We start from the raw sequence: 63,586 nt of genomic DNA, 5'->3' as shown, positions 1-63,586 counted from the left end.
GATGCGTACTTCAGTTCTGGGGTTCATGGCTCATAACTTTTTACAGAATAAAGGAAGGTCATTGTATTGTTGATTGAGTGATCCAACTATAATTTCTTTAGCAGCCTCTTTTGCCCCGCCATGCTTGCATGTAGCATAATGCCATGATCGCAATGAACATCGTTAATAATGTCTTTTGGTATAATATTGTGCTGGTCATGTATGCGATCTCTAATATTTTTTGCCACCTATTTACTTCGATCAAGTGGCTGGTGAACCCTCCCCATTTGGCTGTTATATGTGCTTATTTACCATGAATTTCACTATGAAGTATGTCGCATTACTAACTCTTAAGCACTGCACTTGCCATGTACACTCATCTGCCTTTCACTTTGCCTAAGCCCACCCCTCTTCACTTCAACAAACTTCAAAACGAAGTTATTAAATACCGCAAATCAACCAAATGGTAACGACAATCATTTTCATTATCAAAATATTGGCCTATTTGCAGGACGACCATGTTACCATCTCCTCTATATGGCTCTTCAATGGTTTGATGTTCTCCAAATCATGTTTTGGTACATCCTTGGCCGTGCTTTGGATAGGCATAACTTCGCTACCATCAATGTGGTCAGGTACTGGTGCATTGAAGCGACTGCCAATACAATTGAACTAAGTATATAAAAACAATTATGAACATGAATGATTCAAGCATATTAAACCTCAAAGTTTGTTAAAAGTATAGGCACTCGCTCCTTGTAAATGAACCTTCACCATGAGGTTGTGCCGGTGGAAATTCCATTGAACATCGCTTAGACTCCAGCTCATTTCCAATGTGTAGAACAATGTTAGAAGGCTCTTCTTGCAGCATATCAGATACATTTAGGTCATCACATATTTATATCAATTCACATCCACTAGCTAAATTAGTATTGTGATACATAATAGTCAACTTTGCCATATTAGACAATGTCAAGTTCTCAAATGAATTTTCAATTGCTCGAAGGAATTACCTCCACGGTACTTAGTCACCTTCAATTTACCTCCCTGTATAGAACAAGTCCTTCATTAGAGTTCTTCTTAAAAGACCCTCCAAAACAAAATAATAATTGTCCATAGTCATTAACGATAACTCTGTATTACATGAATGACATTTTCTAGTTACAAACTAGTAATAAAACAAGTAGAGTTAATTACGTACACCCCTACATAAGTAAGGTGAATACAGTATGCTCCCCTTATATGCGAATATTACATCTAAGGTAGATCAACACGACTTTTTTTTTGAAAAAATTACCCTTTGATTTAAGGATGTTATCCTCGGACCACATTTTAATTATTATTTTTTATTTACTAGGGGCGGTCTGAGGTTAAAATCGTCGGACCGATCTTTTTTTTTTAAAAAAAACAATGGTCAGAAGTCCCCATCATCAAACCGCTTGTTATTTTTTGAAAAAAATAGTGGTCCAAGGTTAGAATCTTCAGACCGATCGTTCTTTTAAAAAAAAAAAAAACAATTGTCCGAAGTCCCCAACTGCTCGTTACTTTTTGAAAAAAAATAGCGGTCTAAAGTTAGAATCCTCGGACCGCCCCTCTCTCGCCCGTCCTTTGCATCAGCCAGAAACTTGGCATCTTCGAAGTTAAACCAAATTCTATTGGGGCCTTTCCATCAAAATCCGACACTCAAATTCCCCTAGTTCATGTTCATAAAAATGCGATTCCACCGCTTAAACCTTGTATTCTTACTATCGCCATTCATCGATGGCTGCCCTTTAGAAGAGAGAGAAGCACTCTTGAACTTCAAAGCCAGCCTTTCGGACCGAGGTTAGAATACACAATTTGGAAAGTTAATGGTGGCGAAAAGGGTGGTATGAGGATTCTAACCTCGGACCGCTAGTTTTTTTCAAAAAATTATGAGCGGTGATGGTAACTTCGGACCACTATTTTTTTTATTAAAAAAAAAAAGAGAAGATGATCGATCCAAGAATTCTAACCTCAAATCACCCTTACTAAATAAAAAACATAAAAAGTAAAATTAAAATGTGGTTTGAGGATGGCATTCTCGGATTGAAGAGTAATTTCGTCTAAACAATGTCAAGTTAACCGACTTGATATGTAATATTCGCATATAAAGAAAGCATACTGTATTTTCCCTATTTATATAAGGGGTGTACGTAATTAACTCAAACAATAATTAACTCAAACAAGTAATTAACAAAGAAAGGGAACTATGTAATACCTAATTAAGCAATCAGTAAAGATTCAAGAGTCATCTACAATAGGTATAAAAAATCCCACATTTTCTCAATTATAAAGATTTGTACAAATTATTGGGCCAACTAACTCAACCTCGTATAGCACAAGATCGATTAGCACTATGTATTACTAAACTAATCCATCAATATGGTCAGTCAATTAATCAGTTCAAACTCAAGATGCACATTTTGATAGAAATTTGAAATATTTCGTACATTGGTTCATATAAATTCAATCAATAAATACTTATATAAAGAATGATTGAGGAAGGTATAGATCCATCAATATGGTCAGCCAATTAATCACTTCAAACTCAAGATGCACATTTCAATCAACTTGATTGTTTATCTGAAAGGAAACCTAGATAGAAAATGTGCTTGTGAGAGGGAGACAGAGCAGGTCAGATGCTCATGTGAGAGGGCCATTGAGAAATAGAGAGAGAGGTAGAGATTAGTAGTGAGAGAAACGCATGTAGGTTTATTTCGTTAAATTTTCGGATTTGAAGTGCCCAAAAAATTGTGGATTTTTAGGATTTGAAATTGACATAAATTCAGTTTTTTTAAAATCTGAAAAGTACATGCCACATGAGTTGCATGGAAAGAAATTTCAGATTTTGGAAAATCGAAATGACAGTACTTAGGACACTCAAAATTTTCATTTTTAGGGCCCTCGAACGAATGAATATTTCGGATCTCGAATTTCTAAAAAGGGCAATTCGGTCATTGTAAAAATGCCAAAAATCGGTGTAAAAACAGCTATATAGTAATAGGAAAAAGTTTATATAAGGATGCTACCTTATAATGTAGGATTTCGGACGCCCCTCAAAAATCTATCGGTAAAGGTAGTTTTAATGTTGAAAAACCCTTTGATTGATCATCTAGACATCGAGATATATGACAATGAAAAATAAAAAGATTTTAAGTCTCAAAAATAGTGCATTTTACAACATATTATCTACAATGTCTATTTTCAAGATTTTCATATGTTTATAGATCTACTTGATTTTAACTATTTTTGAAATTTAAAATTTTATAATTAGATATAAAAATAGATTTTGAGATACTCTTAAGAACGTTTTACATTAAAATTATATACCATGATAAAATTTGAAGGCGCACCTTACCTCTACACCTATGGACGCATCCGTATGCCAACTGCACCCATAGTAATAACCTCAAATTTTAGGTAATTTTGTAATAATGGTAAATATAACATATTCATACGTAAATTTATAAAAAAATAATTTTGAAATAAAAAATAAAAAACTAAATAGGAAACTATTTTAGGAAAAGGAAATTTTTTTTGACACATCCATCTCAAATATGGACGTTTGTGTGCATTGGATCAAGTAACATATTAACGGTGCCAAAAACAAACCTAAAAAGAGCACATTTTAAAGTTTTTTTTTTTTTTTCATGATCAGCTGATCATGAATTCGTAAAAGTCAAATAAAAAAGAAAAATTATTTCATGCAGGTTGGACAGCATTTCTATATATGTGATCCAAAAAGTGTAAAGCATCCATTTTCAAGATGGATGCAAGTAGGTCTTCCATCTAAAAACAATGAAACTATCGATCCAAATGTTTTCTTATGTTATTTTTAGTTTTAAAAATTTATTTATTTATTCATATTTATGATGTTAGATATTAAATATCCTTAAAAATTAAAAATTAAATCCTAAAATCCATCTCAAAAATAGTTTTATTAAGAGGGCAGCATATCTACATATGTGGGCTTGGCCGCGTGGAAACAGGGTCCAATAAAAAATCCATCTTTCAGTTGGATTTAGAGTGGGGCCGTACCTGTACACGTGAGTCGGCTGACTCATAGATGATCTATTATGTCAAACGTCAGGACTCGAGAAGAAAGCACCATGTTAAAGGGAGAGAAGATCCCTTCTATCCCCTCTTAGTCCTCTCTGCCTTGAACCTCACCTCCAGATCTCTCCCACCCTCTCTCTCTCTCTCTCTCTCTCTCTCTCTCTCTCTCTGCTTGTGTGTGTATGATATATCGGTGAGGATTCGGCACATCGAGAGTGAGACTTTTTCTCTTATAACAGAGAAAAGATCCATATTTCCAAAAGAAAATTGTGGAAGACAAATGTTTTTAATTTGTTTATTTGTCTTTGTTTGAATGATTTGCAGGTTTTGATTGATTCCCACTATTTGTGATCAGGGCATAGAAAGAGAAATGGTAAAACCTATCTTCTCAATTTCCTATACATTTGATTTATTTATTTATTTGGTGTTCTTAGATGATGATTTGGACCAAAAATGCCTTTGTGCTCATCTCTCAGCAAATTTGGATGAACCTCCAGTGAAAGTTTTTATATGAATTCTCTTTGTTTGTCATGTATAGTTTGTAAATTTTTGTTAAGAGGTTTTCCTAATATTTAGAGAGTTATATTGGACTATGCATTGGCGATCAATAAATATGGGTTCCTTGTTATGTGAGTTTTGATCTCCGAATTTAAATTTCAAATGCTATTATTAAGTAGTTATAATTTTAATTGCAAGGCTGAATGAGCTTGAACATGTGTTTTTTTCTTTCTTTATATGTTTTTGAAAGAATGACAATATATATATTGCTATAAACTTAGGTATAAATGTTCCAACAAGGCTGTAGGAACTTGAAGACGAGGCTTTTTTGTACAACAATTTTCTGCTGTTCACGGGAAGCTTTTGTAGACTGTCTAATTTGTGTTTTGTAGAGAATCATTTTCTATTACCTTTTTCTCGTAGTGTTTAGTGGGCAATTATTCAGATTGACTATTGTTATCATTAGAAACTGGTTTTGTGATGCATTCCCTGTATATTGTTGAAACTGTGATTTATCCTCCATAAGCGTCTCATCGTTATTGTTAGTGTGGAGTTGGGGCTGTTTAGTTGGGTCTCCATTATGAAGAGGCAATGTACAATGTCATGTGATGCTTTAGCTTCCACAAACAAGACTCAAATAGGTTAAATCATATCACTACCTATTAAGAAAATCGTCATTTCTTCCATCAATTTTACTAAATCCATGATAGAAGAAAAATGGTGATATGTTTCCGTAGTTTCTGCCTTTTTGGCATTTATAGATTTGTTATTTGAGTTGCACCTATCATGGCCAAGGTTTCACAAAATGCTAGGCGACCCATAGGCGGCCGGCCTGGTGCCCAGCGCCCAGGCAGGCACCCAGAACCTTGGGCGCCCTGTTGTACAAGTTATATAGATATGTAGTATATATACATATATTTGTCTCAATTTTAGAATTTATTACATTTGAAAATGTTGTAACATATTTTTTTATATACAAAAATATGACATATCACATGTTGAGAATAAACTTGTTCAAAATTTCAAAATTCAAACCATACAAAATTTAAAAGTCTAATAGGATATGTATTAGTAATAGTTTCCAACTCTCCATATTTCATAATAAATGAAAAGGTTTAGGAAGGTTCTTCATACCACAAAAAATACTTTTGATACTTAGAAGCATGTATAGCTAAGAGATTGAGGGTTTATGGAAGTTTTCTTTTAACTTTGGGGGTTGAAAATAACCCTCATAACCTATTTAAACCTTTTTCAGGGGTCAAAATTACCCCATTTTCCTTTTTGGGTATTTAAAAGAAAAAAAAACCCACGTCCCTAGGTACTCACCTAGGCACCCACCTAGGCGCCCGCCTGACCCGCCTAGGCACCCACTTGGCCCGCTTGGACGCCCACCCATGTACATCCCGCCCATGTAGGACCGCCTAGGTCTGGGTGTGCAGTATTTTGGTTCAGGTCGCCTAGGTCCGGGCGGACCGTTTTTTAAAACATTGATCATGACAACATTTGGAGGAGCTACACTTGAAAAAAGGAATAGGGTTAGTTTCCATGCCTATGATATGAGTAGGGGAAGGGATGAAATCATGTCTGAGGTGTTGCCACAATTGACAATCAATATTCTTAACCCTGCAAGGCTACACTTTCCTACTGTTGTTGTAACATTTTTGGTGAGAGCCTCAAATATAGATTTCTTAGTATCTAGATTTGTTTGCACTTTGAATCACGTGATCTTTTTGTTCGTTACCAGGAGTTGAATAAGTCATGATCATCTGACAATGCTACTCTAGCCTTAAGAGGATGTTTGGTTGAAACCAAGTGGACTGGTCAAAACAAAATCTCCTTACACGAGTAGCTTTTAATGCTAACTAATAAATGAGTATCTTTTATTGATGATCTAGAGAATGTCTAAATAACTTTGGCTAGTTGTTGAGATATGAAATTTTTAAATCGAATGTCAATCATCTGGGTCTCAGCTAAATTTGTGAGCAATTCTCGATTTTGTACCCTGTTCCTTGTAGTTTTACTGTAGGAAGGCAGGAATAGATAATCATAGGCAGCAACCATGTTAGTTGGATTTGAGTTTCCTAGGCAGTGAATCATGGCGACTTGTGACTCGGGTAACGAGCTAACAAAGCCATTTGAGTTCTTTGAGTCAACCATTTCAATGAACTAGAAAATATTAAATCATTGAAAAAAATGACCAAGTAAATTGTAACTTGAAACGATTGTGGATGCACTTACCAATGATGGAATGCAACACAATAGACTTCTTTTGAGGGCTCCTTTAGTCATTGAGAAGTAACCTTGTTGTTTCCTTGATATCACTTTATTACTGTAATTATTTTTTCTGGGGAAAAAGATTAACTTTGTATTAACAATTCAGTAGTGTAAGAGTTTACGTGTCTGTATGTCAAAATCTGTTCTAAATGAGGAACTATAAAGAACATATTAACAAAAGGTTAACTGTTCCAAAAAACAGAAACTATAAAAAGCATATAAAGAAAATGCTTTTGTAGTAATATCCACAGGCAGGCAGTTCAGATCTGGGGTCTGGAGATAACTAAAGCACTTCTCAGAGCCCGTCCTTTGCAAGACCATCTGCTACAGTCCCACCATGTTTGCCTCACACCACACTGTGTAAAATACCTGTAAAGTGCCCATTTCAAATATTTGATTGACCAAATGCTCCAACGGCCAGCAACGGGGAGCCCCATTGGTACCATCTTTAATCCCCTTCAACCTCTAAGCTATTCTCCCAACTTCGATGAAATAATTTCAAGCCCTACAACAGTCCAAAGCCTCTGCTTTAGTGGAGCTGGCATTGCCCACAGGATCTGGACATTACTACAAGTATTACAGTAAAAGAAATCAAGAAAAAAGTGACTAGTATTCGTTAAAGGGTAACAAGTTATGATAATAATTAAGAAATAACTGTAGGCAGTTTTGTATTCACAACTGACATAATTTCTAGAGAATTATATCCTTAGGTGAGGCACCAACATTTTGTCTAGTTGTAATTAAGACACCAGTTGTAGGGAAAGAAGTTTTGATACCACCTTTTTGGATTCAATAGTTACATGTTTATAGAAGAAAAGAAACCTAAAACCTAACTTATTTTCCTAATAAACCCTAATAAAATCCTAACACTTCATCTTTAAAAATTAACTTCTAATTCTACCCCTCAATTCTCTACAACTAAAAAAGCACAAATACCCCTAAGAAAACTAGAAACCCAAATAACCCAAAACCTTAATTTTTATCTCCTAAAAATATAATAAAATAAAATAAAATAAACTTATTGCACCATGCTCCTGGGGTTGGGAGAAGCTCGGCTTCGAGCTTGTTGTGTTCATTGCATCCTTCAAAGGTTACTTCAATAGCTGGTGATCGAGCCCCATCATTCGCCTACGTGCTTTTTTTTTTTTCAATGAAACAATTAATCAAACACTTTATGGGCAACATGCAGTAGAACCCTTGGATCTCAAACATTATTTTAATTTCTCTTTCAAATTCTTGATGAAACTCTAGCAGACCAACCTTGATACCAAGATCGTGTGGGCATTCTTCAAGTTGTGGTTATTGCCTACAAATTTGCTTGTTATATTCGGGATCCACACGTTGAGTTGGTAGTGAGACTATTGCCATCAGAACCATGTGGTGCGTGCACCCTCTTCTCCATGAAAGGCGTTTTCCAACAATTGGATGGTGTTTTCTGATCTTGCAACTACTGATTCACTTCGCCAATCTCTCCTCGAAATTCGCAAATGTCACTTTGAATATCTTTCATGGATTTTTTTATACATTATATAATTTGTACAATAAATCATCGATTGCAGGAGCACGTTTTGGTGGCATTGTGATGGATGGTTCTTGTAGGCTCTGATACCACTTGATGCAAGGAAAGAAGCTCTGATACTACTTTATCTGATATAATAGTTACATATTTATAGAAGAAAAAAACTTAAAGCCTTACTTGCTCCCTAAGAAACCTTAATTAAATCCTAACCTTTCATCTTTAAAGAAAATGAACTTTCAATTCTATCCCTGAATTCTCGACAACTAAAAGACACAAATACCCTTAAAGAAAACGAGAAACTTAAAATAACCCAAAATCCTAATTTCTCTCTCCTAAAAATAATTAAAAAAAAGAAGAAGTAATTGCATCATCCCATCTCCATTATCAATATAGGTATTTAATCACTGGTATCTCTTTGGCGATCACCTGACGTAGGTGCTTCCAAACTCAATTTCAATGGTTGCTCCCTCAGCAATCCGGGCCCTTCAGGCATTGGGGCAATTTTCAGAGCTTACAATGATTCCACCCTTTATTCAGTATCTTGGCCTATGCTATTGCCGACTTCTCTATGGCTAAGGCTTTGGCATTGCCAGAAGGACTTCGCCATTTCAACCCCTCGGAGTGCAATCATTTGATAGTTGAAGGAGACTCTTGGAATGTCATTACTTGGGCCTCTGGTAATATCTCCTACCCTTGGAGATTTCAACGCATTTTCTATGAGATTTCCCATCTCTGTGCGGATCTTCAAGTCTCTTGGAATCACATTTTTAGGGAGGCAAATTCTGAGGCTGATGGCTTGGCCAAGGAAGGAGCTTTATGCACCTCTAACTTTGCATCCTTACATGCCCTTTAATTTTGTTTATTCCTCAAGCCAATGTGATGGCTTGAGGTTTTTCTTTTTCCTTTTCTGTGTAACATTTTTGGCCCGTGAGGGACTTTGTAAAGGACAACCACTCAAGTGGTTGTTTACTTGTGTTCTTCTTATACTTATCAATTTACAGTCAACTTCATCAAAAAAAGAAAAAAACATAACATGCACATATTCAATTTACACTATAAGCCCAAGCTACTCAACCAATTCAAGAGTTTCTGAAGTAACTCCATTTCATTATCTTGTGGTCATGTTCAGTGATAGGAGTCCACTTCTGGAAAGGATGCTAAAGGCCGAAATCTCTGGACTTTAGATTCTTTATGAATCTCTAATTCCTCTGTCCCCCTCTTGCTCCTATCCTACTTGTGGCAACTCTTCTAACTTTGAATTTTGTCTTGGGAATATTCTGACTACTAATGCTCATAAAGTTCAGCATTTAAGAAAAGAAAGACACACAATATGATGCTCCCCTGATATATCATAGTAGAACTACCGAGGTATGAATATCTTTGTTAGGGATTTAAACACTTTTGAGTTCCGACTGAACATGGGGAAACTCTGATGACCGATGAATGTCGTATGGTATAAACAAACTCTAGGAAGTTGAAAATAACGAAACGAATGTCAAAAAAGAAAAGTTTGCTGGAGATGATTCACCTAGTGCCTGAAAATTATGATGCACGCGACCACACACTAACGGTGAACTAACCCACTTGATAGTTTTGGATGTGAAACTCTCCTAACTTCAATTGTAATTGAGTTTTTTGTGGCTAGTTTCGTCATATGCCATGGGAAATAACTGTATCCCTCTTTGTATGTTATTTTTTGTGGATATCTAATGTGCTTCTTCTTTTTGGGATAAATTAAAGGTAAATAATTTCAGCATGTCCTTCTCTTTCACTTATGCCTGCCTAAAAAAGTAAAAAGGAAATCAGAAATAAAAAAGATAGATGCAAATCCATGTGTCCTATTCTGCTCATGTTATGGATTACAGTAATAACTTTAACCAAATATAAAAGAAATATGTTTATTGCGACCCATTCTTCCTTCTATAAGACCATATGTATTGGGTCATTTACGTTGACATTGTTTACATGGTTTGCATGAGTCAGTTGTCAATTCCAGAGTCAGATGAATTGACTCAGCTAAGCTCTCATCCAACTTGAATCAATACATGTGACTTGTTATGCATGCCACTCGGTTGACTTGGCGACTGAGTTAATATGATGAATCTTGATTGCTTCTAATTGTCTACCTCAGTAAGCACAAACTGATGGTGGCAAAACTCGTTTGAGGCCCAATTATTGCTTATGCCTTCCTGTATGTAATTTTTAGCCTATCTGGTGCTGATTCCACTGCTTGCCTCCTGTTTGGTTTTCTAGATTCACTTTGTGCTTCTTATAAGTCGACAAGGCAAGGTGAGGCTGACAAAATGGTATTCTCCTTACTCCCAGAAGGAACGAACCAAGGTAAGAGATCTTACTTTGTTTGTTTTCAGTACCTGGCTTATCCACATTGTATCCACTGTCTGATTCTCAGCCTTTGCTTTACATAGTTTGCCAGAATTTTTATTAGCAAATGCATGGATTGGTCCATAAGATAATGATTCTAGTATCATTTGGGTTCAAATTCTTAAAGTTTTCTTCCTTCCCACATAAACCTCAAACATGCCCCTATGCTTTTAGGGAGCACCACTCCAAATATGCTTGAAGAAAGTCAAAATTTGAATTGGCCTTCAAATTGTCCCAATTGTTTAATATAAAAGAAATAATCATAAGAAGTACCTTATAATTTACAGGATTGAAGAGCCTATGCCCATGGTTGAAATTCTGGAAATCGTTGCCAAGATGTTTTTGGTCATTTTGGAAGTTGTGGAGCAGATCTTTTACATCATTATATTTTGTCTATGCAAGGTGATTCGAGAGCTTAGCGGAGTGATTCTTATGCGTGGCCCCAAACTCTGTAATTTTGTTGAGTGGAGGGGATTCAAGGTCATATATAAGAGGTAAAATCTTTTAATCTTTTGTATATTTATAGGATTCAATCTGTATATTTCTTTAAACCCCGCATTCCATTGATTTTTCTGTATTGACAACCTGCGCATTACATTAACTAGTCTCTCTCTTGCAGATATGCTAGTCTTTACTTCTGCATGTGCATAGATGCTGATGACAATGAACTGGAGATTCTCGAAATAATTCACCATTTTGTTGAAATACTCGACCGTTACTTTGGAAGTGTAAGCATATTCCTATGTTTATTAAATTGCATTCCCCTTTGTTGAAGCATCATTATGACCATGATCATCATCATCATTATCGTCATTGTAACTATTATTTCACTGATTGAAAACGAGTATTATTTCTTCTCAGGTTTGTGAGTTGGACCTAATCTTCAATTTTCACAAGGTAAATTTGGGGAATTCTTTTCTCAGGAAATGCTTTTTCCAAACCATATATATATATATATATATATATATATATATATATATATATATATATATATATGTATGTATTTTTTGGGAATTCCTTATTATTGCAATGTTTTTCTAGGCATACTACATTCTGGATGAGATTTTAATCGCTGGAGAACTTCAGGAGTCTAGCAAGAAAACAGTTGCACGGTTAATAGCCTCACAGGTTAACTTCTTGACTTTTTCATAATGGTGTGAGTCAATTTTCTTTCTTCTTTCGTAGGTAAAGAGAAAAATTAATGGTCATTGATTTAGTCGGTATGTTAAGTAATGTTGTTTTGACCTGTTGCAGGATTCATTGGTAGAGACTGCCAAAGAGCAAGGGAGTTCTATTAGCAATATGATTGCACAGGCCACCAAATAGAGATATTGTGCCACAAAAATCTCTCTCTCTCTCTCTCTCTCTCTCTCTCTCTCTCTCTCTCTCTCTCTCTCTCTCTCTCACACACACACACACACATGTGACAAAACAGAGATTGTATGCCATGCTAGTTTTGCATTTGTTTTTGTTCTTGCAATCTTTCCAGATATGGTTTCTCCTCATCTGTATTGTAATCTCAGAGTTTCATGAAATTAATGAATACAGCATGTTCTGATTTTCTGAGTGATATCTGAAATAAGATGATTGGCTGTCACCAGTACTTTTTGATACTTACATTGGGTAGTCTTAAGCAAGGCCTAGTTTTATTCCTTCTGATTCTGTGAATAAGATGATTGGCTTAATTACAGGCAGCATAATAATTGTTCAATGACAATGTTCATATGTTCAATATATTTCTTTCTGAATCTGATGATGAGTATCTTCTTTTGTACAAAGACTCATTTAGCTACAACGGAAGTCTTTGTTGGCATATGATCATATCACTAATCTATTGTTTAGGATTCCCCAAACATATGTTCTATAACTAAAAAAAAGGAAAAGAAAAACAGGTATGTTCCTCCAGATGCTCTTTGTACTTTTCCTGCTCTGATGACTACAAAATAAAGGCATTCTAAAACGAAATATTCATATCTACTTTGTTTAAATAGCATCATATATGTCAAGTAATTAAGGAACAATAAACTATGCTATCATTTGGGTTTCCCAAATTTAACTTTCACTCCCCTTCCCCGTCCCCCTACCATTAGATCTTTAAAGGGGGTTGGGGTTTTGGAGGAACATCCCCCTGTTCAAATTCTATGCAAAAAAAAAAATGGACTTTCACTGAGAATGATGACTTATTATCTGTTCTCTCTGTTGATGACATTGTATGGTTGTTAACTTAATATGGTTGGAGAGGCGCTAATGTACTGCAAGAAACCCCAAATGATAGCATATGCTAATAAGAAAAATGACTCATGATTTTCGACCCATTAGTTGAAAAACACCGCCACCTATCAAGAAAGATAAAGCCTTCTTCTGTTTAAAAAGATTTAAGAAGCAAAGAAATCCTCTTTACTAATTTATGCCCTGTTCTGCCTTAAATGTCAACTGTAAGACGGCATAATACTGATGTTTCATAATGTTAGTATCCGAAAACAGTTCAATCGGTTGGCAAGCCAAAGATACCCTATTTCTAGGTAACTGAAGAGGAGTTTCAGATAATCGGTTGGCAAGCCAAGGACACCTTATTTCTAGGTAACTGAAGAGGAGTTCCAGGTAATTGGCCATATGAGGTTCAACAATCGTAAAGATAAGGCTACACTGGATAAAGAACTACTGGTTCAGTCATTTAGGCGTGGGCCTGATACCCCGAAATGAAAGCTGAGATATTGGATATGAGGGCTGATAGATCCCATAAATGCAACAACAAATGTATATTGTTTCAGGCAGGGCATGATCTGTTAGTATCAGCCGATATATGCGAGCAAGTTGAAAGCTGACCACTAGGAAAAGAGGGACAGTCATTTTCAGCTGATGATGATAGGGGATTTCTTCCCGAAATTGAATGAAACAAACTTGTTTAATGATGATTCTGGTTGAATGAAATAAGCATGTTTAATGATGTTTCCAAAAATGGTTTGGCAAAATAAGAGCAGAACTTGAGGTCTTAAAGACATTCTATGCTCAACTAACCACAAAGCCATTGATGTATCATAAACGTACAGAACGTTCTATGGATGTTGGTGATCAAGTCAACTAACCACAAAGCCATTGATGTAACATAGACGTACAGAACGTCCTATGGATGTTGGGCATTAAGGCCCGTCTCGATGTTCTGATAAGCTACTGCTCAAGGCTCACATATTGGCAATGGAATAATGGCACCTGTTTTAAAGGTGGGCACCATCTTCTTCTGTGTACAAATTTGGCTTGTCACTGTATTAGCCCACTTCATATCACTCTTCCTACGTGCATCATCATCACCAAAGTTTTTTTTCAACTATTTGGGGGGGTTGCCATTTTTTCTCTCTGCGTGCTGGGCGTAAATTTGTACAAATATATGCTAAATGCTGACTGGAGCGTTCAATGTATCAATCATTGGCGCATTTTGCATTTTTTATTTTTAGTTTTTTGGCTTAGGGCACCCCACTTGAGGTGTGATATATGTGCCATATGTAACATGTTGGAAGTAAAGAGCGATCCATGCAAGAAACTCTTGTAAATCTAGTGTAATAGTTTTTATTGATCCATGCAAGAAACTCTTGTAAATCTAGTGTAATAGTTTTTATTACTTGTTGAATGCACTGATGAATAAAACTGGTTGCTGTTGGGAACATGCGAGTGAATTGGGCTTTTTGTTTTTTGTGTTTTTAAATATTAAATGTAAATTTCATTAGATGAACTCCATAATTACAAAAGAGAGGAGGAAATAGAAGTATAGAAGTTGGTACTCCCTACTTCCACAAATGAACCACCACAACCTCCAAAAACAACACAAAACTCAAACTCAAAGGATCCTAATTTTTACCCATTATCTAAGATCCCAAGAACTCCAACACAAAGCACTCTCAAATAGATTCACCCTATGAACTCCCAACCTAAACCAAGCTACTCAAAGAAACAACCTATACGCATTTTCCTTCTGCAATCACCTCATGCGTTGGGAATGGAGTGGTGTACAGCCTTTGCTGAATCGGCACCCATATGAATAGCAAGCAAATCATGGCAGCATACAGGAGGTGCCAGCGCATACAACCAGCAACCAAAAAATCGGAACAAAAGATCGGTCCAAGGAGGAGCATGACAGAATGAGAATAAATAAGGGGAAAGATAAAGTGAAAGATCAAGATGGAGGAGCATGGGACCTAAGAAAAAAGAAATAAGGAATCCAACTCAGACAGCTCACCAAAGGAAAAAAGAAGGGCTCTTTGTTTTTCCATGCCAAGAAATTTTGTTTCATCAAAGGGAAGACTAACCTAAAGCATAGGCCCCACAGTAACACATCCCGAATCTCCTACTTGAATCTCTCTAATCCCTGAAAGTAACATATCTTGTTACAAGTTAAGTGAATCTTTGAAAATTTAGCACAACAAATTTCACAAACCTCTAATGCGATATTTGTTCTTAATGACACAGAGCAAGAGAACTGGGGTTTGAATGTAACACAGGACGAGAGAGAATATTAAAAGTCAAATTGGAGGACCTACTATGGAAGGAGGAGATGTTTTGGAATCAAATGTGAAGATCCAAATGGGTCAAAGAAGGAGATAATAAGACAAAGTACTTAATATGCAATAGCTAATTCCATAAGTAGAACTAATACTATCAGGGGAATATCTATTCTAGGTATTGTCGAAGATGATTATCCAGGCACAGAGGGAACTATTGTCGAGTTCTTTAGAGATGCTTTCAAGACTGAGCCCAGGCTAAAGTTTAATTTGGACCAGGTTAACATTTAAGACGATCTCAGTGGACAATGCTAGGGAATTAGAAAAGGAATTCTCTAAGGAAGAAACTAAGAAAGCTATGTTTAGCCCGTGGATAGATAAAGTGCCTGGGCCAGATACATTCCTACTGGTCTTCTTCTAAGAATTCTGGGATATACTCAGCGATGACCTATTCTCCTTCCAAGAATTCCACGACAGAAGAAATGTCAATAAAGCTCTAAATTCGACTTTCATTACTTTTATCCCCAGGAAACACACTATATGAACCCTTCACGATATTAAACCTATTAGCTTGCTCTCAGCCAAATAAGATACTTGCTAGAGTATTGGTTAATAGACTGAAGAAGGTGATGCATGAAGTAGTCACTAGCCATCAATCAACATTTATAAACGATAGACAAATTATAAATTGTATTCTAGTGGCCCAGGAGGTGATACACTCTGTTAATCAGTCACGACTGCAGGGAGTTAAGTGCTACCAGTTAATATCAGGGGCAAAAATTAACTACAATAAAATGATTCTCATGGGGTTCAATTGCTCAAGCACGAAAATTAGCGATTGGGCGCAATGGATGGGACGTGGCTATAAATCCTTACCTATCAAGTACGTGGGACGACCAATAGTGGAAGGTAGGCTAACTGATGCAGGATGGGATCAAGTAATACCAAGGTTCCATGCAAAATTGGACTGGTGGAAATGTCGTTATCTGTCGCTTGGAGGCAGAATAACCCTGATCAACGCTACTTTGGCCAATCTTTTGGTATATCATTTCTCCCTCTTTAGAGCACAGACACAATAATATTCCAATTGGAAGAAATGATATGAAATGCCTTGTGAAGTGGAGGGAAGAAGAGGAAAAAATTTAACATGGTCATATGGATAGAGGTGTAACTTCCAAAAAGCAACGGAGGATAGGGTATAAGAAGGCCTAAGATAGTCAATGAAACCATCTAATAAAATGGTGGTCGAAGCTAGCAATCGGGGAACTACATCTTTGGAAGACGGTGCTTTTTAAGAAATATGCACAGATATAACTGGAATGAACACTAGAATGAAAACAAGAGGTCTCTCAGTAGTGTAGAAAGAAATAGAGATAGTAAGACCCATGTTCTTAGCCTATTCCAGGATTCTTGTATATGATGGAGGAAAAATCAACTTTTGGTCAGCTAAGTGGATTGGTGATTGCCCCCTCAAGACCAGATTCCCAAAACTCTAAAACTTATCGAATAACGAAAGTTGCCTTCTAAGAAAAGTGGTACAGGGAGAGGTAATACAGGTAGTTTGGGACATCAAATTGAGGCAAAGGGGGGTTAATGCTTTAGTAGCACTACAAATTCTCAGAATTTACGACCATGCTATACAACTGGTTCCGTCATCTTAATGAGACAATTATTTGGGAACTCAATCCAAGTGATAATTTCATGGTTAGATCACTTTATGTTGTATTAAGTGCTAACAAGTCTTTTAATATATAGCCAGGGGTGACCACGGTATGGAACTTAAAAATTCCGCATCGAATAAAACCTTTTTTGTGGTTGTTGGGTAGAAACATAGCATTATCAATCGAACAATTGAGGAAAAGAGGGATGGTCATCATTAACATATGTATTATGTATAGGGATTCAACAGAAACAAATGACTATTTGTTTTTCACTTGCCTTTTTCCTCTAACATTTGAGGATGAATCCTAAAGCAAATTCAGTGTACCTGGGTGGTACCTCAAAGAGTGGAGCAGAAACTATGACAGACAAATTATATGCCTTGTTCTAAACTTAGATTGTGGTTGCTGCTACATTTTGGCAGATATGGAAGGAGAGGAAAAATAGAACTTTTGCAGGCAAACAACAAGATATTGGGGTCATCAAGAAGACTATACGCGCACTAATAATTCATTGGGTCAGGCAACTGAAGGACTAAAGGATGTTGCTAAAGAGCAATTTCAAACAATTCTACGGGACTTATTTGTATTTAGAAAAGCACAAGATCAGAGGCAGTAGTATGGCACCCTCCACAACCATTTTGGGTCAAGTTCAGTTTTGATGGCAGCATGAGGTAGGATGGGGAAATAGCAAGTTTTGGAGGGCTACCGTGAGATGAAAAAGGCCAAATCATATGGACAAATCAGGGACCATTGCCATCGTGCCAGATTAACTAGGATGAGCTCATGGCATTGAAATATGGAGTACTAAAACAGGAAGAACGATAACTAGAAGAATAATACCAGAAAGTGGTCGTTGAGGGTGATTCAGCTAATATGGTTAAATGGTGTAGGAAACCTGCGACCATTCCTTGGGCACTGAGTAGTATTATGGATCAGATTTGTTGTTCTTTAAGGGGGAGGAAGGTACTCTTTGCACATGTTAATAGGGAGAGGAATTCTGATGAAAATGCTTTAACAAAAGCTTCCACTATGATGTAATTTTTTGCTTTTCTTTGGGGTTACATCTGGGCTTCTCTTTGTAACTTTCATTCACCTAATGAAATTTAGTTAATGTTCATAATATAAAAAAAATGAATCATCCATTTTTTTAGTATTCACAAATTCATAGGATCTGCACCATTTTTAGAGATTTGAAAATGACTTTGGAGTTTTGTTTTCCAATACCAAATATGCATTTTCCAGGGAAGACTTTAATGTTTTATTCTAAAGCCGACCACCTCGTGGGTAATTGTTCATTGTACAAGCCTAAGCCCCGGTGGGTCTCGAATTACGTCATATATCAAGTTATTTATGAAAGGGTGCGGTTTCCATAAGGTTGCAACTTTAAAAAATCCATTTAAAGTGCACCTTCAAATTTTATCCTAACATATAATTTTGATGCAAAATATTTTTAAGATTATCTCGAAATCTATTTTTATATCTAATTAAAATATTTTAAACTGCAAAAATGATTAAAATCAAATAGATCTATGTACATATGAAAATCTTGAAAATTGACAGTCTAGATAATGTGTTGTAAGATACACTATTTTTGGGACTCAAAATCTTTTTTTTTTTCACAATCATTCATCTCAATATCGAGATGATCAATTAGAGGGTTTTTCAATATTAAAACAACCTTTTCACGTGGATTTTTGAGGTGCATCCCTAGTTCTACGTTTTAAGGTTGCAACCTTATATAAACTTTTCCCTTAATGAAATACAAAATTTTTACCGACGATAGAAGCTCATTCCAAACTTAAATACGAGTTTGTTAATCATGCAAGAAAGGGAGGCTGTTAAATCCTAAAGGGCTTAATATCACAGTTATTAGGATCGAACTAGTCATTGAACAAGTGAGAGATCTGATTCAATCAAAACCAGTTTGATTTAATCAATCATACCATATTTAAAGACAAAACTTAAAATACAAAATATGCTAAAAGAAAAGTTTCTAAATTTGTTAATTTCTATAGCCCAAACCCAACCGATGTCTCTCCTTTCTCACTCATTCTTTCTATTTGAAAGGCTCTCATTCTCTCTCTTCTCCCTCGTTCTCTCATAGACTCTCTTTAAAACCCTCCCCCTCTAATTCTCTCAAAAACTCATCAAATGTAGGTAGAGTTGGTGGCAATACTTGCTCTAGCTGATGATGCAATAAGCAATCTCTCTCTCATGATTTTGCAAAAAATAATTTTTTTTATTACCTTTTTTTGGGTGGTTGTCATCGTTTTTTGCATGTTAAAATGGTGTTGGGCAAGAACAAGAAATTTAATCATGTGCAATGGTGATTGATAGGTTTCATAATTGATATTGTGGACACACATGGAGTTGAGGACTTCGATGATTTAGAGTCAGAGAGGGACATTCGTTATAAGGTGAGGTTTGAATAAGGTGCCCACCTTAAACCATACAAGTAACGCGCGCCTCTAAATTTTATCATAAGATATAGCTTCGGTGTTGAAAATCTAACAATTATTTGGAAATCCATGTCCAACCTTAATTATAAATTTAAAATTTTAAAAAGGTGCATATAGAGCATATCTATAAATAATTAAAAATCTTGATAATAGACCATCTAGATAACTTGATTATAAGATGCATTATTTTTAGGATTTGAAATTCTTCCATACATCTCGAGGTTGAGATGATTAATTAGAAAGTTCTCCAACTTCACAACACTCTTCTCTTTAAAAAAAAGAGAGATAATTGAGGTGCGGGTGCAGTTGGCATACAGATGCATCCGTAGCTGTGGAGGTAAAATGCACCTTCAAATTTTATAAAAAAAAAACTAAAAATAAAATACTTCGAAACGTCGGATCTAAGATCAAACGGTGAGTGGCTCTTGATCAAAATGGGATGGCTAGATGGTAAAAAGATGATAGAACTTCTATGCTGTAGGGGAAGCATAGAAACCTTTCCCATAAGACTGGTTGTGATATAAGTTGTATATGTTTATTAATTGAATTGTTTCCCATAAATAAGTCTAATATTGACATTTACCCAAAGTTTTGAAACATATATTGCAGCTCAAAAATCTCATGCATTATATCTTATAATACCCAGATCAAATTCACTTCATCTTTTTAGCCCAAACAAAAGTTCAAAAAACGTTCTTATTTTTATTTTATTTTAAATCCTCTCTCTCCCCATATTTCTCTCCAAACCTATGCTGTTCTTTCAATATTGAAAAAAACATTTTAAAAATATATAATTTTATCATCTTATCACTTATTGATCTCACACCTAAATTCTCCCAAATATATTTATTTTTTGGTGTCATACCTAAATTCTCCCGAATGTTTTCATTTCCAATTATATACCTTTGCGTTTTACCACTCATCCATCTCTACATCTTTATATCTACTACACTAATTCTATAGACATGTTTCTTGACTGCCCAACATTCCGCCACATAAAACAAAATTGATCTCAAAGTTGTCTTATAAAACTTCTCATCCTTGACTTCATTGGTATGTAACTTCCCACCCTTAACTTCATTGGTATGTGACATTCATATAAAATTCCAATTACACATCTCTATTTCACCTACCCAACTACCCTCAACTTCATCGATATACCACGATTACATAAAACTTCAATCAGTCATCTTAATTTCGCCATCCAAATTTAAATATATATGCGTCTTTGTCAATTTCTTCATTTTCTTAAATTATTAACCCAAATTATCGAAAAAAAATGTGCTCTTTTTTATATTTCTTGAATCCCTACTATTATTACAAAAACCGTCTAGAAGAGTGTTATTGGAAAATTCTCCCATCTGTCCATTCCAACCTCAAGATATACATAATATATCACATTCTTAGCACCACTACCAAAAAATCCAAAACAGTCAGTGTTTTTCTAATCGTTAATCCAATAACGAATCTTATATTAACGAATTTGTCAAATGTCTGAAGAGCACTCGGAAATCAAGGGTTCAAGCGGGACGAAGCTTTAGTTGGCAATCAAGGGCAATCCACGTACCCATGAAAAAAAAAATCCATGCTGACGAAGTAATGGCATCCTTCAAATACAAGAAATACTACCTTGAATACCAAATCCAACACATACACACACAAGACTCTGAGAGAGAGAGAGAGAGACCGATAACCCGTTATTACAAAATGACGCTGTATTGCTATAAAAAAAGACACGTAATAAGAAGACACTCTGGAAACTCCCTGATGAGGAAGCCCCCATTAGACCACTCATAGAGAGCAAATAAAGACCCCCCATGATCAACCCTTCCACCCCACTCCCAATAAGAGAGGGAGGGGCAGCAAGTCCCACTGTAAAAAGAGCCACTCCAAAGATTGGTAAAATGGCTCTAAAAGAAGAACAGTCTTAGATTGACCATCTCCTGATAAAAGACCCGACCCAGACCCATATAAAAGATGACTCCAGCTGAAAACCCCAGGCTCTTTACACATTCCTTGTTCAGTAAACATTAAAAAGAAAAAAAAGCCTGGAAATTTATGACGCGACCATAACTGCCACTGATCCGAGCCCAAAACTCCCCATTCATGAACAAGTGGGAGTTTTGGGAGCTTTCTCTATTTCAACACAAAACCGATCAGCAACCAACGACTCGAAAAGAATCCCGGACCCACTCCAGTGACAGACAACACCCTGCTCTTCAGCGAAAGCCCAACCCCCCATCATCCTCTGACACTTAGTATGAAACCTTCAACTTAGCACTCCGACCCAACATGAGAACCTGCATCACAGTTTAAATAAGGCAAGACCTCAATAATCACAAAGCATAAGCAAGCTATGCACAGTGTCAATGCGCAAGCACACATGTGCAAAAAGAGAGAGACAGAGACAGACAGAGAGAGAAGCAGGACCTGTACCATGTTCAAGTAATCACTACTAGACAAAAGGAAATCGATAGATAGCATGATGATATTTACCTCAAGGCTTCAACTGAAGTTGAATCCACCAATCGGGGGCTGGTTGGAACCAAAAGTAAAAGCAGCAGGAGCAGTTTCACCAGGTGGCAATAAGGTATCCTCATCCTCCTCTAACCAATAGGTCTCAAGAATCTTAACAGCCTTCTCATATATTTCATTGTTATCGTGGCTCTGCAAATTCTCAATCTTATCCAGACCTTCAGCATCATCGATAAGCTGAGCATAGAGGTTCACTCCATCAGTGTTTCCAAGGTTCTTTTCGGCTTCCCCAACCTTCAAAATGTTCTCAAGCCCTTCCAAGCAGACTGTAACAATACGAGGATCTGGGCAAACCAGAAGATCACAGAGTGGCCTAATGCATCCTTGATTCACCAAGTACCTGGGATTCACAACACAATACATCATTTTCTCTGAATACAAAGAAGAGTGAACAAGCATAAGTCAAAAACACTAGCCCTTTGGGGTGTATGACCACATAATGATGGCTGGTAATGAGAAGAGCTGACTGACAATTGAGTTAATAAACCAAATAATGGTCCCTCCATCATATTGGAGGCTGATGATCACAAGGAACTATTGCTTCATAAGTTTATATTATTCATTGGATCACCATGCAACATGAAAAATCAGATAATACTATGCAAATTGAAAAGAATTTGCTTCAACCAAAAAATCAAAGGTAGATTTATAAAGTCATACTTAATTTGTTCATGGGTGCCACCAGATGTGGCATTCGAAATGGCCCACGCAGCCTCTTTCTTGATATCAAATTCAGCCGTTTGAAGCAATTGAACAAGAGGTGGAATAATGTTCGCATCGATTACAGCCTGTTCATTAGGAAAGAAAATGCAAATGTAATTTCATCAAAAAATGCAAATGCAATTTTTTTTTGAGGAAAATACCAGCTCTTAAAATATGGAAAAAATAACAGTCCCTACAATTTATAGAAAATTAGCCCTCCCCCTTATCATCAACATGAAAAATCACATGAACACATTCTCATTCCCAACCAATTCTCTCAAAAAAATCACCATCTTCAACAGAACTGCTGCTAAGCACTGACAAAATACAACTTCCAGCAAAGACTTCATATGCATACAGCATTACCTGTATCTGCTCTTTGTTGCCTGCAGTGATGTTTGAGATGGTCCAACATGCCTCCTTCTTAATGCTCTTCTTGTGATTATGTGTCAAGAGTGTAAGGAGGCAGGGAAGCGCCTGATTGTTGATAATATACTGCAAATAAATCAAACAGATTGTAATAATAGAGCTCAATTGTCCAAAACACAGTTCAGGAATGCTAAACTTTCATACTTTATGAACTATAAGTTTTCGTTCATATTTAAGTACACAATGTTCCTCAGCATTCTTATTTGTCTAATCGAACGTTGGCAGTACCTGAGTTTGCACATCATCCCCAGTAACTATATTTCCAACTGTGCGAAGTGCAGGGATAAGGACGGAAGGAGAAGGATGCCTGACCAAAGAACCAAGTACAATGAGTACCTTAAGAAAATTATAAAAATAATGGCAAAGAAATAGTAAAGGACAATTAATTGCAAAATTTATTGTCCAAACCTATATAGGACTGAACTTATCCAAGCTATGTTTTGACAGTTGAAAACTTATTTCAAAATCTCCCAGGCTCATAATTGTCACTCTTATGTTACAAATTAATCAACTAAACACTTTTTCCTAATTCAGATTTCTGAAAGTGTCATCTCATAACTAAAAACATTAATTGTTTTCAAAAGAATCACAATTTTTCAAAATAGGACCTAATCTTTCATTGAAAGACAACTGTGAAATAATCTTTCGTTGAAAGACAATTGTTTTAATTTATCAAATAATATGGAATCTTTTTTAAGAACAAAAAGTTGTGACCTATTATGCCATGGATATGGACCTACATCATCAAAATCAACCCAAGCCCAGTTTCCTTGAAATAACCTAATGTGCCAGATGATTTCTCCAGTATCTAGCAATGGCCTACTTTACATTAAATTTTCATTCTGGACATACAATTATTCACATCAACTAATATTCTCTGATGCAGTTCTTGTTATCCAATTTGTCTTGAATCTTTCTCATGTTTTATTTGAGTTTCCATTCAACAAACAAACAACTATTCTCTGATATGGACTTAAGTTTGAGGGGAACATAACTCAACAAAGCAGAGCTAGATTGCTAAGAAAATTAGTTTGTCGGATAAGTAAATAGGGGGACAACAGAAAAACTTTTACCCTAAATAAAAAACAGCAATCAAGAAAAGTAATCTACTGGACTTACATCAAGAGTTCAACAAGTCTCCGACAGACACCAGCTTCAATCACAGCCTGAATTTTGTCATTTGTACCATCGGAAAGGTAGGAAAGCGCCCAGCATGCATCTGTCAAAACTTCCTCATCGGTTGAATGAATCAGCCGCTCCAGGGCTGGAAGTGCTGGCCTAGTCTGTTTCACCACTCAAATTAGAAGGATTTAAATTTTTTCTTTGACAAGCAAAAGTTAGAAAGATAATTTTAAGAAGAACAAACAAGGAACAGACAGATTTTAAAAGAAACAACTGAGTATGTTCCAGACCTGCTCAAATGGTGGCTGAGGTTTACCCCTGCAGAAGTTTGAAAGGGTCCATGTAGCATTCCTTAACATTGAAAGCTTAGCATGCTCATTCAACTGGGCCAATAGTGGCATAAGAGCTCCTTGGCTGAGCACAAGATCTCTACATTTTGGAGAGTCTCCAGCAACATTGCCCAATGCCCAAACAGCCTACAATAGCGACACAAGGAACAAATCAACACAAGGAATAAATCAACAAACAAAACTAAAAGGAATCCTAATAAAGACTAATGATATGTGATGTTTAAAACCCATTACCAAAAATTTTTACTTACGATTTCACTCTAGACGCACCAGAGAGGTCATATTGGTGAATGACATATGGCAATAAGAATAAACAAATAAAGTTTACTTACTGACAATAACATAGCATACCTGTTCTCGAACATCATCACTGGGAGAGGAAAGAAGCTGTACAAATATGGGAACTGCACCTTGGTCAATCACAACCTTGGTATTGTCTGATGTTCCAGATGCAATATTTGTGAGGGCCCAGGCTGCCTCAAACTGCAATCACCATATAAGTAATAAAATAGGTTTTGACAATTACAATATCTGAGGGGCTGCCTTGTGCCCTATTAATTGGCACCTAATAACAACCACTGAAATAAAATTTTCCTTCTTTCCCTTGAAAGCATAAAATAGGAAGAATATAAGTGCCAAAACAGTAACCATGCTAATACCTGAAGCTGAGGGAAGTCCTGCCTCGTAAGAAATTGAACAAAACGAGGCACAACACCAGCTTCGATAACTTCCTCAATAGGAGGGCTGCGCTCTGAATCACAAAACAAAATAACATCTCATAGCAGATTTTCACTAATAAGAATTTCAATGTTTAAAGTTGCATATATAGCACATGGAATCTCATACAGCAGAGGAAAAAAACTGAACAGTACCTATAGAAAGTAGCTTCCGGAACTGTGTGGTTGCTTCAAGCTGCATGGCACTATCCTCGGAATATATCTTTGCCACCATATTAGGAAGACTTTCAAGCTGCGAAAGGCCAAAGTAATTAGAAACACAGATTATACAACAAATCTAAGATTCACATAAACACGAAACAGCTCTCTTTGCCTATCAATGCGGATAAATACTTTTTTAGGACGAAGAGAAGAAAAAAAGAGAAATAGGTCAAGAAAAATAAACTATCCAATTTCAGAGTTATAATCAATGTTTTAAAACCAGGACTCCCTGGTGCTCATCAGAGTGAGTCAACTCAGGACTCATCGTATCTCACCTGAGTTGGCTCAGTTGAACCAAAAAAAAATGAAAATTCAGAAAGAATAAAATAACATAGAAAATAAAAAAAATAAAAAATAAAGATAAGAAGAAAACCGATATAGAAAATAAAAAAATGATGTTAATTTGATTTTATTGGTAGACACTTTTCCTATTTCAGAATTCAAAATCTCCCAAATCCAAGATTTTGAGTGACTTTCTGATGGAAACTGACTCAATAGACAATTCAAAATTAGGTTTAGGGGAAATTTTTCAGGTTGGATTGAGATAAGAATTGTGAAATCAACTTCAGCCAAAGCCTAGTTCCAAAGAATCTCACAAATCCAAGATTTTCTACACGTTTTGCTGAATCTGATTTTTTTCAGATAGTGAAAAGAGGAGAGGCCAAGGGTGAAGTTTGAGGGAAAAAACTCAAGCTCAAAAGAAGGTAAAAATGGAGGAAATAGGGGTTGAATTCCTGCCCCTTCCTTTTCGAGTGATCTTTTATTGGACTCGGTCAGTTTCTATGGACATGCCAAGTTAGTCAGAAACGCCCCAAGTTGTGACAATACTCACCCAAGTTGCAAGAGAGCTCAGGCGAGTAGTGATTCAGTAAACCTGGCACATTTGGGGTGTTCCTGGCTAGACAGGCTATCAAGCCTGAGTAAATCTGGACTAGCTGACTTTTCAAACACTGGTTATAATCATATCAACCCTATTAGGAGCCTAATAGATAAGACCACACAACGACAAAAAAGGGACAACAGAGAGAAAAAAAGATCTTTTTTTGGGGGAAGGGTTGGGGGAGGGGGAGGGATTCAGTTTCTTTGATAAGGAAAGACGAGAGAGAGAGAGAGAGAGACCAGCTTCATATATTTGCTTGACAAGGGCAATGAACATAAGAGAGAGAATCAAGTGCATTTTTCTTTTGACTTATGAAATAACAAGGTGATATAGATACAGAGTCAAGCTTGTTGGTTGATAAAGATGGTTAGAGAAAGACAGAAATAAACTCAAAAAAATATATATGACAACCAACAGGAAATTTGGAAGCACCAAACGTGATAAAAAATAAACTCAAAAAATCAAAAAATCCACAAGGAATAACTAATTGGCAGCAAAAACAATGATCATAAAGAAAAACCAATAAAAATATTATGCACCCCAAACATCGAGAATAAAAAAGAAAGCAAGACAGGAAATGATATTTTTAGAGTCTTACCTTCTTGTCCATAGCAGAGGGCTGTACAGTGGGAGCAAACTGAGCCTGCATCCCTTCTCTCCTCTTCTTTTGGAGGCTCTCCTCCCTCTTACTCTTCCTGATCTCCACCATGTTGTCCTCACGCTTCCTTCTTGCCTCATCTGCATCGACTGCAACCTTATAGTTCTTCTTCCGAACTTCAGCACGTGAATTCGGCCTTAGAGACATCTTTGCCAACCCTAGACACCCAAACAAATAATAACTTAAAAGAATAGTCAGAAGTCTTGCCTTAGCGACATCTAACTAAAACCTGAGAATCTCACAATAATTATGAGTGTAACTCATAGATAAAGAAAAAAGCTTTGGGCTTGTGGCAGAATACAAACAAAAAACAACTATCCTGAAATCCCAAACATGTAAATAACATGTGACATTGCAAACATAATTTTCCATGAAATACCATCATGTCAGAAAAATAAACTCACACCCAACTCCAAATTTATAAATCATAGAAAGTCATGAGCAAATTCCATAAAACAAATAAAAAATGGTAAGTGTTAAAGCCAACGATGATATGCAAATACTAGATAGTCAACATAAAAAAAAAAACACCCCAAACCTGCAAGCCCCTATAACTCGAACAAAGCAAAATCATTAAACCCTTAAACCAAACTGACGAACCCTAATAAGGTGACCTAATCAACAAATCAAACCCTAAAAACTAACCTTATAAAAGCCTTGGAGCTCCATCATGAAAAGGCATCGACAAAAATGAAAATCAGTACCCCATTAATAACAACCCAAAAGATATAAATATAAATCAACTCCCATGTCCACAGTTTTTACGAGCCTAACAACGGAACCAAACCAGTAAAGGCAGTCATTTAGACCCTAGAACCCACCCGTGCGGAAACACAACAGACAAAAAAAATGAACTTTTTTTTTAACCGTTACTAAAAAGGCTATTACCACAAAGGCATCCACAAATTAAACCCTCAAAGAGAACCCTAAAAACAAAGCACAATACATGAAAAAAGGGAAATTTAAATCTCACATCTCCCAGACCACCCTACTACCCTAGTGAAACAACCAAATCAGCACATAAGAACCCTAACCTAGAAGACCAATAGAGCAAGCAAAAGCCAATCCAACCACCAAGTGAACCCTAATCCAATGACAAATCACCAGAGAGAACCTTAGAAGAAACCTCACAAACCCTGTAACCCAAAATCTACTCGAAACCCTAAGCATCCATAAGAATCCGAAATCAATTCAAACATCGTATAGATCCCTGTGATCTGATCCTAAATAACATTAATGAAAAATAAGAAGGCAGATAAAACACTGCAATAACACGAGAATCCACAACTTGGAGGCAAACCCTAACCTATGATCGATAAAAAGGAAACCTCTTTTACTTACAAATCTTAAAATCTCTCCCACATCCAGACCCTAACCAAAAACTACATAAAGAAATAAAAAAACGAGGCTCAAAGCAAAAGCAATAAATCAAAACTTTCAAAGTAACTCAATAAAAAATTGAGTACATAAACCAATAAAATCTCTTGTGTTTTGATGGATCGAAAGAAAAAAACCAGAAATGCATTACAATTAAAACTAGTTACATTTAAAAGGGGGAAAAACACATGGGAACCCTAACTTTCGAATAAGAGGAAGCAAAAAAAAACCTAAATCCGCATCAATTGAGAGAAACATTTCAATGAAACAACCGCAAACATAAAGAAAAGAACGTACCTTGAAGGAGGAGTCTAGAGAGAGAGAGAGAGAGAGAGAGAGAAAGACAGGGAGTCTACAGAGAGAAGGAGAAAGAGTGGGTTATGAAAGAGAGAGTGGAAGCAGAAGGCGGCTCTCAGATGAAAAAACGAGGTTGTGGGTTGGACAAAAGGGGATGGTCAGATCGAAATCGGGCCGTCGATCTTCGTCATCGATCTCAGATCACAACCGTCGGTTGCTTCTTTTAAAGTTTCGAATCGACGGTCGCTATTTGCTGAAAACAGAATGGGTGTTCTGACAGTGTGAACGAACCGGCCCTTCTTTTCCTTGAATAAATATGAGGGGGCCCGTCCTGTCCTCTTCTCCGTATCTTCTATTTTTATTTCCTTGTTAATTTCCTTGGGCCTTTTTCGGAAAATTGACATAAAACACCTCGCCCCCCATAATAATCTTTGTAAACACTTTACCCCCAATTGAACTTTTCTTAACAAATTTTTTTCCAAAAACGATATTTCCTAACAAATAACCCCCAACTCAAAAAACAAAAAAAATAGACTAAAATACCCCTCCCTTACCCACACGTAAGTCCGGCACTGAAGTAACTGGAATTGGCCCAGTTCGGAGTTTCGAAGGGACAATCCGGCACTTCAAGCGGTTGGTCCAGCAGTTTTAGGAGGCAGTCTCGCACGAGGTCATTGCAACTCGTTGGTCTGGCGTTTGGAAGGGACAATCCGACACTGAAGTCACTGTAAATGGTAAAGTCCAGAATTTGGAAGGAGCAGTCCAGCACTGAAGTCACTCGAATTGGCCCAATCCGACGTTACAAAGGGGCAGTTCGGCGAATATGTCAATGGAGGGTGCGATCCGGTGTTTGTAAGACGCGGTCCGGCGACTATCTTTGCTGTCCGATGTTTGGATGTTGCGGTCTGGGGATTTATGCTACTGGAGGGGCAATCCGACATTTTACAAGTGCGGTCCGGCAATTGAACCTGGATTAATGAGCGATCCGGCATTTGTGAGCTACAGTCCGGCATTTATGTCACTGGGAGGGCAGTTCAACTTTTGGCAACAGCGATTTGGCGTTTTCTTTTATTGGATCTAAAAATGATTTGTTATGTATGGGAAGGGTCCCTTCATCTAAAAAATGAACTTTTTGTCTTGGGGGTTATTTGCTAGGATATGTAGTTTTGAGGAAAACATTTTTAGGAAAAGTTAGGTTGGGGGTAAAGTGCTTAGGAAGTTCATTTGGGGGGTTTTATGCAATTTTCCCTTTGGAATAACTCTTTTTCTTTTCTTTTTTCTTTTTTTTTTTTTTTAATGTGAACATCTCCTTTTTAATTACTGTCAAAATCTATATACAAATATTTGTTTTAAACCTTACGAAAGAGAATGAGCCTAATACTATTGGGGACAGTTTGGATGTACTAGTTATCACTAATAATTTTAATAAAATTAATTTGAATAAAAAAATAAACGTTGTCTGGCAGCATCAATCGTAAGTTATGTTTTTAGCTAAAAATAACTCAAAACAACTGGAAATTTCTAAATAAATAAAAATACAACAATGTGATAAGATAGTTAATATTGAAAAGATTCAATTATCTATTCATTGAGAGAGAGTGGTGTTTAAATACAAATTGTAACAATATAGGTGAACGGCTAATCCCTTAATTGTAGGGATTTTCCTAACAATACACAACTAATTATCCACATGGTTTACAGTAGTTGTAGATATATATGATTACGAGGCTGAGTCTTCATTAGCTGATGTGCAAGGCCATATTGTAATTCTCCCCCTCAAGCTGAAGTATGAGTGTGAATAATACTCAGCTTGCTTAATAGAAAATGAAATTGAGCGTTGTCTAGTGCCTTAGTCAAAATATCAGCAAGTTGAAATTTGGTGGATATATGAGAAGTATTGATTAGCCCATTTTAGATCTTTTATCTGATGAGATGGCAATTGATCTCAATGTGTTTCATTCTCTCGTGAAAAACTAGATTCGCAACGATGTGAAGAGCTGCGTGATTGTCATAGTGGAGATGCATTGGCTGAGGATGATGGATGCCCAAATCTGAAAATAATGTTTTCAAACATGTTAACTCACAGGCAGTGGTTGCCATGGAGTGGTATTCAGCCTTTGCTGATGAACATGAGACAATAGATTGTTTCTTCGTTCGCCATGACACTGGATTGCTCCCAAAATAAGTAATCTAACTTGTCATGGAGCGTCGCGTAATTGGGCAGCTAGCCCAATCAGAATCACAATAGGCCGATATTTGTAATGAGTTGTTTGAGGACAAAATGAGTCATTGGTTAGGTGTGCTTTTAAGGTAGCGTAGAATTCTTTGTGCAACTGCAAGGTGAGGCTCTCGGGGATGGTGCATATATTGACTAAGAATGTGAACCGTAAAATTAATGTCGGGACGAGTGATAGTGAGGTGGATGAGCCGCCCAACGAGTCTTTTATAGGACTCTGGGTCAGAAAGCAACTTGTCATTCTCATATGAGAGTTTTAAATTCTACTCCATATGAAAGAGTACAGGTTTAGAGCCTAAGAAACCCGATTCTTTTAAGATATCAAGAATATATTTTTACTAAATAAGTAGAATTCATTGAGGTAACCTTGCTACTTCGATCCCAAGAAAATACTTGAGTTTGCCAAGGTCTTTGATGTGAAACCTTTGTTTGATAAAATCTTTGAGCTTTTGAATATGAGCCTCAGTATTTTCTGTGATGATGATATCATCAACGTACACTAGAACAACAGTGATAAACATGCTACATTTGAAAATGAATAAGGAGTAATCTACAGATGATTGCTTGAAACCAACATAAATGAGTGCATGTGAGAATTGTTTAAACCAATTCCTTGAGGCTTGTTTCAGCCCATAGAGAGATTTTCGAAGTCGACAAACTTTGTTCTCCCCCTCTCAAGCAAACCCTGGTGGTATTGACATATAAACTTCTTCATCCAAATCACCATGTAAGAAAGGGTTGTTGACATCAAACTGGTAAAGATTCCAATTTTTTCAAGCTGCAACAGCAAGCGAGCCCCTAACTATAATTAGCTTGGCGACGGGTGCGAAGGTTTCATGATTGTCTAAACCTTCCTTTTGGGTGTACCCTTTCGCAATGAATCGTGCCTTATACCATTCGATGGTCCCATCTGCTCTGTACTTTATCTTGAATACGCATTTGCATCCAATAGGCCATTTTCCAAGGGGTAGAACTTGTATGGTCCAGGCCTTGTTTAACTCCAGAGCAGTGGTTTAAAAAACGGATCGGTGGCCCTGATGGGGCACCCCAAAAACCCATTTGGATAGGGAATCGACCGAATCGGTCGGATTAAGCTGTAAAAAAAATATAAATAAATTATTAAAATTTATTATAAATGTTGTTTTTTAGGAATCCAATAAGAAATCGGGATACTATATTGTTAATTTTCATTCTTTTCATCAATATGTGAATATTTAGATATTTTTTCTCTGTATGAACTTATTATAACCATTAAATTACATCACACAAAATAAAAATCATAGAACTATCATGGATGAAGTATATAATAATACATGGACTACAATAAGAGCATTTTAGTTTTTTTGACAAAAACCTTTTATTTTTTTACAAGAAATGTTTGTTGTATTACATTTTTTTTTTGTTTTTAGCAAGAACCTTTTTTTTGACAAAAAATACTTGTTGTATTAATTTTTTTTTATAAGAACTTTTTTTTTTGACAATAACTTTTATTACTTTTTACTTTTTAAACAAAAACCTTTTATTTTTTTGACAAAAAAAAAAGAAATTTGACGAGAAAAATAATTGATAAGAACCTTACATTTTTTTTTACAATAAACTTTTTATTTTATTGATAAGAAAAAAAATTGACAAAAAGCAAAATTGATAAAAAGAACCTTTCATTTTTTTATAAGAAAAAAAATTGACAAAAAAAAAAAATTGATAAAAAAACCTTTCATTTTTTTTCTGATGACAAAAATACTTGTTGTATTATTATTTTTTTATAAGAACTTTTTTTTTTTGACAATAACTTTTTATTACTGTTTTTTTTTTTTGACAAAAACTTTTCACTGATAAAAAGCGACATTGATAAAAAAAACTTTCATTTTTTTATAAGAAAAAAATTTGACCTCAAAAAAATAAATTTGACAAGAAAAAATAAAAATTGACAAGAAAAATAGTTGATAAGAGAACCACCTTTCGTCCCAAAGAGAATAGAACCCACGCCCTCCATATAAGGAAAGAAAGTTATAACCAATAAGCCACATATTACTTAATAGTATTAAAAGCGCAAATAAAATATATAATATATTAATGTTTCAAGTTAATACCTTCACATTATATCACATCGAAGAGGTAGAAGGAAGTTGTAGTAAATAAATACCTATTTGTAGTTAACGAGGATAACGCGTTTGAAGTGAGAAGAATCACGAGACGAGGTGTGCGGACCTCAAGGTTAGTGTACGTTTCAAATTTTACAAAAATGCCCATTGAAGAATCGGCGGGCCATGACATCATGAATCGAAGAATTGGGATAATCATGACGTCACATGGCGATTTACAGCATGAAATCGCCGGTTCTTCTCTAGAACCGGGTGATTTTCGATATTGTAGTGGAACCGGCATGGGGTCTGCCGATTCCCGAGTCGAACCGGGCGAGTCCGATTTGACTCGCCGAGTTTTCAAACCTTGCTCCAGAGCATTTATCTCTACTGTCATTGCCTCACCCTAAAGAGGGTTTATAATAGCTTGGGAGAAATTATTGGGTTCTTCATAGGAACATATAGTGGAGACAAAAGCTTTATAAGTTGTCGAAAAAATTGTTTGGAGTAAGAAGATGTTGTATAGGGTAAGCTTTATCTAAGGGTGGCATGATGGAGGAGAGTCATTGACGTGATAGATTGTAATCGACAACCAAGCATATGTAGTCCTGAAGTTTATGTGGCTTAACATGAGTGCAAGAGGACCGGCGAAGAATAGGTTGTGGTGATGGATCGTGATTAAGCACTTGAGGTGATGGCGAATCTGTATGAGACTTGAGGTAAGGTAGGAACATGAGGAGGCTTTTGATGACTTGTTTCAACGATGGGTGGAGGTAAGTCATAAGTGGTGTCATGAACTGGTTTTGGGATGACAACATGGCTATGAGTTGGGACAAATTGTAAATGTTTGAATGGGAATTGATCTTATCTAAAAATGACATCCCTACTGGTGTAAATGGTTTTGGTGTCAAGGTCAAACATTTTGTACCCTTGTTGCCCCAGGAGGTATCTATAAAGATGGACCGTTTGGAATGTTGATCAAACTTATGACGTTGAGTATCATTGTTATGCATGTAACAAAGACACCCAAACATACGAAGATGATCATAGGTGGGTTGTTTTTTAAAGAGAATCTCATAAGGAGTTTTCCAGAGTGAATCGGTGTGGGCATTCAGCAATGCCATTTTGTTGTGGGGTATGAATACATGTTCGTAGTTGCACAATGCCAAGTTCATTGAATAAGCTTTGCATGACATTGGACAAGAATTTAGTTCCATTATCTGTTCGGATTTGGCGAATATGATATTGAAACTGAGTTTTAACCATGTTAAGGAAATGATATAAAATTTTGTATGTTTCGGACTTGAATCTAATCAAATAAGTTCGAGTAGAATGTCAGCAGTCATCAATAATAGTGATAAAATTATATGCTCCAAAGTTTGAAGCAGTGGCATATGGTTCCCAAATATCACAATCGATTAATTCAAAAGGAATATCATATTTATTTGAGCTAGAATAAAAAGGTAAGCAGGACTGCTTTGCAATGGTGCAAATATCACAGAAAGGAACACGACATGAAGAAATATTGTTTAATTTAAAACTAAACAATTTATTTTGAGATGGGTGACCTAGTCTTTTGTGCCAGATCTCAGCAAAGACAATGGACGAATGGGTCACAGTAGCAACAACAAGTGGATGAATGAAATGATACAATCCATCATGCATTTACCCCACTTCAATCACATTCATCATGGTCAAGTCCTGAAAGAGACAAAAAGTGGGGAAGAAGATGACTGCACAGTTAAGTGAACTAGTGATTTTACTCATAGATAGTAAGTTAAGAGAAAATTTTGGCACACAAAGAACATCTTCAAGGGAAGCAAAATGAGATGAGACATGTTTACTAATGTGTGTGATAGTTGTAGTACTACCATCATGTAAGCAAACTGGTTTATTTTGATTGTTGCTAATGGATGTCATGGAAGGTGATAGATGGGGTGTAAAATGATGTGTAGCTCCTGAATCTATCACCCATGAACTTTTGGAAGGTTGAGAGACTAAAAAACAACTTTTCATACCTGCAAAGTTAACATTGGAGGGTTGAGGAGTTTAACAATGAGAGAAGAGAGAAGTTGCTGGTATTGACTTGTAGTAAGAGGTGGCAAAGATGACACTCCTCCTTGTTGTGAAGCATTAAGAGAAGGACCAGCTACAGAAAAGATATTATTGGCACGTTTGCCTCCCTTTTGACGATTGAATCGTCCATTGGAATTCCGTTTGGGATGACCTTCGAGGACGCCATGCAGATCATAGCAAGTTTATCGAGTATATCCATGTTTGTGGCAGTGAGTACAATATGGTCATCCTCTTGGGCGAGAGAACTCTTGGTGTTGTCCACTATCAGACTTGTTGACAGCTAGAGCCGTAGCATTGGTTGAAGCCGACTGACCTGCAGCCCTTTATGCTTCCCTTCTTGAAGTACAAGTGAGTATACCTTACCAATGTTGGGTAAAGGCTCCATGGCGAGGATTTGTGTTCGAATGGTCCCAAATGACTCATTCAACCCCATGGTAAATTGATAGACTCTCTCAGTTTGTTAATATTCTTGTAGTTGCTTGGAAGAACCATAAGTATAGGTGGGTGTATTGGAATATGAGCCCAAATCATTCAACAATAGTTTGAGAGAAGAGAAATATGCAACAATGGACAATCGTTCTTATGCAAAGTGCCAATAGAATGTTTAATTTCATAAATCCTTAATCCATTGCCTTGAAAAAAATGGTCCTCAAGGTCCAGCCATGGGTCTCGTGTAGTCTCTGTATAGACTACATTGTTGGTAAGGTCTCGAACAATACCATTGTAAAGCCAAGACATGACCATCAAATTGCATCTCTCCCATGCTATAACTTCATAAAGTGGAGTAGTTGGTTTGGGAAGAGTGCCATCAACAAAGCACAACTTATTATTTTCTCCGAGAGCAACTCTCATTGCACGTCGCAAGGTTCCAAAATTATCTCAGTAAGGGGCTGAGAAACAAAGACATTACCTGGGTTGTCAGAGGAGTGTAGGAAAAAATGAGAGGATGAGTCGATGATGGATGAATAGTTGATGTTGTTATTGTTGGTTGCATTGTCATCATGATTATCAGAGTATTGATAGTTGGCGGAAGACATGTTGCAGGTCAATGAAGAACAATATTTGATGATGATGCAAGTGGGAGACGTTGCTCATGACACGAGCATGACATGAGAGGTTCTAGAGAGAGAGAGAGATATTAGCACACTGCTGCACTGAGAAGCAGCAGCTGCAAATTCCTATTGATTATGTGCTGTAATTTTCTTATGTTGTCGCTCTGCTCTTTGCAAAAAATGGTCAACATTCCTAGCATAAGGTCACCCAGTACAAAAAGGAAAAGGGAAGAGGGCAGCTGCCCAAGGCCAGAGAAACAAGCAGTTGGAAACTTCAAAGAGAGTAACAAGCAGTTGGATCGAAGGGCTAGCAGCTCAAGGCAAAGGAAACAAGGAGCTAGAAACTTCAGAGAGAGAGCACAACGGCTCTATTTAGAGAGAGAAAATAGACCCAATATTATAAAAGTGTTGTCTAGAGAGAGAAACTAAATCCAAAAAATGTGAGATTTTTAGAGAGAGGGCATAACCCGCTCTGATACCATGATAAGATAGACAATATTGGAAAGATTTGATTATCTAATCATTGAGAGAGAGTGGTGTTTAAATACAAATTGTAACAATATGGGTGAACGACTAATCGCTTAATTATAAGGATTTTCCTAACAATATGGGTGAACGACTAATCCCTTGATTATAGGGATTTTCCTTAACCATATACAGCTGATTATCCACAGAGTTTACAGTAGCTGTAGATATACAAGGTTAGGAGGTTGAGTCTTCATCAGCTGATGTGGCAGGCCATATCATAATAATATGTACCACACAACTAATAAAAATAATAATATAATATTATTTATAATATTTAATTTTAAATAAATAACTTTGCCATTATCGGTCCCCAGCATGAATGAATAAGGAGAAGGGTTGTGTTAAGTTGGCAGCTAGTGGAAAACTATTGCCACATCCCTATCATGAATCTTGATCTAACATTATATTCTCATGCCCTGGCTTTTCCTATAAGTGATGCACTGTACTGGCAATGGGTGTAGTGAAAATGAGTAATGGTTACCTAGGGCGTTCTTGGAAGTGGTGCATTACAACGATGCCCGGTTGCAGTAATAAATAGGCAAAGGTTATTATATTAATTTAGATGAGCATGATAAAGAAGCTAGTCCAAGATAAAAGGATTTGTATAGCCATACGACTGTAGGAACTCTATGAGATTAGAGTTAGTGGAATAAAATGAAACGAATGATAGTTAATATAGGTAGCTTACAAGAAACTAGGTGGAAAGGGGCAAAAGATAAAAAAATTGATAGATAAATTTTAGTATATAGGAAAGAATAATAATAGAAATAACATAGGTATAATGGGAGATAAAGGTTTAAAGGATAAAGTAGTAGATATTAATATAGCATGTGATAGGTTCTTATTAACTCAACTTGTGTTAGGAGATGAGATAACTAATGTAACTGGTGCTTATGTGCCCAGGCAAGACTAGAGGATAGAATTAAAAATAATTATCAAAAAAGATGGGTGGATGAGTCCAAAGAATACCAAATAGAGAGAGATTTTTTTGTAGAGGGGACTTAAATGTCATGCAGGAAGAGATTGTAATGGATATGATAGGGTATTTGAAGGATATGGATTTAAGAAAAGAAATGAGAGATATGAAAGGACATTTTTTTAATTTGTTAAAAATAGCAAGCACGTACTTTAAAAAGCGAAATGAATATTTTATAACGTACAAAAGTGGATATTATAAATTTTAGATAGATTTTTTTCTAATTAATAAGACAAAATAATTATCACATAAAAAATGTAGGTTATACTAGGAGAGAGTTTGACATGCAACATAGGCTTTGATTATGGATGTTTGCATTAATAGATGCAAGAGAAAGAGTAACATTATAGGTGTCTAAAAACTAGGTGGTGGAATATAAAAAAGGAGAAAATAGACTTATTTAGAAATAAGTTGATGAAAAAAGGAAAATAAAATTTTGGAAACAAAGTTAATATTATGGAATGAAATAGTTGATTGTATTAAGAAAGTAACACAAGAAGCTCTAGGAGAATCTAGAGGAAAAAGGCTTTCAAATTAGAAAACCTTAGTTATAGAATGATGGGGTTCAAAATGCTACTAGTGAAAAATGATCATGTTATAGAGCTTAACAAAGAAATAGAAATAACTATAATTTTGAAGAATATAGAAATGTCAAGAGAATACTAAAATAATAGTAAGTAAGAGCAAAGCTTAACGCATATGAAAATTGAAACAATATATTGGGGACAAGTAGGTGAAAAAGATGTCTTCAAACTAGTAAAAATGAGAGAGAGGAAGTGTAGAGACCTAGATCATGTTAAATGCATTAAGGGTGAAATTTAGAAAGTGTTGGTGAAAGATGACGAGGTCAATAAAATATGGATAGTCTATTTTAAAAAATTGTTAAATAGCAATCGCTGTGGAAGCTCAATTTTATGAGGCCACTGAAATATATGACATCGGAGGTCATAAATACCATTGTAAGAGTATGATACTTGAAGTGAAATAAACTTTTAGAAAGATAAAAATAAGAAAGGTTTGGAAGTACATGGGAGATATTGGCATTTTGCAGCTGACCAAGTTGTTCAACAAGATTTTAAGAATAAAAAAAAGGCCAAATGAAAGGAGAAGATATTGTGGTACTTATTTACAATAACAAATGAGACATACAATGTTATAAGAATTATTGAGGTGAGGCGCACAATAAACATGTAGGATAAAGTAATTGAGTAACGACTAAGACATGAAACGACTGCATTAGAAATTAGTTCTTATTTTTTATAAGGAAAATTGTTTCATGCGAGCGGGACCGCATGACAACACATGCGGTCCAAAAACTGTAAAGCATCCATCGTAATGATGGATGCAAGTAGGTGTTCCATCTAAAAACAAAGGAAACTAACTGTCCAAATGTTTTCTTACTAGAATTAATATTTTTAGTTTTTGAAATTTATTTATTTTTTCATAATCATGATCTCTTTGTTAGATATTACATGTCCTTAAAAATTAAGTCTTAAAATATTTCTTAAAAATAAACTTATTAAGAGGCCCGCATTTCTACATGTGCAGGCTTGGCCGCATAGAAACCGGGTCATTTTGCTAGGGGGGTCAACTATTGAGGTTATTTTTTTACTTAGGCAATTTTTTTAATAAATAATGAATTTTTGGGTAAATATTTACTTGGACAATTGATTAAGAAGTTTAGCGAGAAGAGAAAAGACCTCCGCATATGATAGAACACCTAGATAGATAATTTGGTGAGTATTGGAAAATAAATGAGGCTCGAGAGGATATATTGACATGGTTAGGGATATATATGAGGGAGAGCTAACCATACGAGGGCAACTAGTGGAAAAACAAATGGTATGAAATTATGTTTACTCAATTTATTCACTTTAAAGTGAGTGACAACAGGCTTACACCAGGGGTCAACGTCCAGCCCATATCTATTTGCTTTGGTATGGATGATTTAACTATGCATCCACATATTGAAGCCCCGGAGTGTATGTTCTTTATGGATGATATAGTTTTGATTGATGAAACTAGAGACAATGTAAACGCAAAGTTAGAACTTTGAATGGACGCTTTAGAACCTAAACGTTTTAAAATTTGCCGAACTAAGACATAATATATGGAATATAAATTTATTATAGCTCACCCCATGGGAAAACTATAGTTACTTAAAAAATCAAGAGCTACTATAAGGTAGGATTTGATGTTGGGACATACTATTGCAAATGTTCATACCTTAACCAAATGTGTTCAGAGGACAATTCATAGAACATATGAATGCCTGATATGGTGATATTTCATACTTCCAAATGGTGATATTCATTTTATGAAGAAGAATAGCAAATAATGAGGTCATCGCCGATATTTTTGAGTTACGTACATTTAATTTGAATGGATGATTGTTATTTTAGGAATGTCTGCTAAAGTTGAATTTCGAGTGGAGGGTCCTTGTTGCTTAGAAGCACGACAGAATCTCCATCCAAGTAACTCCCCAAAATACAAAGATAAATGTTTTATAGGGCATGTTGTAATCATTGTTTAATGGAGTCTCTGCAATTATTAAATTTAATTTAAACAAAAAAATATCGAAGAGTGTCTAAGGATGCCACCCACTTGCATTCAAAGACTAAACATTTTAAGTTCAGTCCTATTTTTTTTTATCTTAAATATTGGGGAACTATATGTTCATCATGTGGTGGTCTGGACCATAGGGAAATATAGTTAGGGGGGAGCTATTTGTTGACATAGAGATTTCCAATTCATCTTGTATGTACTATGTACCTTGCGAAAGAATCTAAAAGAAAAAAGTGAGACAAAATATCCTTGAGCTTTTGAAATCCTAGACGAGTTTAAACTACTTTAACCCTTGGCTCGACACATTTACAAAGCTAACCCCAGCCAAGTTTCTGGTAGGGCCAGGGGATCGATTCATCTTTATTGTATGGGCTCTTTCACTCAACTTGTTGAGACGCGTCCATAGTCAATGAATCTTTTCTCTGGAAATTAATTTTGTAGACCAGTATAGAAGATACAAATCTTTTGATATTAAAACAACACACACCACTTATTGCATGGTAGGATAAACCACCACATACTCCTGTCAAAACATGAAAAAGGATAAACCACCTTACACACCTACCTATGAAATATAGACACACTTGTTCGAGGATCAGACCACAATTGTTAATTGGTGAACACTAGTGTTTAAAAAATCGGTGACCCAATCCATAATTGTACGATCCAGATCAGGACTAGGTTGGACCGTCTCGGATCTGAGCGTAATACATGATTTGGTGGTTTAGCTATGCAAAACCGGTATGCTGATGTCATGAACCGGCCCGATCCCCTCTAGAACTACTTAAATCTCTGACGAATCAATTGATTCTATCAGATATCAGTTGGATCTTAGTCTAGATCCAGTTACGATCCAAACAGGTTTGAGTCCAGTGGACCTTTTGGATATTTGATGTAAAATGAGGGATCAAGCTTATCAGCCATATTATGAAGCTTGGAAAAGAATCATCGAGCAACAACTAAGGTATGAAACGAATGTATCTGAAAACCAATTTGGTTTTATACCAAGAAGGACAACAATTGAGGCTATTTTCCTACTTAGGTAACTGATTGAGAAGTTTAAGGCGAAGGGAAAAGACATCAACATGGTCTTTATTGATATAGAGAAAGCTTATGATAGAGTACATCAATATTTGATTTTGCGGGTGTTGGGAAAAAAAAGCATCTTTGGACACTACATCAACTTGATGAGAGATATGTACGATGAAGCAGTTACTAGTGTACGAATAATTAGTGGAGAGACGAGTGAGTTTTTAGTGACAATAGGTCTACATCAAGGGTTAGCATTGAGCACATACCTCTTTGTCTTAGTTATGGACGGCTTAACTAGGCACCTCCAAGATGAAGTACTGTGGTGCATATTGTTTGCAGATGATATAGTTTTGATTGATGAGACCCGAAACGGCATCAACACAAAGTTAGAACTTGCTTGTCCACAAAGTTAGAACTTGCTTGTATGGGTATACTGTTTGTCTAGAATCCAAAGGTTTTAAAATTGGGCTAAGATAGAGTATATGAAGTGCAAATTTAATAATAATAGGAACTGATATGAGGAAGTAGTTAAGATTAACGACCATGAAGTACAAAAATGACCACGCTTCGATATCTTGGGTCGATAAACCAGGAAAATGGAGAGATCGAAGAAGATGTCACACATAGAATTAGAGCTGGGTGAATGAAGTGGAGATGTGCAACTGGAATTTTATGTCATCGTCGCATACCAACGAGGCTGAAGGGCAAGTTCTATAGGACAACAATGAGACTAGCTTTGCTCTATGGGGTTGAATGCTGGGTGGACAAAAAATAGTATACCCATAGAATGCGTGTAGCGGAGATGAGGATGTTAAGATGGATAAGTGGCAAGACAAGAAGACATAAATTTGCAATGAATCTATTCCAGAGAATTTAGGCGTGACATCAATAGGCGTTAAAATGAGAGAAAGTAGACTTAGGTGGGCTAGCCATGTATCGTGCCGACCAAGTACAACACATGTTAAGAGATGCGAATTAGTTCAAGTAGAGAACCAGGATTCATGTAACCAACCGACAAAGTACAACACCTGTTAGGAGATGCGAATTAGTTCAAGTAGAGAACCAGGATTCATATGGCCGACCCCAATTAATTGGGACAAGGATAAAATGATAATGAATGAGTAGCTGTAATAGTTCAAGTGGAGAACCAGGTTCATGTAGCCGGCCCCAATTAATTGGATAATTGGAGAACCTATAATTCATGTAGCTGACCCCAATTAATTAGGACAAGGCTAAAATGATGATAAATGAGTAGTTGTAATTTTTAATCTCCAAATTTGGATAATTGGAGAACCCATAATTTATGTAGCCGACCCCAATTAATTAAGACAAGGCTAAAATGATGATGAATGAGTAGTTGTAATTTTTAATCTCCAAAAGGGACGCATTAATTATGGGCAGCTACTAATAGCCTCAACATTAACTCACACATGCTGCAAGTGACTGAGTATAACCTTTTATCAAGGCTTTACCTTATCAAATATTTCGATGTGGGACTAAATGGGGTACAGGTAATTGAATATAGGTATTAATTATGGAGATTAAATGGGGAATCTAAGGTTGATTAAATATGGGTAATTAAATACATGTGATTAAATGGGGGTCTAAGGATGATTAAATATGGTGGGGGTAGGGGGGTGCTCGTCTAAGAGTGATTAAATAGTGTGGGTAGAAGAATAAATTTTAAAGCAAATAATGAAATATAGTAAGTTTGTCAAAAAAAAAAAAATTGAGGTAACTAACAGTCACTCATACAAGCACAAATTTATTTATTACAAATTCATATTTTGAGCCATAAAAAAGTTGTATTTATGTTTATTAATTTATTTATATTCATTGTATAGTATTATAGTTAGTCAGGTTATGATAATTTTGAATGAGTAAAGATAAATAATAAATGTTTGATGTGATACTAACTCACTTTATATAGAAAATTATTTTATTCAATCTTATAATATGAACGTGTTTTCTAATATTTTAAAATTATTTTGATGTAATATTATAATATTATATTATAATTAATAATTGTACAAACATCCAGACAGGAAACAATGTCAATATTCATCGATTTTTACAAAGTAATGAAAATATATAATGTATCACTTTTAATTTCTTTAAGAAACTAAAAAATACATTATTTTTAGAGATTTATAGTGATTTTTTAAAAAAGAGTTTTGGAAACAAATTTGCCAATTTGGCTGATTCTTCGATCCAATCCATTGATCTGACACGGGTATGGGTGTGGCCGATTAGGGTAACCGATCTGTTTTTTTAAACACTGGTGAACACACATACATGTGTCAATACTTCTAGAAATACATACAACACTTCTATGGAGTGTCTAATAGTGGGTCCCCAGTTTTAGACAAGTTTTAGTTTTGAAATTTGGTATTTATTTGTTTACAAACGCCATTTTTTGTAAAATAAATGTTTTATTTTAAAATTAAAAATAATTTAAAATTGTGTTTCAATAAATTAAAAAAATACTTTCATTTGAGGCTATGAATGGTGTGATCATATGATTTTGGATGCATACAGTAGGATCCTATTCAATAGCCATGCAATAATAGGTTATTTGGGTCCTGGTATTTGTAAACCTGACATATTCTAGTGTTTGAAAGGAAAAGTATACAAAAAGACCATTGGCTTTTAGTACAAGGAGTTGACAATCACTCTTTACATTAGATTTTAAATCAATTGGTTGTAAGGGTGTTATCGACTTGATTCAAAGTTCAAAACAAAAATTTTGAAACTTCATGGCACACCTCAACCCATCCAATTTAATATCTAATGGCTAAGATTGATTGTAACCTCCTAGTAAAAATAGAAAATGGTCTTATAGCATACAATTCCTTCGTAAAATATGGTTTTAAGAACAATCTTGTTTGGGTAGCTTCTTAATCCAGTATATAACAAATCCCCCGTCCAACTCAATGTAAAACAAGGTTTTGGCATCTTGTTGTTAAACCATTTTAGGTTGTTAAACCATTTTAGCAGTTCATTTCATAATTTGATGATTTCATATTAGTGTTTTTCCAATCAAATGATTTTTTAGAAATAAGTCATTTATAATATGAGAAACAAATTAGATGGTTCATATCTTATTTTTTAGAACATTTAATGTTTAAATTGTTATTTACTCCTCCCGACTCTCTCTCTCTAGAATGTTTTCGAAAAAATTATATGTTAATTGTAATTATATAATAAACTCTATCTATTAAGTATTAAGCGAGAATATGACCCTTTTACTTTCGCTAGAAGTAGCATTTTCTCTTCCTCTTATATTGTTGTCTTTTAAGTACTTCGCGCTTTGTAATACCGTTATAACGAAATGGTTAAAAAATAAGTTGTTACTCTAAAAGACAGAATCTTAATATTTTTTTTGACAAGCTTGCCCCTAGATTTTTTAAACCTCAGACTGCTTCGTAATCCTGACAATTTTGACTTTTTTGCTAATTTTGCCCCCAGTCTGATTTTTCAAAACTCAAACGGCTTGGTAACCCTGATATTTTTCATTTTTTATCAAGTTTGCCCCTGCATAAAAGCTGTTCGATGTTTTGAACATCGGACCACATTCTATTTTATTAATTATTTTAGTAGATCAAGTAGTCTGATGATTCGAATATCGGACCACATTCTATTCAATTTTATTTTACTAAAACAATGCAATCCAATATTCGAACCATCGAACCGATTGGTTGTTTGAAAAAGTGGTACCATCTCTTAAGTAATGATCATAGCGTACTTGTTAATGGTTTTTTCGTTGAGCGTGAGAGAGAAAGCAACATGAATTACAGGGGATAGGAAGAGTTATGAGAGATTAATTCGTCAGTGAAACAAAGTGTTACATAAAGAACAGAGAGTGAGAAAATGGATTCACATATCTAGATAGAGAGAGAAAACCCTGACATTACCGCTTTGGCTGACTTAAACAAAAGCGAGTCACCTATGCTTTAGAGAGGGATTTTTTAAGAAGAGAGAGAAAACCATTCTTACCCTTTTTTAGCGAGAGAAACCAGATATTATCTTTTCTGCCTTATTTAAACAATCGCGCCCACAACGTCTGTTATTACATCATATCCAATTGCCCAAATACTTATGCTTCACTGTATAAATTTGATTTTCGATGCTTGCATTGGAGATCTCATTTTGGTTTGAGACAACCAAGTAGTATGATGGTTAGAATATCGGATCATAATATTTAGTATAAAAAAAAAAAAAAAATATGGTCTGATGTTTGAACCATCTTGATGTTCGAAACAGTACACCACATTATGTTTTATTTTTTTATTACATAATACGTTAGCAAACTTGATAAAAAATGAAAAATGTTTGGGTTACCAAGCGGTTAGAGTTTTGAAAAATCAGATTAGGTTTTGGTAAAAAATCAAAATTGTCGAGGTTACCAAGCAATTTGAGGTTTGAAAAATCGGATCAGGGGCAAACTTGAAAAATAATAAAAAAATTTGATATTCCGTCCTTCCGAGTAATAATAGCCTATTTTTTAGCCATTTTATTATAACGGTATTATAAACCGGTCCGTATGTAATTTTTTCTTTTCTTTAATTGCCCTCTCTTGGTTATTTATTACGATAACTCTCTCTCATTTTAAGATTACTTTATCTTTTATAGCATAAAAAAGAATACATGAGAAAGACGATGTAAAAAATAAAATATACAAGAGAGAAACAATGAAAGATAAAATTAAAATAAATTGGAAAGCCGAAAAAAACGAAGACCGATATAAGGAAAGATTAAGGTGATAAAGAGAGAATACATGAGAGAGATGACGTAGAGAACAAAATATGAAAGACCGACAAACAGGGAAAGATACATTAAAAATAAATTAAAAATCCAAAAAGTTGGGTATTAAATAAATATAATTAAAAGATTTCGGATTTCCCCTTGAATTAGATATACACGCATATGAGCGTGAGAAAAAGATTGAGAAAGAGACACGTAGAAAATATCTTAGAAAAAATTATTTGGATTCCATTGTGATATGTTAGTTCGTAATGGAAAGAAAGAAGTCATGAGGGATAGAATTTTAGAGGCCGTTTGGGATTTTTCAAACATACGTGAAATCCGTTCTCTCTCCTATCCACATCTATTCTCCTATTACTTTCTTCTTCTCCTACGCACATTTATTTTTAATTTTTTTTTTTCTATATCCATCTTTCTACTACTTTCTTTCTCTCCTGCGGATATCCATGTCTAATTTTATTCTCTCAACTCCACTTATAAGCATTTGCCGATCCTATGTATATCCATTTCTACTCTCATTCTGTCGTATAAGCATTTGCAGATCCTATGTATATCCATTTCTACTCTCATTCTGTTGTGCACACATCCATTTCTATTTTTTTTTTTTTTCTCAACTCTATTTATACGGCGCATATCCATTTCTACACTCTCCTGCACGCATCCATTTCAACAATCTCCTGCGCACATCCATTATTATAATAATTGATAATCAATGAGAAATTATACAATGCAATTATAATAACAAATTTCACACAACATAATCCTTATAATTCTACATTCTCTTGCGCACATCCATTTATATATCCCTCTATCCCGTATATCCATTACTATAATAATTGGTAATCAATGAGAAATTATACAATACAATCATAATAACAAATTTCACACAACATAATCCTTATAATTTTATATTCTCTTGCACATGTCCATTTATATATCTCTCTATCCCAATTTGGGTTGGAGCACTTATATGAAACTATCATTTCTCATATAAAAATAAAAATAATAAAAAATAATAAAACTAATAATAGGTAATCAATGAGAAATTATACAACACAATCGTAATAAAAAATTTCACACAACATAATCATCATAAGAGATTAGTAAAAGCACAATTGAAATAAGATACATCTTTAGTCTCCTCCAATGCCTCAAAAATTGCTTCTCCAATTACTAAACCTTCTAGTTTACTAATAAAAAATCTTCCCATTTTTTAACTTGTATCATAAAGATTTTGAATTTGGCATCATAAATTTATTGCTTATTTGAAATTATATAGAGAGATATTTGAAATATTGCTATAAAAAATAAGTTTTATCACAATAAAAACATATTATTCAAATCATATTATTCCAATGACTTATCATGTTGAAACCAAAGTCTAATCATGTTAGACATGTGATTCTATGTAAGTGCCAAAGGCATGTAAAATAAGTAGGAAATGATGTGATGACGACTTTAGAATGATATAAGTTACTATTAGAAACTCTTTTTGAAATGGTGATGATGTTGTTATTAAAAAATCTATTTGGAATGGTGTGAAGTTGACTTTAATTCCGTATTTCAAAAGAATTTTGTAACAAAAATGAAAGAAATGATAGTTTATAGGCAGGTACGGGTAAAATGTTGGTAATACATTTTTCATATTTTTTCCAGACATAGTCAAACAGTAGCAATGCATTTCCCAAGTTGCATCTAAATACTACCGAAACAGTAACAATCCATTTCTTCCAAACATAGCGAAACAGTAGCAATATATAATGTATTTCTCAGGATGCATCTAAATACTACCCAAACAGTAACAATCCATTTTCAAGTAATGTATTACGCCACTAATATATTTCATAGACAATATATTTTCGGGTATCCAAATGACCCCTTAGAGATGCATATAAGAAATACATGGCCTAATCACCCCATGTTCTCTCTCTTTCATCTTTTTTTTTTAAAAAAGAGATGTGCTATCTATTCCTTTTATTTAAGGAGATATACATAGAGCTAGAGAGAAGAACATTAGATTGAGATTTTACTGTAAAGAGAGAGATTATTAATTTCTATATGCTTTATTGTTGAGGAAAGTATATGATGAGATCATTTACATTTTATACAAGATGGTCACAATTAATCTTGACTATTAGATATAAAATTGGGTGTCTACATTTATTTTATTGATCAACCTCAAAGTTCAAATGAATTTTTTTCGAACTTTGTGACACACCCAAAGTATCATATTTCATATCGGATGGTTGTAAGTAATTGTGACCTCCCGATAATAAAAGTAAATAGTCTCATTGTATACAATCCCCGTTTGTTTTCTATATGCTATACATTTACTATGGTAATTGTTATACAACTTTTTAATGCTTTGCGTTGATTATCGTTGTGTTTTATACAATTGCTTTTTCATGCATTACCGTATGGATGGATGGATTTGATTTAAGATCAACTATAAGCACCATCAATGAATCGTGTCGCCTAGGTAATATTATTGCAGTTTAAGACTAAAAAAGTATTTTGCATTTATCGTTTTTCCTTCTTATGGGTGAATGGAAGAGTTATTCAGAGTAGAGCATCTTTATTCTTTGAAAAATTGATTTTTAGTGTTACAACATTATGTATGCGATGGTGTTCAGGTTGCAGGTAACATCGAATCTTGCCATTGAATGGCCTTGGAGATATGATTCTTACTCTAAAGGCAAGAGCTTATATTTAATACAATTAATAATATTAACCAATATGAAGAATTGTAATGCAAATTTTAATAATTACGAATAAATTTGGAATCATAATTAAATATTAAGAACATAATTTTTCATTACTATGTATTAAAATAATATTCATATAATTAGTAAATTTTATGGTAGAATAGTTGTTATAATGATTTTTTTTGTTTATACACAATCGTAACAATAATAATTATATTATAATAATTATTTAGTTTCAAGAATATTAATAGTATTTGTAGTTGAATTAATTATAGTTATAATTATAAAAATATGATGCATTACTTATTTTGCTATATCAAAATTTTTATGTGGTATTATAAAATATCATATAAAAACTGATATTGTCAAATTAATTAAAAAATACTAATAACATCATCAAATATAGTTACAGTTGTAAAATTATCATAACATATTGGTAATGGTTCTTGTAAAAAAAAAAACATATTGGTAATGGTAAATTAGTATATAAAGTATATGTAAATTTATATGTATAATGTATACACATACATTTATTGTGATATTTATTGTAGTATTAATGTTTAGTGGTTACTCTTTTTCCGCACGTCTTTCATTCTAATTTGACATAATTAAAATTTTTATTTGTGTTTGGTTTATTAGATTTTATTATTATTAATTATTTTATTAGATGAATTTCTAAGATTCAGCATGAGTTGCTTACTAGTCTCAATAATATCATATCATTTTTGTTAATATTGATGGAACATTATAATATTAATAATTATATAATAGAAATACTCTATATTCTAATATTAATATGATATGATATTAAAATATTAAGATGATAACTGCATATTATTGTGAAAATATAATTATATTATATGTTGCTAGTATATTACAATATTATTATACTGTAATACCATATTATATTAATATAAATGTTGTTGATGACATTTGATAATGATACGATGATGATACATATAAATATTATAATGATATCACAATTACAATAATTGTATAATAATATAATATTATTTTATTAAGATTAATATAATATTATAACACTAATAAATATTATAATAAAAATATACAATATTATAATATTTATATAATATGATATTAATATATTAAGAGTTAAAAAATAATATAGCCTTATAATAAAATATTATATAGATCAAAATGGCTAGGACTTATTAATAGCGAATCATACATTGTAATGAATCAAAGTGGTGCCAAAGAGTTCCTTCTCATTCTTTACAAATAAATAAAATAAATAAAATAAAATAAAAAATCAAAGTGGTCTCGAACTAATAGTTTGGGCTGTTTTGACTCTTATAAGCCGTACAAATCAAAGCTGTCCAGAAGTAATAGTTTTAGATCACTTGCACATTTTATATAAACCTGTTTCTTAGAAGTACTCCTTGAACTTTACCAAAAGCAAAATGGTTCAAAATGGACGGTGTAGATAATATGTTGTAAAATGTACTATTTTTGAAACTTAAAATCTTTTTATTTTCATAGTCATACATCTCGATGTCGAGATGATCAATTAAAAGTTTTTCAACATTAAAACTACCTTTTTCGATGGATTTTTGAGGGGCATCCGTAGTTCTAAATTATAAGGTAGCATCCTTATATAAACTTTTTCCTATAATGAATAATGTAATTCTCACTAGAGTTCCGATTTCGAACACATAAACAGTGTGCATTATAAATGGATGATGCATATGTCAAGCGATTCTCGGTATTTGTGTGTATGCGTACTATTTACTTTGGTATAAGGTGATCACAATTAATTTTAACCATTAAATGTGATTTGAGATGTTGCATTTACTCCTTTGGCCAAGCTCAAAGTTTAAAAGAAAATTTTTTTAACTTTTTGATATATCCAAGCTATTTGATTTCATGGTTGGAATCAATTGTGAGTCTAAGACCTCTTGAACTAAAATTTTGAAAGGCATATGGAATTATAGAGGGAGAAAGAATATGATACATCTATATATACAGCAGCAAAGTTTTAAATTCTTTTTTCAATTTAAGTTTGGATTTTGAAAATAGAAAAAAGCACAAAAAGAAAATGCAAGCAAAATGAAAAGAACCATACACAAAGAAAAATGGAGAAGGAAATATTGTTCAAAAAAATTTAGAAATATATAATGTAAAAAAAAAAAGAAAAGAGAAAGAAATTGTAATTTATATTACGTGTTACATAAACACAAAAAATATTATTATATTTCCATTAATAGTAATAATAGTATGTAATACATTTGGTGTTAACTATAATTCCTATTAAATATAAGAATTAAGAGAATAACTTTTTTGGTATTTTTGGTATGAATGTTACTTCTTAAATAATTTTTATAAAATATTATGTTGTTTATTAATATGAATTACATTTATAGTAGTTAATTGCAATTCATATTAGAAGTATGTAGGATTCACTTATTAAAGATAAATCCAAAAATTAAAAGAAATATAAAAAATATGCTTAGTGCACAATAAAAGTTGAACATAAAGGAAAGAAGGTGATGACTTTACAACAAGTCTTTTTTTTCTATTTTTAATTTAGGTTTGGATTTTGGTAATTGGGAAGCATAGATTTAGAAAATATAAAACTACAAGAAATTTAAGAAAAAGTAGAGAAGAAAAACGCTCTTTCTTTTATTATTTTACTAATAAATTATTTGATATTTTTACTTTTAAAACAATTATGTTTGCCAATATACTATAATAGAAAAAGTTTATATAAGATGTCAACCTTATGCTGTAGAAGTAATGCAGCACCTCAAAATCCAGCACCTCAAAATCCCCTAAAAAGGATTGTTATGACACTGCAAAACCCTCCAAATGATCATGTAAACCTCGAAATATATTGATATAAAAAAATAATAATAATTCAAGCTTCAAAAATAGTACATCTTGTAAAGCATTATCTTGACGGTCCATTTTCAAGTATTTATAAATCTATTTGATTTCACCATTATTGGAACTTTAAATTTTATGAGTGGGGATTGAAAAAAATGTTAGGCCATCAAAGGGGTTTTCACGCATCGAAACTATAAGTTTTGTCATAATTTGGAAACGTGCCTTACTTTGATTGTTTAAGGTTGACTCTTTATACAAATCACACCCATCTATGATTTTAATTATATTTTTTACCCATGTGATTTGCATTTTTGGCTAATAATTTGAATTTTTTTTGCTTATAAATATTAAACTGAAAAATTTGAAAAATGCCTAAAGATTAATATAAAAATATCAAATTTTCTTTCAATGTAATTTGAATTTCCTTAACATGTCACATAACCTTCAAAATATGAATATCGTTTTATTTATAACTTTGTGATGAATATAATTCTTATTAAATATAAGAATTAACACAAAAAAATGTTTCTTAATAATTTACTTTTCATTATTATGTCGCTTGTTAAACAAATCTAATAGTGAATTCTATTTATGATAATAATATAATCCCTATTAAATAGTAGCAATTATTATTAAATTAGTATAATCCTTTAACAAATGGGTGCATTGGCATACAGATGCATCTGTAGGTGTAGAGGTAAGGCGCACCTTCAAATTTTATCATGGTATATAATTTTGATATAAAATGTTCTTAGGATTATCTCAAAATCTATTTTTATATCTAATTATAAAATTTAAATTTTAAAAATGGTTAAAATCAAGTCGATCTATAAACATATGAAAATCTTGAAAACGGATGGTGTAGATAATATGTTGTAAAATGCACTATTTGTGAGACCTAAAATCTTTTTATTTTTCATGGTCATACATCTCGATGTAGAGATGATCGTTCAAAAGGTTTTTCAACATTAAAACTACATTTTCTGATGGATTTTGAAGTGCATCTATAGTTCTACATTATAAAGTTACATCCTTACATAAATTTTTTCCTTAACAAATATATATCTATGCTGCATTATCATGCCAAAGTTAAAGGGTCCTTAACAAATATGTATCTATGCTACATTATCATGCCAAAGTTAAGGGGTGGACACATGTCGCAAAAATAAAGCATGACTCTAATGTTAGAGATAAGATATGATAAGAAGCCTCAAGAATTAGGATATGGTACTTGGAGTGATGCTCTAGAAAGTCATAAAAAATCCTAAATTTTAGAGAGGGACTCAATTTTCCTTTTGTAATTTTAAAAAATAATATCCGAAAAAGAGTGCCTATAGAGAGAGAGAGGGAGAGAGAGCTGCTAAATTATAGGTTTATATCTAAAAGGATAGAGAGATTCATTAATATAATGTATCTTTAAAGAGAGAAACTTCTTAAAAGTACCGCGTATAGAGATATAGGAAGAAAATTTAGAGAATCCTAAATTTTGCATGTTATAAATTATTTGTTCTTTAAAAGTCTATAACTTTTCTTTGTTGTCATTTTTCAATATTTGAAGAAAATATTTTCCTTAATTAAAAAATAAATAAATAGGAAAGTGCTTAGTTTCTTTCCTTTTTAAAAAAAATTATAACTCCAAAAATATATTTTTGCTTCAAAAGTAGTTTATGAGCAGTTTTATGATTTTTTTTAATTATGAGCTTATGATATTTTCAATAACCATGCCCATTATGTCTTCTCCTACATTTTGTATCGTTAGTTGGACCTAGGATTAAGGTTTAGGAAGTGTTTTAACCAAAATTTTTAGGGAGGGGTGTAAAGTTGTCTTTCTTTGGCATTCATTTGGGGTACCAGATGAATGACAAAGAAGTAGATATATGTTATACGATGGCAATGAAATTTTTTGATGCCATTCTTTTGAATGACTAGTATACCGTTTGAGGAGGCGATATGATAATGAATACTTTTGATCTGTAAGACATCGAACTGAAATTGTATTATCAAATAGTAACATTGAGAGGTGTCCGTCATTCGGGATCTGAAGTGACAATCAACATGAACCTTGCTATCTTTGAGCTAATGGTACTCCTTGCTGAAGTCACCCAATACTACTTGGGATGTCAGTGTGATTATATTCGACTTTAGATTTTTTTTTTGAGATTTGGTTTTCCAATTGAATGAGATTTTGATTTAGAAGAAATGATAAATTCCTGACTAGTTGAACTTCTTGATCACCTTTAATTCTAATTTTTAGGATGTTTAGGCTTAAGTATTGGGAACTTATGGGTTGGTATTTCTTTCCTAAGAGTTTGCAACATGGCATCCAGGATCTGATAGCAGTAAAAACATCATGTCAAAACCTACTTGAAACTTCTTTGTTTTTAAAAGCCTTTAACCTTGGTACAAGAAAGTCATCAAGACCCTAGGCATCATACGTGAAATCTGGGTGGCGGTGGGTGAAGAGCCCCTTGGCATCATATGTGAAATCGGGGTGGCGGTGGGTGCCACATTGAACCTAAGCATCATATGTGAAATCTGGGTGGCGGTGGGTGAAGAGCCCCTAGGCATCATATGTGAAATCGGGGTGGCGGTGGGTGTCACATTTTTTACAGGAAGTCCGAGGAAAGTTCTCCTTGACTTTAAGTGTGTTCAATGTATATATATATATATATATATATATATATATATATATATATATATATATCGAAAAACACTAGGCAACGTTTATTGGCAAAAATGAATAGTGATACGCTATGTTTATAAGCGAAAATGAACAATGATTTCGCCTATGCTCCTCACTATTCAAAGTTCATCGTACGTTACAGTTGTCCGGTAGTGTTTCAATTTTCATTTTTTTTTTCTACAAATTGAAATGATCTGAAATTTGGAGCGTGTATTCATAAAAAACAAGAGATTCTAATAAAAATATAAAAACAATAATTTATAAAATATAAATTGATCAAAATACCCCTAAAACTTTATGGGGTATTTTGGTCAATTTATATTTTATGAAATAAATTTTTTATATTTTTATTAGGTGTGCCTCACTAAGATGTATACACGTTCCAAATTTTCGATCATTCTTTTATATATAAAAAAATATAAATTAAAACACTATCAAACATTTGTGACCGTTAGATTGGCTGAAATTCAATCTCAGCCGTTGGGCACATATGTTCATATGAGCTAGTGGGCTAATCTTAGCATTTTTCATATATATATATATATATATATATATATATATATATATATATGCGCCTAGGTACGTACTGCTATATTAAACGCCCCATGGCCCAGATTGAATCTTGGCCGATCTGACGCTCACGGATGTCCGATAGTGTTTGAATTTTATTTATTTTCCCTACAAATCCAAATCACCTAAAATTTTAGGTGTACATTTTTAAAAAATAGGTGAATTTAGGAAAAATATATAAAAAAAACATTTATATGAAATATATTGACCAAAGTACCTCTAAAATGTTTCGGGGGGTATTTTGATCAATTTTTTTTTGCAAATTATTGTTTTTATATTTTTATTAGGTACGGTTTGATAAGAAGAACACACACCTAAAATTTTAAGTAATTTATATTTATAAAAAAAAACTAAAATTAAAATACTATCAGACATCTGTGAGCGTCAGATCGGCCATAGAATGACCTAGATTCAATTTGGATCATTCGAGTATGGGTGTATGGGCGTATAACAATGACTCCCATGTGTATGTGTGTGTGTGTGTATGTGTATATATATATATATATATATATATATATATATATATATATATATATATATATATATATACCATAAATGCGCCAAGATCACCCTATAAACGAAACCTATAAATATAATCGAAATAATAGAGAACTTATCTTAAGAATTGAAATATTATACCATGATAAGAAATTACTTGCTGTAATATGTTAACACAATAGAAGAATACTAAGATAATAAAAATAACAGACACAATAGATATATCTATGACTATCCACGAAGTATGAGTATGATTCTGAATTTTTATGCTAAAGACTAATTTAAATTGCATTGTACAAAAACATACTAATCATATATTGATTCAGGAAAGGAATTCACACTTACGGATTATTACAAATACAGAGGCTGGACAATGCCTGCCATTCGTGAGGGCAGTAAGAGGGTAGAGATGATAGATTACAATCATACATGTATACTAAAAATAAAGAGTAAGAAGTTACCGACTTGAGAGATGGTAGAGTTACAGCGCTACTCAACTACTGTCTTAGAAAGAGTGAGAAAACAGGAGAGAAAAGCAAAGGAGAATAGAAGAAGGTAGAAGAGGAAACAGTAGAGGTCTGGGCTTGATCTTCTTTAGTTTGCCGAGAGTCCTTGCCTCCCTTCTGGTAAGTGAAAGGAGTTATTTATAGAGGGCGAGAGGTTGCTTGGTCACGAAGGTATTTCCTCTGATTCGCTGAAGGTATCTTGGTGTTGAAGCTATCTTTTGATTGGCGGGAGGTAGCTTAGTGCCGAAGGTAAAGGATGGGATGTAACATTTTGTCGTGTTGTCAAATACGTGTTGGTTGTGTATTGGTTGATGGGGAGTTGATGTGACGGAAGAATCTTTAGTACTATGCTTGAGGCGTCGTGGCGAGTGTCTGCGGTCGGTGGAGTCACGTCGGCATATAGTGGAGTCATATCGCGAATATAAGAATCTGCTTTATGTCGCTAATCTGCTTTATATCTTATCATGTGAACTGTTGCTGATGCTGATTGTATTGATCGGGTTTTGGTCTGGTCGGGTCGTATTCTCGGGCTGTAATTATTGGTCGGGCCTCTGGCTAAAATCTTCTAACAATGGATTGCCAGATTGAACTGTCTCTTCTGACGTAGTCGGTGCAGTGGTATCGGGAGGAAAGATAATGAGAAGATTTTGCTCTAATTCTTCAAGGGTAGCATTAGGGTGTGCTAGTCTCATCTTTTTTAGATAAGCAGAGAATGTAGGTAGGCTGACTGTATTATGTGCTTGTGGGTTCAAGATATTGTTCTGAGGAGGTAGACGTTTAAGGGGTAAGGAGGTAAGATCAGTACTAAAAATATCCCACCATTTAACTTTAAGGGTTTTGCCAAGTTTAGGAATATACTCATAATTATTCGTATTAATTTCAGAGATAGTATAATCCCATTTTAGGATCCAAGGTATTTGGTAGATGGCCATGAAGTAGAGATGAAAATCATCCAAATCGGTACAAGTATTATGTTGTGCAAATTTGGTTTGAAAGGCTTGGAAAGCATCGGGTAAGATTTGGGTCTGTGATCCCCATAATAAAAACCAGTGGCGGAACCAATTTGGGAATCTTTCGTAAATAGGGAGTTTAAATTGCAAGTACCAAGAATGAGTATTACTTGGATTCTGGTATGAGAATACCTTATACCAGGCTTCTATGTACTCAGCATATTTATAATATTTATATTGAAAATCTGGATTTAACAATTTTTTCCCTTGGAGATGATTACATCCCCAATCGTCATAAGAAAGCAATTTTTTGATTTGAAATTTTGAATAAGTATATACTTTAGTAGTTCCTTGATAAAAATGAACAATCGAAACCGAACCGGTTTCCATGAGAATAGATTCATACCATTCACGAGTTTTGACCCCGTATGATGGATTTAAATGGTTTACAAGGTAAAAGGGAGCTAATTTATTTGGGTCAATTTGTGCATGGTTATCAGAAATGGGTATATCTACTAAGAAGGCTGTGTCTATATAGACTGATTTAGCAGAAGTAGAGGTTTGCTTATTTGGGTATGTTGCCGGAGAAAATGCCGGACTTGGAGTTTGTATTGGACTTTGAAGAGGAGTTTGAATCAAGTATTTAGGTATGTTTGTAGATCTGAGAGGTGACATAGGTGTCAGATTCAAAGAGGAATGGATGGGCATAAGAGGCCCAAACATATTGCTTGGTACTAAGTCCATGGGTTGTTTTCCTCTTTTGTTGTTTGGAGGATTAGGAGGATTATTCATATTGATATTCTTATTGGCAAGAAAGAGTTACAAACCGTATGAAAGTGTATCTTCGTTAGGAAGTGTAGGTAAGGTGCGGTCCCCCCTGCAAAAATTCACGGGTAAGAAAGTCAGGTAAAGAATTAGCAGAGCCGTGAAGATGCTCAATGGAGAAATCAAAGGCAGATAAAATGGCCTGCCAACGAGCAAATATTTGTTTGGAAACAAGGTTTTGAACATCTATTTGCATAATGTCTTTGGCTGCTTTACAATCGGTGCGAATAAGAAAGTGTTGGTTTAAAATATCAGTTTGAAATTTACAAACAAATGAATAATAGCAAGTAATTCTTTTTTCACAGTAGAATAATTTTTTTGTGTTGGATTCCAAGCTTTGGAAGTAAATCTTATTAATTGTTCTTTAGAATCAATTGATTGTTTTAATATACCACCAAGTCCTAATTCAGAAGCATCGCATTCAATTATTTTAAAAGCTGTAGGATTAGATAAAGTTAAACATGGTAGTTCTTTGGCTTTGAATTTAAGTCACTGTACAGCCAAAGTATGAACCTCAGTCCATGGTGGAGGATTCTTTTTTAATCGGTCATATAAGGGTTTAGCATCAAGAGCTAGATTTTGGTAAAAATCACTTATATAATTTAGACATCCTAAGAATCTTTGTAATTCAGTTTTGTCTAAAATTTTGTCAGGAAATTTATCAGCAAAGAGAATGGATCTATCAATGGGGATAATTGTCCCTTGATTTATATTATGTCCTAAAAATCTAATTTTTGTTTGGAAAAGATTTAACTTTTTAGCAGAAACTACTAACCCAACATTTTTAACTGTGTGAATGAAAGTATGAAGATGTTTAAAATGTTGTTCAAGAGATTCAGAAAATACTAGAACGTCATCATTATAAACTATCATGAATTTATAGAAGGGATTAAATATATCATTCATTATTTTTTGGAATTCAGATGGAGCATTTTTAAGACCAAAGGGCATAACATTCCATTCATATTGTCCAAAAGGGACATTAAATGCTGTTTTATATTTATCTTCTTCCTTTATCTGTATTTGCCAAAAACCAGATTTTAAATCAAATTTGGAGAAGATTACTGTATGTAAGAGTCTATCGAGTAAATCTTTTTTATTTGGAATGGGATACGTAATCCATTGTAATACTTTATTGAGGGGTTTATAATTAATGACTAGTCGTGGAACTCCTCGTTCTTGTTTGGCATTTTTATTGACATAAAAAGCAGAGCAGCTCCAGGGAGATGAACTATGACGTATGAGTTTCTTATGAAGTAAATCTTTAATTTCATGATGACATGTTTGTAATAATTCCGTATTCATCTGAATATGTCGAGCTTTTGTTGGTATTTTTGTTTCACTAAAATTTGGTTCATATGGTAATCCAACAATATGTTGTTTCCATGCCAAAAAGCGGTTGGTAAATCATTACATATTTCGTTTTCAATAAAACTTTTGAGTTGTTCTATTTTTTGTATCATATCATTAGTTTGGAGTTTTTCACTGATAATCTTATGTTTGATTTCATGTATAACGATCCTATAAAATCTTCTTTTTGTTTGATATTTTGTTTGACAGTATTAATTTCTTTGATTTTTGGTTTATCAAGGAATTCAAATTTAATAGGGGTACCATGGGTATTTGTTTCAATACCTGTATGGGAAATAGTAATTGGATATAACAGAGTAAGGAAAGGTACGCCAAGGATTACAGCCTGGCTGAGTCCCTTGACCATAATAAATGGAGTAGGAAAACAATGTCCCTCATTACAAATTTTAGCATTAGATAACTTGTATTTAATAAATAGACTACTTCCATCCGCAGTATTAAGGATTTGGGTAGTTTTATCGAAGTATTTTGTAGGGACTAATCCTTCATTGAGGCAATTAAGATCAGCACCTGAATCAGCTAAAGCTAGAGATTGGAATTCATATTTATCATTTATGACAATGGTTATTAAGACAAACCATTTTTGTGTGATTACTCTATTTAAGACATTTACTGATTTCCTGGTAGATGATTCACATTGATTTATATAATCATTGGGATGATATGATTTGAGTAAGTGGTCAAATTCAATGACATCTGTGTCAGTGTCTATTTCGGAGGTTTTGTTATGGAGTTCAAGGATTTGAATTTTATTTTTTAATTGGGTTACTTTTACCTTGACTATATTTACTTCGGCTTTGAGTTCAGCAATAGTAGGTTCTTTTTGTGTGGCTTCCTGCTGATTGATACGTTTCATTATATCGGAAAAGTTATAATTATCAGGAGGTTTGACTAATGGCATATGTTTTGTTTTTGTTTTAGTTAAATTGATAAACTGAGTAATTACTTCTCTTTTTTCATCAGGATCAGATATTTTCTCTATTAGGCATAAAATAAGATTGTCTTTTTTTGTTAACGTATGAATATCAGAAGTTGTAATAAGACATTGACATATTTCTTCGTCCGTGCTAGAACTACTATTTGTGGACCAATAAAAATCATCATTATGCATAGTTCCTATAAAAGATGTATCACTACTTGACGAAGTAGTGTCTGTATCTGAACTATTAGACGAATCATATATTTGAATAATGTCATATATTTTATTTCTGATGGACTCATCTAATGTAATAGAGTCTAATTTTTTTTTGACTTTGCATTGGCTTTTATAATGGCCAACTTTTCCACATTTATAGCAAACAGGTAATTTCTTACTATTTTGTTGGAATTTTTTAGAAGCAAAACGTTTAGTAAATTTCCTATATTTTTTATGTTTGGTTGGAAAAGACTTATGTGTTTTTTCAGGTTTATTAATGTGATGTTTTTTCGTTTTATATATTTTATGTATTTTATGTGGTTTGTTTTTATCAATATGATGGCCAAATTGTTGGCAGAAGTCTCCTAACTCCTTTTTACCACTTATGTTTTGTTTATCAAGTTGCTTTTTAAGTTTCATATCTGTGCATAGAGCTAAGCCTTCAGCACATATTTCAGAGGATAATTCACCTAAAGTATATTGAGCGTAATTGATTACACCACTATTTTTATTTTTCAGTCGTTCTTTGACCTTTTCAACGAATAGATATTGTAATCCTACTACGAACTTTTCTTTCCAGTGGTCAAGATGACTATCTTCTCGTATAAGTAAACGAGAGAAAAAGACATCTTTATACCATTTGTAGTGAGATAGTGTAGGACAACGTAAATTAGATAAAAGATCAGCAGTTCGAGCTGCAAGTATTGAAGTATTTCCTATGAAATGAAGGGCAATTGTATAAATCAGTGAATTGACAGCATCACTTTCAGAATATACCATATATTGGTTATGTTCATTTTTTGCTGTCCATTGTCGAGTATTTGTTAATATCTGTTGTTTTGTTTGTTCATTGAGATAGGAATCCCACCATCCTCTTAGCCATCAAGTAAATCCTGAGACTATGGCTTTTGCTATTTCGTGATCATGACTACCAGCCATTTTGCATGCCGAAGCATACATAGTCATATGTTTCATTGTATCTAATATTCGGTGATCGAAAATTCCATCAATGTTCCAGTCTATAATAGTTCGACCAGTATATGTAGAAGTATGACTTGTAAGGTCTTCTTCTAATTGGATATCAACTGGGGTTGGTCTCTTATAATATGGTCGAGCATTTATTGGTTACCAGTTTCTATTATAATTGACTCGATTTATCGTATCTGGAGTAATATGAGTTTCAGAAAATGCTTTTTGTATATTTGTTATTGTGTTGGCAATTGATGGTTCCATATTTTCATCTGCTTGAAACATTATTTCTTCTTGAAGAGTCATATTATCATGTTCTGGGTGTTAGAGACGCTCAGACACCCAGTCAGTTGGCCTTTTAGGCCAAGAGAGCAGCTGAGGTCTAGAAGACGTACGAGGTAGTCAAAGAGGACTATCCAGATAACACTCAACCGCAACCTAATAATGGAAAACTTTATTAAGAATCTAACGGATAAAACAACTAGTGCAACTAATAGAACTCTAACGATAAAAAATAAAGAAGAAATTATTATTAATGATATTGAAAATCAAATGCAAAATTGGAACATACCCAAAGTTCCAATATCAGATGTTTATAAGAAATGCACATTCGATCTAAAAATCGGATATGTTATTAAAACAGTAGAAGAGACTCTATCTGTTACAAATAATCAAGAAGATTTTCAATTACTATCTCAAAAAATATTACAAGTCCATAAAACAAAAAACTATAAATATTTACATATATGATTAATCCAAATAGCTGTAAAACCTTTAACTCGTTTAGGATTAAATAATTCTATCCTAGTATGCTTACGAGATACTAGGCATAACAGATTTTCTGATTCACTACTAGGAATGGTCGAATCTAGTTTATGTAGTGGACCAATATATTTCAATTGTTTTCCAAATTATTCTGTATCTCTTACAGATCCAAATATTTTAAATGTTTTATCTTTAAATCTAAAAACTCAAGGATTTAATATGATGTTAGGTTCTCAAAACATAGCCATCATTTATCGTATTTATTATAAAGTAATGAATACATTATGTCCAAATGTACTTCAAATAGATACTAGAGGACAAACAATATTTTTCCAAACAATATGGAAAAATCTAATACGATTATACCAAAGACAATATCATGGTCAGATATTGTTCTACCACAAATATGGTCCATCCATAATGAAAATCAACCATCACAAACATCTACCCAAAACATTCCAGATAAAATTATTGAATATACAGATGGAAATATTGAAATCCAATTCACCACAAATAATAGAATTATGGATGATGCATCCATCTCAGGTACTTCAAGTACTTATTCCTTCCGAGAACCAGAATCAGCAAGAAAATCTGTTACTACTTACAATAGAATTCCTTCTATCATAAATATTCCATCAACACCAATAAAACCACAAATTGATGGACTATTAAGAACACCTGATAATATCATTATCCCTCAATATAAACAAGCTCAAGAAGAACCTGCTGAAGCAGAATTCATTCAAGTACTACAACTTGAAGAAACTTTGGATAAAGAATTCATCATAAATGATTATTTATCCCTCGAAAATAAAAATATCAGAGAATGGTATCTAGAAACTTTTGATCCTAAATTAATATCTTTGTTTCATAAAAGATTCAACAAATGGAGAAAACAAGGAAATAAAGGAACATGCTTTTTTGATTGGCTAAAAGACATCCTACGCCAAAAACAAATCCCTATTCCCGATTTTGAAATAAACACACTAGAAACCCAGTATACAGTATTTAATACTACTGAAGGAAACACAATTAAAGCCATACATCCTCCTGAACAAAGTCTGAAAATACAAGGAATAGCTACGAAAGGATCCTCCACTACAGGATCAAACATAGAGCAAAATATGGGATCCTCAACCTCAACCCAAATGATTGTATACGAAACAGTAGCTACACCATATAAACTAAATAATGCAAATTTAGCTCGTATAGAATTACTTCCACACATAATTGAACAAAATAATTATATGAATCTCTACCTTCACACTATTGGACAACAAACTATTAGAATAGAAAACTTATTACATCCTCCCACCTATAAGGAAAAGAAACAATTATTTTTTAAACCTCCTCCTGAATTAAATAAAGAAAAATTTCATATAACTGATAATAATAAAACACTCATGGATCAATTAATTTCCAAATTATCCAAATTAGAAATAAAACATCCCAAACAAAATATTGTTATACCAGACAATGATAAGGAAAAAACAAAAATCCCAAAACATGATAATATGACTCTTCAAGAAGAAATAATGTTCCAAGCAGATGAAAATATGGAACCATCAATTGCCAACACAATAACAAATATACAAAAAGCATTTTCTGAAACTCATATTACTCCAAATACGATAAATCGAGTCAATTATAATAGAAACTGGCAACCAATAAATGCCCGACCATATTATAAGAGACCAACCCCAGTTGATATCCAATTAGAAGAAGACCTTACAAGTCATACTTCTACATATACTGGTCGAACTATTATAGACTCGAACATTGATGGAATTTCCGATCACCGAATATTAGATACAATGAAACA

General features: G+C 34.0%; 2 protein-coding genes across 3 annotated transcripts; one reads left to right on the top strand and one right to left on the bottom strand.

Annotated features, from left to right (window-relative positions):
- Positions 1–4,146: 4,146 nt before the first annotated feature.
- LOC18432506 (AP-1 complex subunit sigma-1) lies at positions 4,147–12,299 on the top strand. 2 transcript variants are annotated; one of them, XM_088857158.1, is made up of 8 exons: positions 4,147–4,271; positions 4,381–4,429; positions 10,601–10,687; positions 11,132–11,223; positions 11,349–11,457; positions 11,591–11,626; positions 11,771–11,857; positions 11,984–12,299. In XM_088857158.1, the coding sequence occupies exons 2-8, from the start codon at positions 4,427–4,429 to the stop codon at positions 12,053–12,055; spliced, it is 486 nt and encodes a 161-aa protein (XP_088713284.1). In that variant the 5' UTR covers positions 4,147–4,271; positions 4,381–4,426; the 3' UTR covers positions 12,056–12,299. The 2 variants fall into 2 exon arrangements, with proteins under 2 accessions (XP_088713284.1, XP_088713282.1); XM_088857156.1 differs by having other exon boundaries at positions 11,017–11,223.
- An 8,657-nt stretch (positions 12,300–20,956) lies between these two features.
- LOC18432507 (importin subunit alpha-1) lies at positions 20,957–28,751 on the bottom strand. Its single transcript, XM_006842613.4, has 12 exons — positions 28,631–28,751; positions 26,897–27,114; positions 25,353–25,449; positions 25,140–25,231; positions 24,832–24,963; positions 24,421–24,606; positions 24,128–24,291; positions 23,237–23,315; positions 22,946–23,074; positions 22,538–22,665; positions 21,839–22,217; positions 20,957–21,642 (listed from the first exon to the last, which is right to left on the bottom strand). The coding sequence occupies exons 2-11, from the start codon at positions 27,101–27,103 to the stop codon at positions 21,848–21,850; spliced, it is 1,584 nt and encodes a 527-aa protein (XP_006842676.1). The 5' UTR covers positions 27,104–27,114; positions 28,631–28,751; the 3' UTR covers positions 20,957–21,642; positions 21,839–21,847.
- Between the last annotated feature and the right edge of the window lie 34,835 nt (positions 28,752–63,586).

This window comes from Amborella trichopoda, chromosome 13, assembly GCF_054954075.1.
Source record: "Amborella trichopoda isolate Santa Cruz 75 chromosome 13, AtrichopodaSantaCruz75HAP2 v2.0, whole genome shotgun sequence".
NCBI lineage: Eukaryota > Viridiplantae > Streptophyta > Magnoliopsida > Amborellales > Amborellaceae > Amborella > Amborella trichopoda.
This window is presented reverse-complemented; position numbering and strand designations above follow the sequence as displayed.

Excerpts from the sequence above, each read along its gene's own strand:
- LOC18432506 (XM_088857156.1), top strand. The coding sequence starts at position 11,030 with ATGCCCATGGTTGAAATTCTGGAAATCGTTGCCAAGATGTTTTTGGTC. Across the intron at positions 11,224-11,348 it reads TTCAAGGTCATATATAAGAG|ATATGCTAGTCTTTACTTCT; the intron begins GTAAAATCTTTT and ends TCTCTCTTGCAG. Across the intron at positions 11,458-11,590 it reads TCGACCGTTACTTTGGAAGT|GTTTGTGAGTTGGACCTAAT; the intron begins GTAAGCATATTC and ends ATTTCTTCTCAG.
- LOC18432507 (XM_006842613.4), bottom strand. The coding sequence starts at position 27,103 with ATGTCTCTAAGGCCGAATTCACGTGCTGAAGTTCGGAAGAAGAACTAT. Across the intron at positions 25,232-25,352 it reads CCGGAAGCTACTTTCTATAG|AGCGCAGCCCTCCTATTGAG; the intron begins GTACTGTTCAGT and ends TTTGTGATTCAG. Across the intron at positions 22,666-22,945 it reads GCAACAAAGAGCAGATACAG|GCTGTAATCGATGCGAACAT; the intron begins GTAATGCTGTAT and ends CCTAATGAACAG.